The sequence below is a fragment of the Cynoglossus semilaevis genome, chromosome 8 (assembly GCF_000523025.1).
Source record: "Cynoglossus semilaevis isolate Cse_v1.0 chromosome 8, Cse_v1.0, whole genome shotgun sequence".
Taxonomy (NCBI): domain Eukaryota; kingdom Metazoa; phylum Chordata; class Actinopteri; order Pleuronectiformes; family Cynoglossidae; genus Cynoglossus; species Cynoglossus semilaevis.
In genome coordinates, this window is record NC_024314.1 from 15325981 (window position 1) to 15389485 (window position 63505).

Below are 63505 nucleotides of genomic sequence, written 5' to 3' on the forward strand. Positions count from 1 at the left end.
CAAGTTCAGATGAATGTAGAACCGTTGAAACCTGTGAGTCAGATCTAACCCTGAACCTCAGATGATCCAGTCAATGTCTTTGTGTTTTTGACTCCAGGGTTTCAGATCAGCCTGTGTGGAGTTTCTCAGAGTAAGCATTAGCCTGAATCACCGCTGCTGTATGTTGGTGACTCCGGTGTTCTGCACTGGTTTCTGCTCTGATTCAATGGAACTACTGTAGACCACTGCAGTAGCCAGTCCTAGTTCTGTGGTCCAGGGGGAGTCTGTCTACTGCTGTCTGCTCCGACTGTCTCACACTGGGTTGTGGTTCAGAGACCGGAATGTTCTGGGAGGGCTTCAGGGACGTTGGTTGAATGTTGGAAACTTTAACACTTTACCTCAGCACTGTGAACAGAAGCTGACCAACAAACACCAACTGACACACAAACATGTGGACTGAAGACGAGAATTTTTTAGGTCATCGAAGGCCACGAGGTCACAACAGTACCCAGATCAGTTCTGATCACCACATCAGTCTTATTGTTCAGTTATTTTTAAAGACATTTTTTGCTTCTTTTACTTTTGTTCTTCTGGCTATTTGTGGTTTAAAATATGTTGGTTGGAGGTACTTAAATGTCGGAGTTTGTAATATTGAATTTATTTGAACCAAAGTTACAAAAACCACTCAGGTCCATTGAGCTGTATCACTAAAGTGCAGAAAACGTCTTTTCTGTTCTATTTTACGGACATTTCTTCAGAAATCTTCCTACTTTTCTATCTTGGCTTGGCAAATTGGACATTTCAGACATATTTTCATCATTTGCTGTAATACCCGACATTTGATGAAGCTCCAATCAGGAGTCAGTACTGATGCTATGAAACTGAAATCACTGTCAGTGTGAAGAAAACAGTTCATTCACACTGATGACTGGACGGCGGTGACAGCAGTCACATGACCCCCACAGTCTGGACTCTCCTTCACGCATCACTTCTGACTGTTGAAACATTAAGAACCAGGTTCTCTGTTTTGGGTTTATTTTATTGGTTTTACTTTGGACTGGGATTCCCAATATCAGCTGCTGCAATATCTTTTGGGCTCACAAGAAAAAGTGTTTTGTTTTAATATGGCTTGAACCCATTTGACTGTGGGAACCCCTGCAGAGAGTGAGATTTGGGAAACCCTGTACACATGGACAGGCTGTTTGTGGTTGAGCTGCATTTTGTGCTTCCCCTTAACTTGAGATTAGCTGAAGTTAAACTGAGGTTTTGACAGCACAGAGTCTGAACCTCAGCTTAAAGCAACCAGTGTTTGCCTGACCCAGAGCTGTCAGAACAGTCTGGACAGTCAGAACAGTCTGGACAGTCTGGTTTATTGCCTCATTTCTTCAGTCCTATTGTCAGTTCAGGTTTGTTCACCTGATTATTTCACTGCCAGTGGTCTGATCTCAGAGGGACATTGCTGTGTAGTTGTGCATACACATCAGTGCCCTGATGTTGATTCTGTCTGACAGTGAGATGATGATGGGACTGAAGATGTTAACTCACTATTGCTCTGTTCTAACAACATCAAAACCTGAACTACCCCATTAAAAAAGCTAAGGCTAATCTCAACTTGAGTGTGTGCAATCTGAATGGAAATGCTGTAATCCCTGTCTACATCAGATGGTTTAAGACCCATTGTGCTGCATGTTTATGTCGATCTGTTTCTGGATCTGTTTGTTGATTGTTTCTGCTCTTCTCTTCTCTCTCTCTCTCTCTTTTCTTTTTTTTACCAAGGTAAACGTAAAGCTCTGAAGCTGATCTTTGCCAACCCACCAGTCAAACCCACATCCAGACTCTCCATTAATCCCACCCCTCCGTCTTTCCAAAACCCACACATGTGAGTAAGCGATGACTGCACCACCTCAACACATATACACACAATTATCCACTCACTTGCTTCCTTGTCCTTGTGCAGAGAACGTCTGAGGACCCACAGCATCGAGTCTTCAGGGAAGCTGAAGATCTCTCCAGAGCAACATTGTGACTTTACTGCTGAAGATCTTCGAGACCTGGGTGAAATCGGCCGAGGAGCCTATGGTTCGGTCAACAAAATGGTCCACAAACCTACGGGTCAGATCATGGCTGTGAAGGTGAAGCAGCTGCTCCTCCACCACCACCACCACCAGAACTTCATTAGATGTTAGACGATAGGTGAAGAAACACTGACCAAACTTCCACTGTTTCTGAAACTCCTCTCTGAACTCAAGTTGTTTACTTCTTCTAAAACAACTGTTCACTTTCAGCCACTATTTAGTCTCTCAACTATCTAGCGAGAACTAGAATTGGTACATCTGTGTACTGGGTTCCTGTCAGGTGAGGGTTCAACACTTTCAGGGATAAAGGCATCGTACTGTGGTGGATTTAGCGGAGATGATGGAGACAGGAAACAGGAAGAACCAGAGTAACGATGAGAACAGGAAAGAACTGTTTGTTATGCCTTGTTCACCTTGGCTTCAGAATTTTCTGACTTTTCTGTTTGGCTGTTTCCTCAGAGGATTCGATCCACGGTGGATGAGAAGGAGCAGAAGCAGCTGTTGATGGATCTGGACGTGGTGATGAGGAGCAGCGATTGTCCATACATTGTTCAGTTCTACGGCGCCCTTTTCAGAGAGGTACAGTCCAACCCCTTCCCCCCAGAACTGATCTCGATGTCGGTTAAGGTTCTCACTCACCTAGGTTGCCTAATCAAAGCTGTCCACTAGAGGACAGCTGGACTGTTTTAGCTTCAGGACGTTTCAGCTCTTCATCCAAGTCTTCTTGTAAAATGGCACTCCTCCAGGTGGCAGCCTGTAATTGCAGCTCCCGTCCTGTTTTATGTTGTTTTGTTTGTTGGTGGGTTTATTGCTTTTGTTTGTTTTGTGGAACAATCACAACCTAGGGATTAATAAGGCCACTCTCTCCGTCCATCTGTCTGTCGACTGTCTGTAGTAGTGAAGGAGACTTCTGGATAAAGAGATGAAATCTTCACATAACCAATGCAGTCCAGATGCTTTCTACCTAATTTATTAAATCCAGTGTTTCATTAATCCAGTCTTTGAATGGAACCCTGGCTTTTATTCTAAAATATGTAATGGTTTATTTTTCCAGTAGTATTGTTGGATCTGTGTGGAACTAATCTGACGCACACTCTGTTCCTGTTCTTTGTTCCAGGGTGACTGTTGGATCTGTATGGAACTCATGTCTACCTCATTAGACAAATTCTACAGATATGTTTACTGTGCTTTAGACGACGTCATTCCAGAGGAGATTTTAGGGAAAATCACATTAGCTGTGAGTGAGAACTTTTTCATTCATACATACAAACTGATTCAGGGTTATGGATTAAGATGCATCTGGAACAGTTTGAGTTTTGTTTTTTGTTTGCAGACGGTCAAAGCACTGAACCATTTGAAAGAAAACTTGAAAATCATCCACCGAGGTGAGTTGGATGAAGTCCTCACATTTATTATTCGGTTTGTTTAAAAAAAATAGGAAAAACATTTTTTGTTTTTTTTTCAATGATCTGAAGATATTTCATAAAATATCTATTGTTCATATGCATGTAGAGATTATTATATTTATTTTTGTGTTTGTGTTGTGTGGGAACAGACATCAAACCCTCCAACATTCTGATGGACCGTAAAGGAAACATCAAGCTGTGTGATTTTGGAATCAGTGGTCAACTTGTGGACTCCATCGCTAAGACCAGGGACGCCGGCTGTAGACCTTACATGGCTGTAAGTCCACGTTTGAGACCAGTGACCGGACCTGAGTCTTAGTATGTTAAGACGGTGTAAACATAGTCACCGCCAGTGAAGCCAAGGTGGAATGAGTTCTTGATACAACTCAACAAGTATGAGACCCATAGATGCAACCCACGAGACAGTAGTTAGGTGTGACGTCAGAGTGACTCATGGGTTCAAGTAGAATCAGGGTGCAGCTCTGAGCTGCTGTTGTTTGCTGTGTTGATGTACACGTTGACAGATGAGGTCAAACAGGAGGCAACGGTGGTTGAGGTGGTTTAGACATGAGCTGAGGAGGAGACAGTGGAGGTGTTGGACAGTGGATGTTGAAGATGGAGCTGCCAGGAAGAAGCCAAAGACAACTCAGAAAAATGTATGAATGTAGAGATGGTTTGTGTAAGGAGGTAGGAGATGAATGGGTGGTGTAAGGAGGTAGGAGATAGTGTGGTGCAGACATAGCTTCAGTGTTGTCATTTCTTTTCTTCACTCTTGTTTTCCAGCCAGAGAGAATAGACCCCAGTGCCTCCAGACAAGGCTACGACGTTCGCTCCGACGTCTGGAGTCTGGGAATCACACTGGTAGGGAATGATGTGCTGATGTAGTGGTGACTTTGAAGGAAGTTTGTTTGTTTGTTTTCCCTGATGTGTTGAAACTGTGCTCCTCACTCACACTGTCCAGTACGAGTTGGCCACGGGCAGGTTTCCCTATCCAAAGTGGAACAGTGTTTTTGATCAGCTGACACAGGTGGTGAAAGGAGAACCTCCACAGCTCAGCAACTCAGAGGAGAGACAGTTTTCCCCAAAATTCATCACCTTCGTCAACCTGTGGTGAGTCAAGGGTACTGCAGTAGCCAAAACAACACTATGACAGCTTAATAATGAAATAACAATAACAATAACGGTGACTGTTGTGCTGGTGACGGTGCCTCTCTGTTGCTGACCGTGTTTTTTTAATTTTTTTATTTTTTTTAGCCTCACAAAGGACGACTCCAAAAGGCCAAAGTACAGAGAACTGCTGGTGAGTTCCAACACTGCTCTCCCAAAATACTGTAGGTCAGGACCCAGCATAGAAGTTTGAATTCAGTTTGATATCCTAAAGAAGACTTCTTCAAGTTTAGACTGGTGTTTTTGCTGCCCTCTGCCTGAAGACTGAATAAACGGCCTCAGATTCAGATTTGAGGATTGAAGGTCTCCATCATACATAGTTCCTTCATACATCTGCTCTTCATGAGCTGTCATCAACACTGCTAGTGGAAAGGAGGAGGGACAGTGGAGATGAGGAGGAGAAGGTATAAGCTTAGGTTGAGAAATAAAAGTTTTGCTTCTTCCTCTTCTTCAGAAACAACCCTTCATCCAGATGTACGAGGAGCGTCTGGTAGACGTGGCCTCCTACGTCTGTCGGATCCTGGATCTGATTCCTGCCTCTCCAGTCTCTCCGATGTACGTGGACTGATGCCGAAGTGCTCCATCTGCAATAGTGTGTGTGTGTGTGCGTGCGTGTGTGAGAGTGAGAGTGAGAGAGTGAGCGTGCGTGCATGTTTTTCATTTCCAAAGGACAAAAAAAACTTGGCCCAAACTTCCCTGGTGCAAAGACCAAGAGTTTCTCCGGTTTATGATCTGATAATTCGCTAGGTGGCGCCAAAGGAAAAGTGTAGGGCAGTGAGGAATGTGGACCCTTTTAAAGATGAATCCACATCAGTCTGTACCAGTCAGTCAGTGACTGCTGTAATCAGCACTGACACCTGTGTCTGATCCATACTGCGTATCACTGTAGTAACCATAGAATATTACAGTATTACTGAAGCTGCTGACCCGATACTCCATTTCAAACAGTTGTTACTTTATATTTTAGTAAGTTATTAGTGGTGCTGATATGAGTACCAGTCTGATGTTGGTACTAATATTTAGTTCTGCTGGCAACACTGGTACTGTTAATGAGGCACACTCACTCCATCCAGCGGCCAGTCGGTGTAACTTCAGCAAAAATTAAAAAATGTCAAATTATTGTTTCAAAACGAAATTCATCTTTATTAACTAGTGGTCACTCAGTGTAACTGCAGTATGAGACTGTATGGGCATGGGTTTAATAATATATATGTATATATTTATACATATATACTATATATATATATAGGTGTGTGTGTGTGTGTGTCAAACAAGATGTTAACCAAATAAACCAACGAACAAAGATTCTAAAGAACTTTATTTTCATGTTGTGTGTTGAGTATTGTTCACTCTCACACACACAAACGGTGGTGTTGTGGCTTCACTTTAGTTTTTTTTTTAAAAATAAGCACACATTGTGAGATTCTTTTGTGACGCAGACGATTTGAGCTGATCCTGTTTTTCCTGATGTAAAGTTACTTTAGGACGTGATGTCCTTTCATGTAAATGTGTAAATGTAAATAGTTCCAGGAAGTCTGCTGTTTTCCAGGCGGTTCTGCTTCACAGTTGAGATGATTGGATTTGAGAATTGATTGTTCTGGTTTTGGGGGATGAACGTCACAGCTTTTCAGCTGCCTGTCGTAGCACTGTACTAGGGAGCTGCTCATCCACCACACTGCCACCAACAGGCAAAATAGCAGTAGCTACACCTGTTTAAGAAAATGCTGCTAAAATACAAACTTCTCACACACACACACACAGGTTCAGAGTTGAGCTGCAGGTGAAGAGTGGGCTGATGATGTGTAGTCTTCCTTCTGCTGCTCAGCAGGTTCCTGGTTGAATTCCATTCTTCACGTCTTCCACTTCTGACACCTATAGAAAGTGTTGTTTCAGGAAGGGCATCTGTGTATAAACTGCCAAATCACTTCACTGCCTCTGTGGTGCCAAATGATGGTAGAACAGTTTAAGGCGATTCATTGCAGTAAGATGGAGTTATTCCATCTTCATCTGCTGCAGTGTTGAGTCTTTACAGTCCTGTTGGTCTGTGGTCTGTGTCCATGTGTCCTGGTCACTGACCACACGTCAGAGAGTCGCCTCCAATAAGAATGTATACAAACTGTTTGGATTCAAACTCATCTCGTCTTCTCTGGTGGGAATTTTTTTTCTGAAGAAGCTTTTCTTTTGAAGCCACTGCTGAATTCTTAGGGTACATACAAAAAAGGTGATGATGATGTCATAGAAATTGCGATCTATTAGAATATTGATAGTAGATTATACGATAATATTAAGGACTATTGTATCTTTATTGAGGGTTAGAAATAAATTTCCCATGAAAAGATTTTTCACTAGTTTGTCTCCTCTCTTCTTCATGGCTTCATCTTTCTGCTTCCTGTGCCTCCTGATCAAAAACAAACGAAACTTTGTGAATAATGATAACAAATTTAGATTTGTTCAAATGTCTCTTAAATGTTCTGATCTTCTATCAAAAATGTACCACTTAATTTCTTACTACTGATTTTCAGATGTAAAGTCTCAGTACCATACTCAAAATTATAAAGCAGATTTTCTCTCCAGAACTCCAACGTGTTTCCCATTTTAAAAAGTAAAAAAAAAAAAAAATTTAAATTGCCAAAAAATGTCCAGTAAAGATTAACTGCTAGTTATAAAACATGACAATGACACAAATGCAGTTCCTTTGCCACCACTAGGCTGACACATATTTTCAGAGATGTTTTCTTTAGTCATGTTTACAAAATGATACACCACTTATGAAATGATATGTAATCTCATATTTATATTGAGGATTAAAATGACAAACATAATTGTCAAAATGTTTTGTGTTTGTTTATTTTATTACTTGATTTAATACGAGACACAAGAGACATGGTATAAATATAAGTTTTGTTTAATAAAGGGGAAATTATAAATATTATATGATTCCGTAGGTGCTTCGGAGCACTCACGGAGATGCTCGGCACTCTTGTGATGAGGTATATGTATATGTACATTCACGTGTACGTTACAATCAGTCCCCCTTTTCTCGGTGCACACTCAAACCCACACCGGAAGCGGAAGTGATAGAGGTAGCAGTACAGGTAGATGTTTTGGTACAGGTAGATGTAGTGACACAGGTAGAGTTCGGTCTTGGTCCAACCATTTGAAGTTAACGAAGACTAATAACAACTTCAAGCTAACGCGGCAAATGAGGTAAATAAGTCAGTTTATGCTGACGTTCTTGGTGTGAATGAGTGTCGGCTGTTCTCCAGTTGACGCAGTTGTAACACTGTAACATGCTGTTTGTTTGTTGTTAGCGTTTGTCTGAGGTTTGGTTGAATACGCAGGTTATGTTTGTATGTTAAAACATGTATTTGGTGTCATTTGATGCTATGTCCTGTGACGTACGAACTTTGTGATTGGTTTTTGCTGTTTTTATTTACATATTTTGGCATGCAAACTAATGAAATGGATCATAAATTCCAGTTCGTCACTGAAATGAGTTACATTTTCTTTTTTTTTCAATATAAATTCAACACTTTTTTTTTGGTAGAGCTTATTCACCCTACTGGCCTGGAGCAGTAACTACACCTTTAACAATAACAAAAACACAGTGAAATCAATTTTCTGAGACCATTTAAGCCGTGATACATTTATTGTTTATCTCTCTCTCTTGGTACACAGATGCAAAGCGAAAGGGTTTTCATCAAAACCAGTCAATGGCCAAACGACAGGAAGATAATGTTGAGGTTCAGAGGTAAGGTTCCAACATTTCTGGATAAAAAAAAGTTGGGATGAAATAATCCAAGATCTTACTGAAACTAAAACAGATCTTACCACAGCAGTAAGAAAAACAGCTTTGACTATTTCAGATGAGGGAGTTTTAGTAAACCAGCAGGTCATTGTTCAATAGGTGAGTAATGCTAAGAGAATGGTTTGAGAAATAGCATAAAAGTCAGTGTCAATATACAAAAATAACAAAGAATATTCAAAACACAAAGTGAGACAAATTGCGGTGGTGTCAAATGTGTCAACGGTCAAGAAGCTGGGAAATATTTTTATTTTTTTGTTGTGATGTCATTGATGATGTCATCAAGATCCATCCTGTAAGTCACAGTCATCTGGCTCAGTTTTAGGTTAGCATTCGTTCTGTCTAATTAAGAAAATGTTTTAACATCACACTATTCACAGTTTTTGTTTTGTACTTTTGTCTTTTTACTCCTTTTAAGAAAGCAGGACTTTTTTGCCTCATTAAAAAATTATTTGTGAAAAATGAATTATTTTACAAAAATGAAATTTTAAATACAGACAAAACTATAAATATATGATAACGAAACACAAAATAAATACATGTGATTGGTCTGAAGATATCAAGGTGATGTTTTAAACATTTGTTTGAAGCTTTCAGTAAAAAAATATGTGCTAAAATATGTGAAAATCTATAAAAAGCTTTTGTGTTAAGACATTTGCTGCATCCTGTAAATATATTGTGGAAAACCAAAAACTATATAAAAAATACACACATCTAATCAAAACTTTAAATCCAGCAAATGTGACAAATGTGTGCGAAGCCAAAGGTGCAGAGTGTGATTCTTTTAGACACATTTATTTACATGACAAAACAGTGGTTGAAAATTATTTGTGTAAAATCATAGACACCAAAGACAATGGACAAAGAATAAACAAAAACAGTACCGTTCCAGTAAAAGAGAGTCTGGTTGATCTTAAGAACAGGAGTAAAAAAAAAAAAAAAATCAAGGTCAGTATTTCCTGGCACCGCTTTTTGGTTCTGTCTCTCATTTTGTTGTCAATCCAGACTCTGTTGGGATGATCCCGTTTTGTTTTTTGCGGAGGCGGCCTGGGGAGGTTGGGAGTTCTGACAGCTGTCAGCACTGATTCTGACCAATCTCTTGGACCATGATGTTTATTTTTTCAAAAATGTAGAACAAAGCTGAGAGGTTAATGAACAATAGCTTAAGTCTAGCTTTCAGGTTAGAAGTACTAAGCCAAACAAAACTCCAAGTTCTTTTCTTCATCATTGAACAACCTTTTTTGGCAACTAATTCTGGGACTAGTATTGGAACTGGCTTAATCTTTGGTTTGCTTTCTGTGCCTGGTTCGGGTGCTCAGCAGCGTAAATATTGACGGTATGCCAGAACCTCTGCTTTCTGCTTTCGAAGTCCTGGATCCTCCCATGACAGTGATGAGGGACATGGAAAGTGGCCATGAGTGAGTTCCTGCTCTTCACCATTGGTCCAGCTGAAGGTCCACAGCCGTGTGCATGTTGGAGCCATCGTGGAACTCGTCATTGAAGATACTGGGAGAACCTGGTGGTGGAATGCTGAAGGCTGCAGCTGTGGGCGGCATCAGGTCCAACCACTCCATGGTCTCCCAGGGTGTCTCGCTAAAGGCCAGGTTCACCATCCCCGTCACCTCAGGGAAAGTTGAGGCCCTGCCACCGATGGGTGACAGAGTGCTGTCTGTGGGTTCTCTGCTGGTGTACAGTTTGTCTTGAGGGTTCTGGTTTTGGCTGTGTTGGTAGAGGTTTGGGGGACTGCTGTAACTGCTCTGGTCCTCACTGGATGTTCTGTGAAGAACTCCTTCTCCTCCACGGCTAAACTGACTTCCCAGAAGTGTCTCCATGTGACCCTCACTAATGTGACTGGTCAGGTGCTGGTACTGGTTGGGATAGAAAAGCTCATGATGATGACGATGGCACCTGGGGAGCAGGAGTCCAGGACAACCTGAGAACGGAGGTCAGGAGGGAACTGTTTGGTTAAATTGGAAACATCTGATTTTCTGTGGACTGTTGCAGAAAGTGGTCTGACTCACCCCCAGTCTCAAGGATAAGGTCCAGAAGTTCCTCCATCTGCTGACCTTTGCTCAGCTGCTGTGGATTCAAACACAAAATCGATAATGATTTAGTTTGGTAAAAAGGCAAGTTCATGAACCAGAAGAGGAAGAGGAGCTTGAGAGATGATGAAAGGTTCATGAAGAAAGCATCACAGAAAGTGGTGGATGTAATGTGTACAGATGAGACACATGTTCTGATGGGATCAGAGAATGGACCGTTACCTGTTTCATTGCCTCCTGGTAACAGGGAGGCTGTGGTTGCTCAGCCGGTTCCGTATTTAAACCAGTGAAGGATGATAGGGATGGTTTACTAGTGAGTTGTGGAGGAGACAGCAGGAAGGAGGTCTACAGGCAACATCAAGACAGGGATTAGTCTAAGGTAAGACCAAGTTTGGACCACCTATAGAGCAGGGCTTGACCAAAGTTAGACCAACAACATCTCCATCAAAACTGACTCCTTATCTCTTGCTCCTAACAAAGAAACTTCATCAGGAATGATGATCAGCTGTCCTTCATAGATCATGTTGCCTCTGTTGCCCGGTCGTGTCGTGTTTAAACATTTTAATATAAGAAAGATCAGGCCAAATCTAACCCAACAGACCACCCAGCTCCTGGTACAGACCATGGTCATCTTCCGCCTTGACTTCTCCAACTTGACTTGTGTTCACTGAGCTATCCTGGCTACCCATAGCTGCCCCTATCAAATTCAAATCACTTATGCTAGACTTACGCTGTACTTAATGTCCCTGGTCCAATCTTTGGGGTAACAAGGCTTACGTTACCCCACAACCACTCTGCTCAACTGGGGAACACGGTCTCCCAGTCCCAACATCTCGAAACTCATGCTCAGCTCTTCCCATGAATCGTTAAATTTATAAATGTGTGTGTAAATGTGTATATAAACAACATAACAAAACACCACAGCTGAAAAACACTAAATGTTGCAAAAAAACTAAATTCAGTTCAAAAAAAGCTTTTCTCACAGTTAACCTCACCATAAAGAATTAATTAAAAAATTAAAAAATGAACTGGATCTCAGAACCAAAGAGGTAGGTCAGGATCAGCCTGACATTAACATTAATTTTGTTTTGTTTTCCTCCGACTGACCTTTGACTGCTGGTCCTCGTTCTGGTCTTTGTTGGACCCTGCTTGGTTCAGTCCACAGTCACCTGAGTTTGTGGAACCTCCTGTATGGTCAGAAGAATAGGAGCAGGTTGGAGTCTGTCCACTGATCTTCTGCTGCACCTGTATATGGACCAAATATCTCAGATCTGGAGACAGGGGTTCAGTGAACCAAGTATCAGGTTCGAAAGACCCTTAAAGTTAGAGCGGTGTTTGGGTCCAGGCAGACACAAACCAGTTCTACTGTACTAAAGTCCATACAGAGCTCTGCTGAGCTGGACATGGTCTGGACCTGGTCGTTGTTTTGTCTTATTTTTTCCTACCTCCATGTTGTGTCCTCCGCTGTGTCCAGGACCCTGGTGTTGTCCACATCCATCCTTCCCCACTGTTGGGGGGGTCAGGTATGAGTTATGAGAGGGGGTTGAGGGCTGGGGACTAGTGCACGGTTTTTCATTGGGGGAGTCCCGAGGTGAGCACTGAGGGGTGAGGAAGGTTGAGACAGGGGTTTGGCTCTTGCAGCGCCCCCTGTCCTCTGGGCAGTTGCCTGTGGTGCATTTTAGACGTATGGGAGAAGACAGCGGACAGCAGGAGGAGAACGACATGGGTTCCTGTTTGACCGTCGCTCCGAAGAGATTCTGTCCCATCACTGAAGGGTGAAATGGGTGAGACTGAGGGGAGTTCTCCTGTGTTGCTGTGTAGCAGCGCTTCCTGCTGTGAAGCTGCAACTTTAGCTCCTCAACCTGCCACCCGTAGAAATGTAACAAATGTCACAAATGTAACAGAAATGTAATGTTTTGGAGAACTTAGCAGTTGTTTTTTTTCCTTTGGCTAAATGTTAGCTATCCTTTGGCAATATTAGAAGTATTTAGGCTTTGAATTTTTAGGCTATCGTTTTGAACTACGTATGTTCTACCCATTTTCAGGTTTCTTATTTTATGTGCTGTATTTTTGCTCTTGCTATATGAGCTTTTTCAGCTATTTTGTATTTATTCTGGGCCAACCTTTGGTGTTTTATCCCTGGGTCAGTTCAGGAGACCCTTCAACCAAGATTACTTTTTGCAAAATGTTTGGCCAATGTTTAGCAAAAATCTGACCAACGGTTGGTTCTTTTAAAAGTTCTTAAAACCAGAAATGGTAACAAACCCCAGAAAACGCCTCTCCAGGACCATCATCAAGCTCCGCATACCTGTCTCTGCTCCTGGTGAAGTTTCCAGGTCAGCTCCTCGATTACTTTTTGCTTCTCCACCAACATCTTGTCCTTTTCTCCATCTAGGCCATCAGAAGCTCCCTCCACACCACAATCCCCCGCCTTCTGTCCTCCATCCTCCTGGAGACTGGGCCGGCTCGGTGATACCTGGAGCCCAAATGTTGGTGAAGACACGTTGACGTCACTAAAGCTGTCAGGGAGGGATCCACTGAGGGACAGCTCCGACGAGGCTGGGGAGACGGGTGGGGAAGAGGAAGTGCTGGGATACTGATAGATCCCTCCCTGAGACGGAGCACCGGAGGAGGATGGAGACTGGTACGAAGATAAAGACCCAGCAGGTGTGACTGGGAATGTCACTGTGGTGATGTCAGAAGATCCTGAAGGGGAAGAGCTTGTAATGGACTCTTTAAAGGGACGGAGTCTCTCAATCAGAGCCATTTTGGTGCCTGAGACCGGCATTCCACGGACTCTCAGGTGCTGCCTGAGCTCTGAAACCTGAGGAAGCAAAGGCTCAGGACTGAGTTTGGGGCCAGAAAAACGATGGTCCTGATTTTATCTCCTCATCACCTACCTTCAGGTCGTCCAGGTTTGTTGGCAGAGGTGCAGGTTTGCCTGCTGAGATGTTGCCCTGGTTCGGAAATGTGCTTTTGACTGGAGAAGAAGACTCATTCGTGGTACTGGATGGACTACCTGAACCACAGGCAGAGATGGAATCACTGGACCTTCTATGAAGACACAAGTGACAGGAACAAGAAGTAGCAGGTACCTTTGTGTTTACTACAAATATATGTATCAGAGCAGGCATGAGCAAACTAAGGCCCGGCGGCTGGATGCAACCGCCAAACTTTTCCAAATTATATAATTTATTCATATTATAATTATACTTCTGCCTTTACCCTGCAATACCCACATTTCCCCAATAGATGGTGTAGAAAATGATTTTCTTTGTAGAAGCATTTAAACATTTTAGCCTTTATGTATGACTTTTTCATTTTATTTATATTAGTTCAAACTAACGCTCCATCTATCTGCTCCTGACCCCCCTGTATAATTTTAGGACAATATTGGCCCGACAGTTTGCCCACACCTGCACTAGAAATTAAAAAGGATTTTTTTGGTCTTGGATTCTGCCTCAAAACAGACTATTTGACTATTTGCCCAAAAAGTCAGTCCAAAGTTGAAGTTAACTGGTAGTGGCTACATAGGGGACTCACCTGTGAGTGTGTATCGATGGCCGTGGGTGGTAACTAAAGGTGGGCTGTCTCTGCTGTTGCTGCTGCTGCTGTTGCTGCTGTTGTTGCTGCTGCTGCTGCTGCTGCTGCTGCTGCTGCGAGTGTTTCTGCTGACTCAGGATCTGCAGCTGTAAAAACAGTTGCTGCTGCTGAAGGAGTCGGGCGTAGGCCGAGTCCATTGGTGGAGGAGACTTCTCAGTCTTCTGGTCTGGAGGGATGTACTGGTGGTACTTTAGCTTCCTCACCTTTGGCTTCATGTCTTTAGGTTTCTTTGCCCTGTTCTTGTCATTGGTCTTGGACTGTTGATAGCAGAACCAGGGTAACAATGTAACAGAACAGTAACAGAACCAAAGGTTTATGAGTTGGATGGAGATTCATTCTCTCACCTTGACAATGGCAGGGACAGAAATGAGTGCACTCATCAGGCTGGTGTTGGTTTTGTGCAGTCCGCCATCCTTGTTCTGTTCTTCAGGGTTTCTACTTTTCTATTCTCACACAAAACAAGATATGTTTTTAAATATTTGCTGTCAGAGCGAGAGAGCAGTTCCCTGAGCTGCCACATGAGGGCTGCAGAGCTCCAGTTCGGGACTCGCTTTACCTGTTGCGGAGCACAGAGGGTGGGTGAGGAGGACGTGCAGGTGCGGCTGCCTACAGCATCACATAACGGACCGGCCAAGTTCTGAGACTCAGTAATGTGGTTCTGGTCTGGAGATAAGCTCTCGCTGCTGCTGTCACTGCTGCTGCTGCTGCTGTCTTCCTCAAAGGTGTACGAGTTCTCCTGCTTCAGGAGTTTCCCATGGTTGACTGTGTAGAGAGGAGACAGAGGGATGGGCAGCAGAGGATGTCAAAGAGCTGCTACACAAGAAACTTGAACGTGACATGAGCACTTTTATTCGATCACTATAGCATGTTGGACAGTTTGTTGGACAGTTGTAATGGGTCAGAATGTCAGGGACCTTGGCCAAGGTCACTTCACCTCCCGGCCTGGCCCGGCCCATTAATGTCCTGCTACAACAAAGAAAGAACTGTAGTGAATGTACAGTGTGTTCTGTAGAGTTCTGTAGGTGGTATAGGTAGTTAAACACAAATGTAGTCAACTTGTGTGTGTGTGTGTGTGTGCGTGTGAGAGTGTGTGTCTGTGTTAGTGACTCCTGGCTCCACATCTGTGTGAGGAGGTGAAACTCTTTCGATCATGAACTCAGATCCACAAACACTTTCACACCCACTGCTGATTGGCTGAGGAGATACCGAACATGGCTGTGATTGGGGGAGCTGAGAGCAGTTATCTAAAAGAGTCACTAGTGTATGTGTGAGGGTCTGTGTGTGTGTGTATCAAAACATATGACAGCAGGAACAGAGGCTGGTTTCAATCACAGCAGCAGGTTGGCTACACGTGCATTAAACTGTGAGTGACCTCACACATACACACACATACACACATACTATATAACAGCTGATCTATATATATGTATGTATATATGTACATATATAACAGCTGATATCTCTCTCTATATATATATATACAGTATATACATTTTCAGTTTGTAGTTTTTTGGTCATTTTTCATGACTATATGCAGCACTGTGAGGTCACTATGGAAGAACATACTGAAGCGTGTCTGTACTTCAGTACTATGACATCACTGTGTACATCAGTACTATGACATCACTGTGTACATCAGTACTATGACATCAGTCTATACATCAGTACTATGACAAATTAATAAAGTTAATAAATGTTAATGCCACTTCCTTTAAAGGAAGCAACAGTAGCTTTTTCAGAGGAACATAGACACACCAGGTGGCAGAGGTACAACTCAGATCTGCTGGTAAAGGCCAAAGAAGAAGAGAGGCTGAGGTTGTTAGGCGGTGTTGTTGTTTTTATTTCCTCTGTCCAGGTAACGGTCACTAACCAGTCTAAATGTTTCCTCTTTTTCTTACGTAAAACCCGACTAAGTTGAGCTGCGCCCTGCTGACTGTGGTGATGGGTTAAAAGCAGAGGTCACATTTGGCTGTGTGCAGTGGTGTATGTTGTCACAAGGACAAGTAGTTCACTTTCACTTTATCTTAATGATTAAATTCTGACCCAGTTTGACAGGATTAGATGGTTATAATGTAAAACAATGGGCCAGTAAATGTGAGACATGGACCAGGGCTTCAAATGTACATGAGCACCATCACCATCAGCACCAAACTATCAACCAATCCAAACTAGATATCCATAAAGGTCACCTGACCAACGGCACATGAATATAGAGTTTCTATGAATGATCTATTGTTGTGAAAAAGGCTGTGCTCCATCACTCAGTCAGAAATTTGGTTCTGTGTGAGCTGTATCCCACAGATCAGGACTGATTAGTAATAGATGTGGATGTAGTCAAACAAAGAAGAAGAAAGCTGAGTCAGCAGAGCTGTGCGACATGATCTACAACACCAGGCCACATCCTCATCACAGTGTCTGCGAAAATCTGTAAAACCTGAACATCTGAAAGCTTTAGCCCCACAAGCTCCACCCCCCGGGGTGTAATGTGATACTGTGAGTGTGAGGTCACTGACGGACTGTAAACAATCTTCTTTAAACAACGACTCTTTAAAACTGTTGCTAAACGTATATAAACGTAGAGGTGGACATGAACCTGCAGACTGTGGCTCAGACGTAAACACTGAGACGGAGAGTCCAGACGTCCAGAGCATTAGGAAGAAATATTTCCTTTGTTTTTCCATCAACTCAGGATTAAAGAGCTCCCAAAATGGGAATGGGCCCCGTAAAACCTGCAGCTTTTATCTTTATGAGGAAAAAACGTAACGTTAAAAAAAAGATGGAAAAAGAAAAAAAAGGAGTTGGTGTATAATTTTGGATGTGGGTGTCTTCCATCCACCTGACTACCACTCACTCTGACTGCACTGAACCTCAGAGGGACGAGCAGTGATTTGAACTCACAGTTGCTGTCGCATTGTGTGTGTATGTGTGTGCGTGAGTGTGTGCGTTGTGAGGTATGGGGGAGATGAAGTTGTATGAGACAAACACACACACACACACACACACAAATTCTCAACCATACACCACTGGTGACGTGTCCTGCTGTTGGGTAGAATCTGATTTGATTGGTTCAGATCTTCAGCTGCTCGTCAGAGAACGAGAAATGGAACTGGTCCCAAGTGTGTTTGAGCAAACACCAGCCTGAAGTCATTGTATCTGAGTCACAGCTTGGAATCAGCAGATAAACAACCATCAGAAAGTTTAAAAAAAAGGGCATCAGCCAATCACGTTCCTGTTCGCCGCCTTATCTGAGACAGACTCCCAGGACGTGATATCAGCCTGGTCCTGGGGTCGAGTCCCTGGACCTGGATTCCAGCTCTTTATCTGGAGCCTGGAGCCGCAGTACAAATGATGCCAGAGACAATTTCACTGTTTCCTACGCTGCTTAAACATATCCTTGGGGAATAGGTTTTTTTTTCTTCCAGCATAAGAAAAAAATAAATCGGAGAAAATCTGTCAGGATGCCACAGCAGATCAAATTCAATCGACTTTACACGTTTATGAGGTCACATGTCACTAGAACACTTATCGGATCTCAGGTTTTTTTGTTGACTTTCAAATTAGACACATCATGCTAACATTCTATCTTCTAGTACACTACTAACCTACTGCTAGCACTTACCTAATCACACAATACACAGGAGCAACACAAACACAGGCCTATAATCTGCTACCGTTAATTTAAACAAAGTGTAAAAGTGACCAAGTTTACAGGATTAGACTGAAATGTAAAAATGCACCAGTGTATATGAGTCATGCTACACGGCCTTCAAATGTGTACTTAGTGCCACCTACAGGCCAGGGAGCTACATGTTCAATTCAAATAATAATAATAATAATAATAATAATAATAATAATAATAATAATAAACTGCAGACTGTAACTTTAATTTCAGGATTGATTTAACTTTTTCTCTTGGTAAACAACATGTGTTTCTCTGTTGTTTTGTTGTTTTTTTGGGTGTGTTGCAGCTCTGAAGAGTCTCTGCAGTAAACAGGTAGACGTTCTGTAAACCTAAAGGAGAACTTCCTCCAGCAGCAGAACATAACACTTAGGTCAGTCACCTTCTTCTTCTTCTTTGGCTTCTTTTCCAACTTCCTCCTCTACACAAACTCCCCTTTGATCTTTAATCAATGTTTTGATTCATATTTAGCTTGAACTCAGATGAGCTAACAGCTAACACCAAATGCTAGGGCTGCTTAACTATGGCAAAAACCATAATTAAGATTATTTTGATTCATTTTAAAAGATTTCAGTTTTTCAAAACGATTATTCATTGACTTGAAAATGAGCTTTTATTGAACTGAAGTTGACAAAAAACAGAGTAAAAAAATATAAAATAAAATGATATTGTAACATGTTGGGGGCAGGGAGGGTGTAGTTATGTTGTATGTTATTGCTAATATTTTTCTAGTTAAATAGTTTTGTGTTGTGCTGTTTACTGCATTTTCCTGGGTGCCTTGAATGCACCATTAGGTTCTGTTGGAGCCGATGTTTTGTCGGAGCACCTACGGAGATTTCTGAGCAGCCACGTGTGCCAGCTTACACTTGTCACTGATTTGCTGATGACCACTCTCCTGCTACCTATTAACGCATTGCATTGTGCAGACAGATAAACCCCTGAAAAAGCTGGGCGGCAACGATACGGTTACAGTGATGTGTTCGATCCAGGCTGTGGTGTTGAATTATAGATTTTGTTTTTCCTTTGTCTTCATTGGTCACATTGACTTTAGACTATGCCATACCAGTTAAAGAGAGAGAGTGAGAAAGGGTGTGTGTGTGTGTGTGTGTGTGTCCACAAACGAATCATAATCAACGATCAGTTTTCTACTGGCAGAATCAGCCAATCACAGCAGGACTTAGAGGCAAATACATACTGATCCTATCAAGAGAGAGAGAGTGTGCGTGTGCGTGTGTGTCACTCACATGGCATGATTCCTAGGTCGTCCTTCTGTCCTCTCGTCCTCTGCTGAAGTCTTAGCTGTAGAACTAAAGAAGAAAAGAACTGTGAAGGAAAAGGCATGAAAACCAAAATAGGTCTGAACAGATGAGGACAGGTGTGATCAATCTTTTTGTTCACTGGACAAAATGAAAACTTCATATCATGACAACCTGACTGAAAAACTAAATTTCATCCAATCAAACCTGAATTGGATCTCGTGTCAAGAACTCGATTGTTCTTTAGTCGGTAGTGAAGTTTAAATTTTCTATTGAAAATATGGCTTTAACCCATCACCTTAGTGAGCAGGCGGCACTTAACTTTTACCACTGCCCCGCTATATCGGTACCGGTTGATACTGGAATTGGAAATTAAGTGTAACAATATCGGCATATCGCTATCGGCAAAAAGTTAATATCGGACATTCCTAATTGTAACTTATGAGAAGAAGGAGGCGAAGGAGTCGAAAAAAGAGGAAGAGACAAAGGACAGGAGTCGAAGGAAAAGGAGTGGGGGGGGGGTAAACTCTCTTCTTCACAAACATGTCAGAACAGGACGCAGAGTCTGATAAACAGATCTGCACTGCAGTGTGTGGTCCTCACACTTACTCTGTGTGTGTATGTGTGTGTGTGTGGGCACGTGGCTGAGGTGGGAGTGCAGACTCATAAACACTGACCCTCCTCCTCTTCTTCTCCGCCTGTGGACTTCTACTATTCATTTCTTGTTTCTTTTAAAGAAAAATACCCCCCCACACCTCCCTTCTCTCCTCCTTACTGCTTCCCCTGCGCCTTGTCTCTAGACCAGTGGGTCTCATTTATTTTCTGTCATGCACCCCTCCCCCTTTGGGGACAGAAATGTTTTCACGTCCCCGACCCCACTTCGACCCACACCCCCACGAATTGGAATACTACTGAGAACCTGATAACATGTATATTTTTATCTGTACAAACCGCTGTGTAAGTTGCTGCCCCCTAGTGACTGGAGGCTTGTTATCATTCAAGTATTACAGCAGTGGTATACTTATGTCCAGCCTGCCGTATTCCGTTGGAAGCTCCTCACATCGGCACCTCACCACGCCAACCAAGGGGGGCCCGCCCCACTATTTGAGAAGTACTGCTCTAGACTGAGAGACTCAGGGAGAAACACAATCTGTCCAAGAAAGGTTTGGACTTCAAATTGTCCCAGCAGGTTTCTAGAAGACAAACACAACGAGGGGGGCCCGCCCCCACTCTGTCTTCGTCACTCTGTCTTCATCACTCTGTCTTCATCACACTGTCTTCATCACATGCAATAGCTTTTTAAAAAAACAATATTTATTTAAGCATCAGCCCCTACATCTGCTGCCGCAACAGTCAAGGAGGTCATGACCTTCAGGTCACAGAGAGAAATCTGAAAATGATCTTGACCCCTTTCTAGGAATTTGGTCTTACTGTATTTCCAAATTAGATGATAAGAAGAAGGAATAGAAAAAGAATAAGAAGGTGGAGGGGAAGGAGAAGCTGACAGTATTCATGAATGAAAACTTGTTCCATGTACAAAACGACTCTGACCTGTGGAGTCAAGTTTGATTATATGTGAACCATAGGCTGCTGATCTACATTAACGATTGTTGGCGTCCCACGCCGAAGACCCCAAAGATGACGCTGTAGTGTGAACTACAGATGGACAGATTTAATGAAGGAAAAAGGAAGTTGACGTCAACCAAGGATAATCTATTATAAAAAGAGAAGAAGAAACTGTAGCTCAACTAAAAGCCCCAGTGTTCTGGTCAAAGCTGATTATTGATCTATGGTACCAATAGAACCGATGGTACCTAGGCTCCATGTGCTTTTCTTTAGCTTCAGAACGTCAGACTGTCAACTTCTACGTCCACAGCAGGTGTAGTGTGAAGAAAATGATGGTGTGAATGTCTCAGTGGTGGCCATCTGTCATGGCCCTGTGCAGGCACAGTCAGTACAGTAGGTGGTGCTAGCACAGCCACGTCAGAACCTAATGGAAACAGGAAGACTAATCAAAAAGTCTTGAGGCCAGAACCTTCAGCTGTCATCACCAGGAACAGGAACCAGAGAACATCAGTTCCATGGCTCCAACAATGTTGAGCAGAATAGGACTAGCAGCAGGCTGAAGAACTCAGAACCCAGTAGATGCTGCTCCAGCTCCTGCTGATGTCACTTCAGTTTTTTTCACACCCACAGATTTACAGTTGACGTCTCTGGGTTCCACTCATGTGTTCATTAATCTCAAGGCTGAAACATGGATCAGAACCCAGGAAGAACAACATCAAGGCGTTTGTCGCAGCAGGTTCATTACCTTCTGAACATCTGTGTCCAACTAAACTCCTCCACCATATTAGTGAGGAACTGTTTCACCTCAGCACTGATTTATCACTGTTTTAGTTTGTCCTACAACCCAGCAGTGGGCCAGAAGGTTCTGTGTCCTTGTGAGCAAAAAAAAAAAAAATCTTTTGATCATGTCTGTGATGATTCCGCTCCCAAAAAGGTAAACATGTTTCTTCTTCAGAGAAAAACCTCTTCAGGAGCTCAGGATTTACAGATGTTCTGACAGATAGGGGTCTGACAGATAGGGGGCGGTGTTGGGTATAAAAAACTGTGTTTATGTATAGAAATCACACACACACACACACACAGGTTCTGCTGCTCTGCTTCAAACTAAACCTGTTTCTTTTGTTCTGGATGATGAAGAACCTCATGTCATATCAGACCTGACCTCCAGGAGGTTTGAACATCTTCAGAACTCACATCCATTAACTTCTGGACCTTCCTAAACCTTGACATAAACAAAAATCTCCCCTGACCTGTTCTCCTCACCCTTCACCTCCTGCTTCTGCAGAAGTCTAGTCACATCACACACGTTTCACTTCAGCTAAGCCCTGATGACCTCTGAACCTGCTCCTGCAGATAAGCTGCTCCGTATGAACCTTATCAACCAGACCTGGGTCTGCTGTGTGGTTGGAACAAGTGCATTTAACCTGTTGTTGAGAAGATTCAAGAGGAGAAGGTGAAGATCAGAGCTTCTACTAGCTTCTACTAATGCCTGGAACACAGTGATGGTTAGGAGTTCCTTACCCGATCTGAACCTGCTTCGTATCAGTACAGAGTCTTCAGATCCCAGGAGAGTCATAATGGTCTAAAGTCCAGGTCTGGTCCTCAGAATTCCCAGAACGAAGGCACTGGTACGGTGTGTCCCAGCCTTGTGTGGACACCAGGCTGAACTGAGAAGAATCTGCTTCATCCACACACCTGGAAAAGGTTGAAGTATGAGAAGAACATCAGGGTTGGACCAGAAGATCACAGAGGTCTTCTGGTCAAGGACCTTCAAGTCTGGTACAGGTTCTGGTTCTTCTGTAGTCTTAGTGTTTAATTGTGCAGCTGTGGTCCCTGCAGACTGAGAGATCTGAGCTGATCAAGGACTGAACACAGGGATAAGCTCTCAGAGGGGCGGAGTTAAACCGGTCAGGGTTTTCCTCAAGCCCTTCCCAATCAGGGAGTGGACTGGGATAAGGAGTCAGACCAGCGTTGACAGCAGGATAAAAATATCAGCCAATCACAGCTGCTGGGTCTGAGGCAGGAGGAAGAGGAGATGATACAATATGAAATGAATGACAAGCTCCAAGAAAACAAAGATGAAGGTGACGTTCAAATCAAACTGTCCTGCCGCAGGTCCACGTCCTGCCGCAGGTCCACATACTGCCATCTGTCCAAGTCCTGCTGCTGGTCTGTGTCCTGGTGCAGGTGCACATCATCCTGCTGCTAATTTAAAGAAGTGATTGACAGATTGACAGACAGACTTCCTGCAGAGTCACTGAGTTTTGACTTTTGTCCTCCTTGAATTAGAAATATTCACACACTACCACCTGGTATCTGAGTTTGTGTGTTTGTGTGTGTGTGTGTGTGTGTGTTTTACTTGATGATCTTCCTCTCTTCAGATTTCTAGTCCTGTTAAACATCTGCAGTCTGAAGGACCACTGACTTCAGAGTCTGTGGTTCTGGTCCTCTGGCTGAAAGACAGGGTTCTGACTATTTGAGCTCCATCATCTGACAGGTGACATCATCCATAATGTGACGTTCAGTAACAGTGGTGATGGAGCAGCGTTATTATTATATCATATGACAGTCAACTGCTCACTGACTAGAGTTAAAACCCACTTCTTCTAAAGAAGTGATGGAGGAAAGGAGGAGATCAGCAGTAACAGCAGCAGCAGCAGGGTGCCATTAACTTCACTCCACTTTTGGACACAAGGGTCCAAGAACGTGTCTGCCGCCGGGCTGGGAATGTCATGGCTCCTCTGTAGAATTTTAAACCACAACAAGAGTGTGGGGGGAGGAGAAGGAACTCCAGGGGGAGAACATGTTCTGTGTTTTCCTGCTTGTTTAGATTTTATTGATGGACTTTGCCTCCACTGCAGTCTGGAGGTTCTGGCCTGGGCCCATAGTGACGGCAGCAGCCACAACAAATATCAGTCGTTTGACCAGACCAAGTCAGAACCAGGGAGTTCCTACAACCCACGAGTAAAATAAGTGTACGCCATGCTGCAGGTCCACTCAGCTGTGGCTACGTCACAGCAGCAGCAGTAACAGCAGCAACAGCAAAAGCAGGAAAGCCGACAAAATTGAAGAAGGAAAAAGGAACTGATGACAAATGAAGTTGGAGCGCTGGTGGGAGGATGGGGGGTGTCAACTAACAGCTAAGAGCTCATTCAAATTTGACAGAATGGTCCTTTATTGAATACATTTCAGATGCTGCTGTTTGGTTCTGTGAGTCTGTTGTCATTTTCTGGGATTTGAACTAGCAACCCTTCTCTGAGCCTGTGTCTGTGGTTTTAACTCGTGTCTGTGCTGTTTGTTCACAGCTGTGTGTGATCAGACCGTCTACGGTCAGAGTGTGAGCACAACACCCTGTATGGTTCCGCTCTGTTCCTCTGGTACCGATGATTTTAAATGTCACACAGATTGGGCGATGAAAGCTGAATAATTTACACCTCTGTGTTTCAACGCGGTCGGTTGTGGAATCAGATTCTGGTCCAGATTAGGTGTCTGAAGAACTGAGACTGGATTCACCTGCATTTCACTCCTGCACTCAGTCCAGTGTGAAGACAGTTGACAGCAAAACCAGACTCAGATCCAGATTCTAAGAGTTCTGAACATACTGAGAGTTCTGAGCCTGGACGTGGTGTCACGGTGACCAGAGGTGTCACTTTGTGCTCCTACTCCTCCTTCTCCTCTCTCCTCCTCCCCTTCCTGCTGTTCCTTCTAATGCTCATGTCCTCAACCATGTCATCGGCAGCTCATCTGTCCAGAGGTGGACTAGAACCATGGACTATGAAGGTCACTCCCCCCCCCCCCTCCCCCTCCACCCCAGCTCTCCTGGTGATTGTGACTGACGACTGGGAACACCTGGATCATCGTCCAAGTTCACTGATGTCCTGGACCTGGAGAATGGGGCAGACTGAGAGGAGAAACCTCAGAACTTTTGTCTTCACACTGATTAAAAAAGACAAATCCTGGACACTCTTATCGTTCCTGTCTGTCAGAGACAGGAACACTGTTGTCCTCTGGGGAATTCTGTCTGGAATTCTCTGGAGATCCGGCTGCTGGCTCAAACTCTGCAGGTCAGAGATTAGAACATGTCACCCTTCACTGTCCACGCGCTGAAAAGAGGATGCGAGGATGACATAGTGGAGGAGGTCAGAGGTCAACTGTTTCAGCTGAAAATAGCCAGCAGGGGGCATTGGCTAGAGCTTTCTTTCATGGCTGTTACTGTCGTTCTTCAGACCCTACCTAGAGGTTTTTATCTACAATTCTTGCTCTAATCGGTACCAGGTGCTTGTGTTCTCACACACATGTGGTTCCAACTATGCTGTGTTTTCAGAAATGCAAATACCTGTGATTGTGAGTGGTAAAACCGTAAAATTAGTTTTTATGATTCATGGTGGGGGGGGGGGGGGGGGGGGGGGAGGGAGAGAGAGAGGTGGATTTAGTGTTCCATCAACTTGACAAAGTATGTATACACATACATACGTGTATGTGTATACATGTATGTATATATATATGTATATATTTATATATGTATGCACATTAATATGTACGGCAGCCCTTCACTTTCACACTTTCAGAGGAATTGTGGGTAATCCTTGGGTCACAATGGCTCAGTGTCAGAACACGCCATCGTTCAAGGATCTAAAAATAAAGCGGTGGATGCAATGACCTCATCTTTTCCGTTGTTTTAAGGCAGAGATAATCCTGAGGAGACCAATCCTCCGCTGCTCCGCCGACAAACATGTCCAACATGAAAGACAGCGGTGCTGAAAGCGTAACTTTAGCTGAATTTAAAGAAAATGTAATTTAAGCAGAACACAGAAGCAGAGAAAAGTTCTAAACCCAATGTTAGGAAAGGTTCCTGAACAGGAAGTTCTTACATGGCACTATCACTACGCTCCAATAGGAGGGACTGTTGGTCACATGGTGTTGACTTTCTCTGCCAACGCCACAGCACACCTACTGTAGGTAAAGGGGAATTATTCTGGTATTTTCTGTTTGAAGTCTAATTCTGTCAACGGGTTCCAAACTATTGGATTATCACCGAGGAATAAAGAAAATATTTAGGATCCGTAGTAACTGTCCGCTAGAGGCATACAAATTAAAGACCCTTAGCAAATGGTATGTTAGCAGCATGCTAGCGCCAAAGTCACACTGGTAGCTTAACAAGCCAGTGTGTGTGATGGAGGACAGAATCCCAACACACCAACCACCAACAAAGTCTGGCCCTGGACCTGAACCTGAACCAGGACCTGGAGCCAGTCCTGGATTTATATGAGCTCAGAGTTTTAACTGTACATTCCAGGAAGGTGAACCAGACTTGGCTCCAGTCTGTAAATATTTAAAAATAAAAACCCAGCGTCCAGTCAACATAGCGGTTGGCAGCAGCTGAAACGCCATGTTTGTTTCTGATCATGGGCTCAGAACCTGAGCAGAAGCTTTCACAGAGATCAAACTGCAGCAGAAAATATGAAAACAATTATTGGCTGCAGTTTGATAAATCTGAGACCTCAGAACTACTGGATCCATCACCGCGGAGGTTCTGATCCTTCTGCTCTGTGTTCGGATGATGGATGAACATGTGATTAATTTCATGGAAAAAAAATCACCTACTGCTGAAAAGCATTCTGGTTCTGGTTTTGATTCTGAAGACGAGGATGTTTGTAGAGCAGGAGGTTCTGAACAGACAGAATCGGTCATCAAGTGATTTAATGCAGAGCAGAAAGTTCTGAGGGATGATGGGAAATTCTGTCCAGTTGAAGTTGATGAGAACGAAGAATAAATTCTTGAATAAAATTGAATGTCCTTTGTTTTTAAGGCGCTTCTGGGTGAATTATGGGTAAAAAGTTTACATCGTATAAGTAACAGGCTTTAGTGCTCTTTATTAGAATGATTAGTTATGCTGTAACATACATTGTTAGTTTCATTAGCGCCTCCTGAAGTCAGTTTAACATCCCCTCGTCATAACAACACAGCTTTGGTATTTCTGGCTGGACCGTCCTCAATTCAGAGGTTTATCCTAGTGGCCACAATGAGATGCGCAGTCTGTTTGAACACAGTCATGTTTCATTTGAATCACAGGAATTTTTGTCAGCAGACCTCGGCTCATTTCCCTGATTAGACTTTCATTATGTGATTGGCTTCAAATTTGTAGTTTCAAGGAGCATAAAATTAGACTAGAGGTGAGAGGAAGCTGCTGCTGCTGCTGCTGTTACTGCTGCTGCTGCTGTTACTGCTGCTGTTACTGCTGCTGCTGTCGCTGTTGCTGTTGCTGTTACTATTGCTGTTGCTGTTACTGCTGCTGCTGTCACTGTCACTGTCGCTGTTGCTATTGATGTTGCTATTGCTGTTGCTGTTACTGCTGCTGTTGTTACTACTGACTTTTCTCTGATCGTCCAGAACCAGGTTGACTGTTTGTGAGGCAGCAGATTTGTTTGTTTAAAGCAGTTATTCACTTTATTCTGTGGTGAATCTGGTCTGTAATGATGATGATGATGATGTTTGTGGTGAGAGTGGTAACAGTGATGATGAGAACCTTTGTTCCGGTGTTTGGTGGTAATTTCCTGTTTTCGTGTGTTCTCTGGGAGATGGTGTCCACTAAAAACACAGTTTTAAATCCCAGAATTCCTGGGATTCTTTCAGCTTCAGCTTCAGTTTGATGTTGGTGAAGTTAAATCCTGCAGTGAGGCTGAACAGCCTCAGATTCATCATTTCTCATGTTTGTTCTGGACATGTGACTCACATTTTTCACCTCCTCGCCTGCTCTCGGGACACACAGGCTTCTTTAGCTTTAGCTTCTGGTTCAGTTTCTAACATGTTGCTGTTTGTGTTTGAAACCACGGAGAAAAAGCCGTCTTCACCTTTCACTTTCTCCAATCTGTGTCAACACTAGAAGGTACAGTTGGGGTTGGGGTTTGGGTTCTTCACAGCACTGGGTCTGATCCATGAGTACAGATTTGAACTCCTTGTCATGTCAAAAACCAAGGAGCAGTGTGTGGGGACGGTGCCACGCTCAGAGCACCTCAGTGGTAACTTGGCAGCTAGTGGACTCGAACCCGAAACCTTCTGGACCCAAGTCCGTTTCCTTAACCGCCCATCCACCACTGCCCCAAGTCAACAGGTATCCATCCAGAATCAACAAACTAGCTGTTTAAGTCTCCAAAAAACTTAAAACCCTGAGATTAAAACTTCCTCAAGTCAAACTGCTCTTAACTCGCAGTTAGCCACACCTGGTGAAGCCAAACTCACCCGTGCACGCTCACGGATTTGTGCACGCTCCCTGACACTGCATCTGCTCAGGCTGTAATCTGGACACACACATTGTAAGAGCAGGGGCCGATGTGAGACACACTGCACATTAACATCAGATAGAAAGGACTAATGAGGACCAGAACAACAGCAGCTGTAAATCTGAGTCTGTGAAAAGGTCTGGAGAAGACCAGGCTCCTTCATGGGGACCAGGAGGAACCACTTTAATGAAGGCTTAACTGATGGGCTCAGATCAGCAGCCCACCCACAGACGGATGAGACCTGACGCCCCCCACCCCACCCCACCTCCCCCTGAACAGACAGCGAGAGAGAGAGTGAAGGAGAAGGAGACAGAGAGAAGGAGACAGAGAGAGGAGGAAAAGCCAAATCAGATGTAAAAAAAAAACAACAACTTTTGGTCACTTGGTCAAAGTGAATATTCAGTTTCTTCTCTCACTCTCTTTGTTCAGTTTTGGAGGATTACAGATTAGGATTAAAATGTGTCAGATTAAAGGTGAATAACACAAAGTAGAAAATAGAATGAAAAAAGCTAAAGTTTAACAGAAATAGTCGATCATTTGATAAAAGAATGGTAAAGAAAGAGTCCAAGTTTATCTGATAGACAGAAGGAGGTTTGCCTCAGTGGACGTTCATTCAGCAATGGTCAAATGACCAGTCTACTTCAAGTTCAAATATAGTTTTGAAAATATTGAACTCACTCTGAACACTGAACTCAACTTAAGAATGAAATAACAAAAGAAAAGAAACCATGGACCTGCTCTTGTTTGATGAAGTCTGGGAGCTATTGGACTGAAACCTGGTCAGAACTGAGGCTGGACCAGAACCTAGACTCAGATGGTTCAGCTCTTAGTCAAACATAAACAAACAGATAAAAGAAATAGTTGTCGTTGATTAAATCAGCTGAAGAAAAACAACCATTTTTTTTATCTGCTCCTTCAGTTAATAAGTGACAGATGGAGAAGGAGGAGGGCTGTGTGGAGGAGTCGACTCCCTCACTGACCGTCCACTGTATCACCTTTAATCTTTACAACCAGTCAGTGATGTCACACTTAGAGAAGCCACTTTGTGGGTGGAGTCAGTAATGAAGTGACAGGAAACAACAAACAACAGCAGGCGCAGTGACCTTCTTTGTTCTGGTCTCTCATCCATCGGGTCAGGAAGGAAAAAGTCATTTTCTCTCTGGACGTTGGTTGGTTGAAATAACTATCTAGTCACTGAGTGGTCACCCTGTGGAAACTGCATCGGTTGACAACAGAACCCTGCTCTGGATTCTGGAGAACTGTGACTCTTGGCTGTAAATATGTTCTGATCCAACCCACAGTCCCCTTGGTTGAAGGTCTGGTTCAGACTCATGTTCTGCTCTGTTGTGGTCTGGTTCTAGACTGGTTTTGTTCTGGTTCAGCTCTGATTGGGCCCAGTCTTGTTCTTGTCTGGTATTGTTCCACTTCTGTTCTGTTCTGTTCTGGCCTGGTTCTGCTGTAGAACACACTCACTGTTGCTGCTGCAGTGGTCACAGTGGATGATGAGCAGTGTGTTAAACACTGACAAGTGTGTGTTTGATCTAAATGCATATGCTCAGATAAACACACACTGCTAGTGTGTGTGGGTGTGTGTGTGTGGGTCTGGTTGGGCTGGCACAGATACACATGCACACACACAAACTGTGTGTGTTTTAAAGCTCTGGAAAGTTTATACAGAAATATCTTCTGTTACCTTTTGGTCTGACAGGTTTGCATTCAACTCAGCAGCAGCAACAGCAGTAACAGTAGCAACAGCAGCAGCAGCAGCAACAGCAGCAGCAGTAGCAGCAGCAGCAGCAGCAGTTTTGTTATTCACCCATTCATTTTCTGTTTCATTCAGACATTCATTCTGTTTTTTTGCCAGGGATTTATCAGAAAGAAATCGAACCTCAAACTTATATGATTGTCCAAAGGCAACTGCTTTGCCCACTGATCCACAGTGACCTTTTGATTGATCAATTGCCGCCTCCATAACTAAGTTCAAATGTGTTCACGCATTCTTACTGTGAAGTTTGGTGTGGCTCAAAGTGAGGTTCCGACAGTATGAACAGGACAGACGCTGACGGCACGTCTGCTGAGTTGTTTTTAACTGTGCGACGATGTCAGTGAGCTCAGGGTCACATGATAGCGTTTTGGTACGTGGAGTGACTCACCGGGGTCACTATTTTTTATTGCAGGTTAAAAAGTAAAACTTTTGGTCCAGTAGTGAGTGAATCAGCGCTGTCTCCTGTGTTGTCTTTACTAAAGAAAAATTGTGAAGAGCAACGAGGCATGAACTGTGAGAGACTCCAGGAATCCAAAGCACATGAAGAAAACAGGGAGCGAAGGCAGTGAGTCAGAATACAGTTGTGTTGTTACACAGACTCATTTTCATCAGCTGAGGTTACAGCTATTCAAGGAACAGACTGGTCATTTTTATCTGACCGTAAGAGTGTTATATGCTAAAACCTGATGATTATGTCACACTCAGATCTAATGGAGAAAAGCAGAGGTTTAAGTTGACATAACTACAGGAGACGCTAGTCCACCTCTGTCTGCTGTGGTCTGTTAGTGACAGTGAGGCCAATTAGTCAATCTTAAAATATTAAAGGGTATTTCAGAAATGGCATTCGTTGGGGTTGAGATGTTTTACTGCCATTTTGTTCTGGCTCTGGTTCTAGTTTTGGACTTCACCTCTGAGTCGAGTCACATTTGAACCACATCTAAAGGTCTTTGTTTCTTAGACGATGTTTTAAAAACTGAGAAAGTCGTGACCTGAGACTTTTGAGTTAATAACTCACATAAGAGAATTGGAGTTTTCAAATAAAAGCAGAGGTGTTAGTCTGATGGCTGTGTTTGGAGTCTGAAACCTCTCTGATCGTCCCAGTGTTATTTTTAACCGACGGCAGATTCTGTTCAGAATCTCCGTGATGTCACTTCTCAGAAGCCGAATTCTTCAGCAGCAGTGTTTACGTTTGGGCACAGACGCCAGGATTTCTGGAGTTAAAGACGAGACCCAACGACAAACATCCACATTTCACCTGTCACTTTGTGTTTTTAACACACACACACAGGCGTGCGCACACACACACATTCTCTGGTTCTCTCTCTCTCTCTCCTGGATTATGTAATCCTAGTTTACATACACTCGTAAACAGAGGCAGTCTTAAATCCAGAGTCACCATGTTTACATTCGGAAACGTCAGATCTGAATCGGGCTCCAGAGTCTGCTTTGACATGTGAGGCTTCTTTAACTCTGCTCTGAAAATGGGGGAAAAAATGAGAAACCCTTTAAATTCCAGACAGAATCTAAACATCTGCTTCAGTGGAGAACAGCTGATCATGTGCAGCCTCTTCACTGCAGCTGAAGTCTGTTATTCTTAAAGTGTTTGTCTGTCACACGGCTGTTGGATCACAGACAGGGATACAACTGTCGCAGAAACATAGAAGACGCCAACCGAGGACTGACTTTGTCATTTTGTAAATGAAGAGGAATATAAAAGTTCATAGAAGGGCCGAAAATCACAAGATGCACAAAAAAACCCCAGCTCAGTCTTCCAGTCCTCGCAGATAAAACAACTCAATGTTAATGAACAATACCATGAAAATTTAACTAAAAGTTATTTCTAAGAAATATATTTTGTTTTGTTGTCCAAACAACCAAACATTGGACAGTTTTCCCCAAATATACAAAAAGCAAAGAGTAAACTAAAGTCAAATTAGAGGCTTGCTTGTGTTGATGATCTCCATCCTCCAGGTTTGAGTGTTAGCCCTCTGTCTGTGTGCTGTCATGCTTCGAAAAGTGATTTTAAACAGAAGGTGCTTTTTGTCTCTTCTGCATGTGACCTGAAGAAGCCAACAGAGGCTCAGCAGAACCCCTGGTTCTGGTTCTTCTATGGTTTATATCTGTTCACAAGCTCCCGAAGAAAGATAGACCTGACATTTAGAAAAATGTTAACTATAAAAACACGACTCCTTGGCCGTCACTTGGTGATGTCTGAGGTGAGGACAATCTGTGGCGTGTCACCTTCTGATGTTTGTTCAGTAGAACGTTCCTCAGTGTCTGTGCTCTGCAGGTGATGGAATGTCAAAGCCTGCATCCAGACTCCATCTGTCCCACTCTAAATCCCGGGATTTGGAAAGTTGGAGACACAGAAACAAATCTGATGTCATTCTGGTTCTGGTTCTGGCCGATTGTAGTTAAAAGAAAAAACTTGGTTTTGATGGGGTCTTTGTGTTTGTTTGTTATTAACTGTAATCAACAGTAATCTGACTTGGAGTCAGTTCCCATGATGCACTGCAGCTGTCTGTTCTTTCACAGAGCAGTGCAAATGGAAATCAACATTAGTTCTGGGAACAAATCGTTTCTCATGTCAAAATTCTTATTTTCTTATGAAAATGAAAATCGTTCCTAGTTTCAAACACTTTTCTTATGTTGAAAACATACTCACACACAAGTATGACTAACTCACAGACATGCAAACCTTGTAACTCCCCCTCCTCCCCCACTTTAGCTCCACTTACTGGCATGTTGACGGCCATTTACCTAAACACACACACCACATCACGGTCTTACCCACAGAGCTGTGACGCCTCAATAACACTAAGAATAAGTATTACAGTCAGTACTACAAGTTGACACACGTCACACACTCTGTATGGCCTGGTGGTTTGGGGATAACCCTGGTAGTGTGTGTGTGGTTCTACCAGAAAGTTGTGTGATTCTTGATGTGACAGCCGTCTGTTTCTAATATTAATAATATATTAATACTAATATTCTGACCTCACTGCTCTCTCTTTTTGGCGAGATCAGTCAACGTAGAATCAGATCAGCTGATCGGATCCTACTGCTGCTCTAAGCCCAGGTTTCGTCAGATGAACAAAGCCTGTCGACTCCTGTTTTTCATGTGATTGCTTTACTTCACAACTTCTGAAGGATGACGCTGCTGTGAAGTTAAATTCCGGCAAAAACACGGGCTGGACTGAAGACGTTAACCCTCAGTGTCCCTCAAGGATTCAGTCTGGAACTGTTGTTCAGCTGCTCAAGCATTTATACAGGTTGTGAAATAAAAAAAGTTTTCTTTTTTTGCTCCATAGGTGTAGCTCAGGGTAAAGTCAGAGATTCTGAGAAAAAAAAAAGTGAGAGATGAGGAGGAACATCTCAGCTGCTCAACATCATCATCGTCATTGCCCTCATTATCAGCGTCACCACCATCATCAGTCCACCACTGTGGCCACTGTGGGGCGATCTTCTTTGCTTTTAAATTGATCATGATTGGAGAAAGTTGGACCCTTTACCTGAACCATAGCAGGAAGGGAAGTAAAATCGAAGTCTGTTCACAGCTTACTGTCTGCATTCAAAACACAAGTCAAGGTCAGGCTCCTCAGATGTCACTAGCCCCACCTCACAGTCTTCTTCTCCCCAGTTGTCTTTGGATGGGGGGGATTTGTGGTGTAAAACCCAAAAGGGTGAAAGCTCAAAACATTCAGTATCCAGGATGAGCCAAGAAATGCAGGGGAGGTTTCCTGACCGGATTCTGGTCTGGGAACACAGTCTCCAAGTCCCAGACAAAACCAGACCAGACCCCCTCCCCACCACTGCTCTCCGGCCTCAACCACCAATCACTCCATGGAGGAGAGATACATTCAGTGGAAGTAAAGCCATGTTCTCCAAACACTTTTGACGTTCTTGTGCTGGAAACTTTTTTCTGATTTCATAGGTGGCATTTTCTTCAAACTGACACTAACCTCGAACTCTGGTGAAACCAAACCCTGTTGTGATGGCTGTGCTCTCTCAGATCTCTCAATTCAGTCAAACTTTCAGGTTCTACTTGTTCACTCCATCTATCTCATCTCTTCAAATCTCAGAGACTATGTTAGTTGTGAAAATCCCAGTAAATGGTTCTCTGCCAGCTCCCAACGTTCCCAGGAGAGTCCGGTGCTTAGGACTAAAGGATAGAAATAGATGTTCAACCTAGACCCTAGTCTGGGGAACCCCCTCTCTCCATCCCGAAGATCCTAAGACGGTCAGTGTCGCACAGATGAAACTGTGACTTCACTGGAACTTTTGTCTGATCCGTTTGTGGCCCACTAGATGGGAACTGTGCTGGATCTGTGTTCTCCAGAGGTCCAGAGGGACCGGACACTGCCAAAGTGCCACGAAGACTTGGCAGCACAGTGGTGAAGAGACAAGGTCCAAGTCCTGAAGGTCCCTTCAGTGGAATTCCAGTGGAATAAACAGTGACACAGGAACTGGGCTTCTTGGACTTTTTGAGGATGATGAAATATTTATGAACTTCATGACGACACAGTGTGGAGCCATAGGTGTGTCCTGGAGCGGGTGACCCATGTGACTAAGGTTCAGCATCAGCATATGTGTGGAAATTCCTGCATCTCAGTGTTTGTTTATGGAACTGCCAGCTGTTTCTGATGTCATCGTCATCATCATCGACAACAGCGGGATTTTTTTTCTAAAAATAATGTTTCACTTGCTCCGACTGTTCATAGGCCACGTCCATTTTTGTTTAACGTTCTCAGGATAATGGAGGGAATTTCATTCTTCATAACGTCTGGGATATTTTGAGCTCCTAGGGGCAGCTATGGTTCAGTGGGTCGAAGCTTAAAAGTGTACCATAATCTGTCCTTTTACCATGGTGTCCATGGGAAACTGAGACACAAACTGAAGGCAAATTGTATTTAAGAATTAAAAAATAATTACAAAACAATCACAGGTGGAAATAAAAACCCCATCAGTCACCATCTCAGTCCTCGTGGCCTTAAAAACCTCAGAAAAGTGAGATAAAGACGGCAGACACGCTTATCTTTAAATTCTGCAGCACCTGTTCACACATGAACTTTTTATTGTTTCTTTGATCCTGCATAGACCCCCAAGTGGGCATGGCCTGTTCATAAGCCCTGCCCACTCCTGTGACACGGTCCTGGGCAATGTTTAAAGGTGTCTGAGAGAAAGTTAAAATGAAAGCGCTCCACTGAAGTAACTCTTTATAAATGTTCTGGAACTGATAAAGAACATAAATAAGCTGTGTTTGCTTCCAGCTAGCACTGCTAACAGGTAGAGTCCAACAAACAAAGAAATAAACAGTGTGATAGACAGATGTTTTTCCCCTGGTTACCGGAACCGCCAAGTACGAGCGAATGGACGGGTTTTATAGGATCCCCAAAGACTGTCGAGCACCAGCATAAACATAAATCTGCGCCCCGTTTGTTATTTATATTAAGTGTTGAATTTACTGAAATATAAATGCACACACACATAATTCTAGTACAGAATCCAGCCTGGGTCCAGACTCACTGATCCTCCTCATAAAAACACAGCATGTTGTTGAGCTGAATCAGTGAATCTGGATCAGCTGATCTGGTTTTCACACTATGTTCTGTCCAAACACAGACGATGTACCTCCAACGTTCCCCATTAGAGTGGTGAGATCCTCTTTCGGAGCAGCTGGGAGACTGGCGGACATGGAAGGTAAGAGACAAGAGGTGAGAAGATGAGGTCCTGACCTTCAGGTCCTGACCCTCAGGTCCTCAGATCCTCATCAGCTCTCAGAGTCCTGATCTTTATGACAGATTAAATGACATTTTTATGAGCAGTTTCTGGAGAAAGTCAGAGACACATTTATCGTCTTCAAAGATTCAAAGATGAGAGTAAAAATACAAGCCTGGGAAGCAGGGAATTATGGGTATAAATAGATCTAGTCTTCCTGGACTGTAGAGTCACATGACCACAGAGAATTTACCAACACGGTGGTAACTGTGTTGGAGAGAGTCTTTCACACTGTTTAACCAACCTGTATGAATTTTAACAAAAACCAAAAAAAAAACAAAAAACACTTGAGCCCTCCTTCTCCTGAACCCCCCCAGATTTTCAGCAAAATCTCTAACTCAAACTTTTTGCTCTTAACTCAGACCTGTCTGGATTTTCTCCTTTACAGCCTAGAGCGGGAGGAGGAGGAGGAGGAAGAACCAGGAGCAGGATTTGAAGCTCCAGCTGAACTTCATTAGTTCTCAACTCCTCCACCTCCTTCTGATCATATTCTTTCTGATCTTCTTTTAAACGTGTTTATTTATTTCTGTGTGATTGAAGATTCCCAGAGTCCTCCTCCATCCTGACTCCTAGTCCTCCTCCATCCCGACTCTGAGTGCCGTCTGTTATTTATTCTTAAATCCAAACACGTTTCCCTCTCAGCTGTTTTATGACTGGATCATGAAGTTCAACACATGTCATCTGAAGACGTCCCAACCCTAACTCTCTCTACCGTATGGTTAATGGAGCGAGGGATCAGAGTCATTTGACTCAAAACAATGAAACTTTCTCTCAGCTCTGAGCTCAAACCTTTGAATAGGACAGAAGGAAACAACACAAGCCGGAGGAGGAGAGAAAATAATTGTAACATTTCTCCTTCTTCTAAATGATGTCATCTTCCTGGTTCATTTTTCTCCACATTCAGCAACATTTTGACATTCTGATGTCAGCCTACAGCTGAACTGAAGCTACTGTTAACTGTAACCATGCTAACTAGAAGCTATCTTCTGGCCAACCTTGAAGCCTGTTCTTTCATTTGTTTAATTTTTATTTAAAGGGCAGGCAGAACAGAACAGACGAACGCTGTTGACAGTGTAACGTGGAGAACGTCTTTTACCTGCTGCCTGTCAGAAATACCTCTGATCCTTTGACCTGATCCTCACCGACATAAAACACCAAACACATTAAGATCTCTGACAGCCAGTCCTCCCCCGTCATGGACCAGGCTCTTCATCCCATGAAGAGCAGCTGAGGGAATCTTCTGAGGAACCTTCACATGCATCCTCACATGTTAATCTTTGTAAGACTCTTGGCCTTCTCAGATGTCTCCGTCCATCTGAAGAGCGTGTGACAGATCTACACATGAACCTGTTCAGAAGCCGAGACTGTGATACCACTGATGGAAAAAAACCCCCAGCAGACCTCTGTGTGACCTCTCACTCACAGACTAATAAAGGTAATAACTTCTCTGAATTTAGCAACATGTGACTACATAATGATTAGGCTGTGTGGTCCAGGTGGAGGACAATGGTAGGGGCGAGGTTCAGTTTGGAGGTCATGCTCGGAGCAGAAGGGCCGAAACACTCTGTTCAGAAGATGAGTGGAAGCAGGTCATAGGTCAAATCAGTAGAGTCATTAGAGGGTCTGGACTGTAGGTCAGACAGTAGGGTCAAGAGCAGGGGTCACCAACATATTTGAAACTGAGAGCTACTTCAAGGGCTTCAAGGACAGTACAATTGTCGACTGTCTTGTTGACTAGTGTTATCTTTAGAACCTACCCCGCGGGCACCTTAGGTAGTCCATGGGGGCTACCACGTTGGTGACGCCCTGGTCCAGAGGGACAGCATCAGTTGTCTGCTTTTCGGCTGTTTGAGTCCAGTCTGTGTGCATTTAAACACCTCTGATCAGATTTGTTGATCCACTGCCACCTCTTATCTTCACATTTAGCTCTTGACTAGCTGATAGTACAGACGTATTCCTTATACATATTTATGTTAGGTTAGGCTTTCAGCCCAAACTTGAAGCTTAAACCCCCTCCACTCTGACCGCTCCTTCACCCCCCCCCACACACACTTAAACATACTGAAGCTTTTTAGCAGTCAGTTAGCAGTGTCGCCACGCTTTACCAAAAGCATGTAAACATGATACTTTCCCATGTGATAAGAGAACAAAAAAATGTGCCAGGGAAACACGGCCAACTTGAAAATAACACTGTAACTTCAGTGACAGAGAGAGGTCAGCTATAAAAACAACAACAATGACGATGTAATGTTTGTCTTTTACTTGATTCTACTGAAGCCCCTTCAAGAACCCAGGAGTTCTTCTAGATCCCCGTATGGAATGCAAACAAAAGGTTTCGAAGGAACCAGAGGAACTCCCGGGACCGTCATGGTTCTTGTTGACGAGATGATTTAAGGATTCATCATTTTCTGATCAGACAATTATTTCTACCTCATACTAATTAGAGTTTCACTGATGTCTCCTTTTATGGCTAGGCTATCCTAGCGATGTTCATCTGGGCTAAACTTTAGCTCTGTCTTCATATTTAACTAGTTTTACAGCCACTTTGTCATGTTATTACTGTAGAGGTGTTAAGCGTTAGCTGAGTTTTAGTTTATTCTAGGCTAGCCACAGATACATCTGACCGTGTTTGGGCTGAGGCTTCTATTTCTGCCACTCATTTATTAACTTTGTGCAAAAGTTTGGTTCCTTTGGATCAGATTATCTCCCCTGTTTATTTTTTGAGGAAATCCCACTCTAATGTGTCAGCATTTAAAAAAAAGGAATCCTTATCTAAATATAAACAATTCCCCACGATACCTTGCCAAACTAAGTGCATTTGATGTATGTGTCATTTCTAAAACCCATAAAGCAACATTTCATGGGTTCAAACACTGGACTAGACACTTTGGGGTCCTCAGAGTTCCCCCCTCAGGCTTCACTGAACTGAGTCACTGCAAAAACATTAAATTAGCAGAGTGAGTGATGGTGGAGGTGACCAAGCCGAAAGTCTGTCACAAAGGTGGAATTAACAGGAAACAAGAGCAGCGCCAATCAGCCGTGAGCTTGTCTGTTTCCCAAACAATGTTAATCCCAACGCTGAGGGTCTGGGTGTAGTTTAAGGACTCCAGTGAAAGCTTGAGTGACCAGAAACCCCCCAAAAAATCACCAGGACAGAAAAGAATCAATAATTTGTTTTGGAATTTTTTAAGCTTCCCTGTTTGTTAAAAAAAAAATCAGTGAACTATCTCCCTCCGTCTTTCACAGTGTTCTGTCTCCATCTCCTGACTCATAATGTCATAATTAGACCTGAAGCTAAGAAGGCAGCAATGAGATGAGACTCAAAGCCTGCAAGCGACTTCAAAAGTCTGATGAAGGTAAGAAAAAGAAAGAAAAAAATCTGTATTTAAGCTATGCTGGGTGTGTCATTGGTGCGGCCACAAACCGCAAAGAGAAAATTACAAAACAACCATTTGAAGGAAGCATTGGATCAACAGTTGTTGTGTCTGTGTTTTTTCTGTGTACTCTGGTCTGAGCTAAAATCACTGATTGTCTCTATGGACTTCGGTATAGGTGGCTTGAGGAGTTGACTAACAGCTATAAAGGACAATAAAATACGTATAAAACAGGAGCCAATTTTATCTCCTTTAATCCACTGTGGACAGACTGTCAGGTGAATCATCAGCTTTGTTATTTGGATAAAGGAGGGTTGAGGAAATGACAGCAGCCCTACAAAAGCATGTAGTGAAAACCGATGTTTAACATCTGGATGTAGTTCTGCTCAAATCTAAACACATTATTTATCATTTCAATTAGTGACGTCCAACAGTGGTACCAGGTTTCCAGTAGCAGAAGGTTCTGATGTTCCAGTGCTGTTTACTATAGGAGATTTAAATAGGTGGACAAACACACTAGACAGGGTTAGCATGTCAGCACAGACAGAGACAGACATATCTTGGGTCAGTAAATTTGAATTCTTCACTGTGAAATTGGTCATAAAAGCTCTGAGCTCCTGTGTACAGAGCAGATATGAACATTAATAAATGACATGTGGTGAACCTATGTTCAGCTCCTCCTACAGGCCACACCTTATCGCTGCGTTTCCTTCTACTCTCCAGTCTATCAGTCCCAGGGATTTTTGCATCTAAGCTCACAGTGAAGGAAACACTTTGTGCTGCATCCTCAATCAGTTATTTTCATCACATTAATTTGTTTGTGTTGCAGTTACCTTTTATTTTCTGCCTTCAGTGAAGCTTGTTGGTAGGTCAGATGTCCTTGACCTTTGACCTCACTTTTGGTGATGAAGATGTACTTTAGCTTAAAAGGACCAGAAATGTAACTTTATTTAATTTTAATAGTTATGAAATCATGAATAATTTTAGAAATCATGGAAGCCCCCCACCCCCTAGTGATTAGTCAATCTCTGACAGAGAATCTGGTTCTTTAAAAATAAAATAAACATATTGACAGTGCTAATCGATATTTTCTTTGTCTTTACAGCCCACTACCACATGATCCACAGCCCACTACCACGTGACCATATGAATATTTTACCTGTTTGGTCCTTCTATTTTATTTTCATTTAGATGGTTCTGGGTCAACTTTCTTTTTTACCCTAATTTTCTTGTAAAATAATATTGATTTAAGTTTTTGGCACATTATGTTCAAAACACCAGATGTCAATGTCAGATTAAATTTTGTTATCCTACTTGTGATTTTAATGAGAGCAGCCCTCAACCAAAGGTTTAAACAGAAAACTTTGGAGTAGTGAATTAATAATTTAACTGCAGACATTTGAATAATGCAAAGTAATCAGTGGAGAAACAAATTACTTTTGTTTCCTGTTGTTTCATCAACACAGCCTTAAAACAAACACCTCCTCATCTTTACTTCAGCTGATGTAAAGAAGAAGAACGAGCTTTGAATTTAGTGAGAGAGCCACTCTGGCAAAACAACTGACGGCTTCATTTTTAACATTTTGATAAAAGTGCATGAACTTTTACCATTTACCTCTCTCAATGACAGCAACATTTAATTTCTGCTCATGTCTGACCCAAAGAAGAATTCACTCTTTTAAGCTGCTGCTGCTCCTGCTACCCCTAATAACCAACACAGGTTATTAGGGGGGAGGAATGTTTGAACAGAAAAAACACAGAATAATTAAATCCAAATGTTTGAGTGAAAAATAATCCAGAACATGAGCTTCAGCTGAAGCAAGAATACTGGTTCACCCAAAGAAAATGAACACCATGGGGTCATCAGATAAAAAAGGGCTGTGACATCATCAGAAAGAATAGGCTGTGACATCGTCTGACATCAGAATAAAAAGGCTGTGACATCATCAGAAAGAATAGGCTGTGACATCGTCTGACATCAGAATAAAAAGGCTGTGACATCATCAGAAAGAATAGGCTGTGACATCGTCTGACATCAGAATAAAAAGTCTGTGACATCATCAGAAAGAATAGGCTGTGACATCATCAAACATCATAAGAAAAAGGCTGTGATGTCATTAGAAGAGGCTGTGACGTCCTCAGAAAAAAGGCTGTGACATCATTAGAAAAAAGGCTGTGACATCATCAGAAAAAAGGCTGTGACATCATCAGACATCAGAAGAAAGAGGCTGTGATGTCATCTAAGCCAAATGAGCTGCTCCATTGTGGTAATGTCACTCACCAGTGTTTGCTGCTGCTGCTTCTTTTGGACACACTCGACTACTTGACTGACGTACTTATGACTTACTTCCTAATGGTGAAGTCATCGAAAAAATGGCAGCGGCCCCTCCCCTGCAGGACACAGCCACACTGAGAGACACACCTACTCTGACACACCCAGAGGAACAGATAAGTTTCTCTGAAAAGAAACACACAAAGGTAATGTATTGTACATTTGAAAATAAATCAATCAATACAACTTAAATAATAAATGTTGATCTTTAAATTATTTTAAAATTGAACTTTAAAAAAGAAAATATTTCATTAATGTTGGTAGACTGACTCTGACAGCAAGGTCATTGGTGTAGGCATCAGTAGTTGCAGCAGCAGCGTAGGTCTCTTTTACGTTCAGTCTATTTTCTGCAGACGTTTATTTTCTTTCCCCTGTAAATATGGTGAACATTTTCTCTCTGTTTGTTTTTTCTTCCTCATTTTCTCAATTTTTTTCACTTCTGTTCTAAAACGCAAACATCTGCTGAGGTCTGAGGAGAAGAAGAAGAAGAAAAAAAGTAGATTCCAGTAGTCTCAGGTTCAAGGATGTTCTAGGATCATTTACATCCAGTATCAACAAGAAAATCCATCATAGAGATTCAGACCTTGTCAGGTCTCTGACCGAGGTCCAGGTCCTACAACCTGGAGATACATGAACAGTAACAATGTCCGGACACAGACTTTGCAGGTGGGTTTGGGTCTCAGGTCCAAACATGATCAGTGGGTCAGAAGCTCCATCAGCTACTTGTAGTTGACCAGATCTTTGAGTTTGGTCCAGCAGATAGGGAAGTCCAGATTTAGTCTCTTCTAGCTTTGATCTGACAGATGTTCAGGGACTGGAGGTGGAACCACAGGAGGTGGACCAAGACTGAGGCCTCAGACGTCTTCTGTTTGGCCTCTTGATTGACATGGACATTTATTCTTTACTCATGATTTACTCACGATTTATTTAGCTCTAGCAGTGCTACGTCAGCTGGCACTGCCGTATTCACTTCTCGTCAGTTTTTGTTAGCTGTCGGGTTTTGCTCTTTACGTTACTAGGTAAAATGGCGACAAGCTAAAACTTGTCCCTGTAGTACTGTACCTCGTCTGTGCCACCACCCCTCAAGTCTCTGTCTGTGGACTGTTGTTATTTGGTCTGACAAGCAGAACAAGCACATCATTAAGTGTTGTTCTTGACCTTAATACCAACCATCACTCTCCAGAAGCTTTGAGTCTGTAAATTTACTAAACAAATTCATGAGAGCCGTAAAACCTTATGAAAGGTGTTGATCTTGTTGGTGTTTCGCTCAAAGTGACTTCCTGAAGCTGGTGTGTGATGAACAAGTTCATATATTCTCTGGTCAGTATGTCCTCAGAAACACTAAAGGCTGCCCCTTGTGGACAGTTGGTGTTTAAACAGTAACTGAATATATTTTAAATATAAATATTATTCTGTGTTGAGATTTAATAAACCTAAAACCAATCATTTAAAAGATGCATTTAAAATGCAAACTAAGTAAACCTAGTGACCTCGCTCTTTGACGTAACTAAAATGAACCAAAACTGAATTTGAGGTGGGAACACTTAATAAAACTAAACTATAATGAAAGTAGGGTGTCACCATTATTCGATATTACAACTAACTGTGGTGTTAAACGCAACGGTTAACTTATCGTAACGTTTCCTTAATACTGTCAGAAAATATGCCGGAACTGAAGTCATGGGCAGCTCAAACGGAACGAAAACAATGTTACACAACAGCCGCGTGTTGCATTTGTTTTTTCACCTGAGGGACAACCACCCGCCATTGTTAGCCACAGTGAAGGTAAAAACACAGTAACTGGATTAAATTATGCTATTTTTGTCCTCTAACGTTACATTAAATGTTAGCATGTCATTTGTAATTAATTGTTTACGTGTTCGTCTTTCAGTGCAACGTGACAGGTTACCTAACGTTAACATCATACTGTTCGTATGTAAACATGGCGTCAGGTCGGTCGCCTTTTTGAATTTCATTTTCTTTTATCTCTTTTGTCGGACAGTTTCAGTGTCCGTGAGGAGTGAGTTGTAGAAGAAAACTCCGTGTAGTCTGTTCTCAAAGTCCTCAGTCAGTCACAGTTAGCATTAGCTCCTTAAGCTTTTCTCCCAGCCGTAAACGCTGGGCCTGTGCTTCCAACACTATGGGATGTCCGTTTCACAACAATTTGTGTATATCATTGTAATTCAAACATGAATTAAATTAGTAATAAGCCATCGTCAATTTTCTCTCCTGTACCTTTTGGTTACTTGACTTTGTATCAAAATCAATTAACGTAAAATAATCGTACCAAGGAAATTCATGATAGTGACATCCCAACATTCAAAACTATTGTAACCTTGGACTGAAGAACAACAAGTGTATATATTCTGGTTCTGGTTCTTGTTTCATCATAACCATTAAAAACAGTGTGTATCATATTGTTTTTTCAGGAAGAGGTGAAAACCAGAGTCGCCTTTCAGGAACAAGTGTCCCTACGGCAGGAGGTAAAGAGTTAATTTCCTTCAGAGTTTCCCTGGGCCAGGTTTCATGTGGGTCTCAGTTCTGAGGTAAACAGTTCTTCACTCATCATCAGGGGGGAGACGGTGGGGGAGGAGGTCATGGCTTGGCAGTGTGCTCGACACAGACGTAGCTGTCAGGAATTTTGACGCTGTAAAAGCATGAGATGCCAAGATTACGTAGAGGTTAGGAATCCAGAACCCAACACCACTGCAGAACCTGGGCTCTGGAGCCACAGCCGTGATGTAATCCATGAGTCAGGGCTGTAAAAAGGCAGAAAATCCTGTTTTGGGGAACATGAGAGGAAAGAGATGGATGGATCTGTTCGCCCCTCACTGAACAATTCTCTAAATTTAGAGCTGCTTTCTTACCCCTGCTCCCAGCACAAAGTCCTGGCTTTGGACCCAGGAATTACCTCAACTCTGTGAATGAAGGACCAGCAGGTTCTGCCATCTAGGCCTGAAGTTCACTGATCCACAGCTGCAGGCTTAACCAGCTACAGTGGTCTTGAATTCAGGTTTCCCCAAAAACTATGCACCAACGTCCATAGAGAAAATCAGTGATTTTAGACCTCAGCCTAAAGGTAAAACACAGACAGACTAATTGTTGACCCAATGCTTCCTTCAAATGTGTTGTTTTGTGATTTTCTCTTAAAGGTTCTCTTTATTTGGTTTGTGACAACATTGAGATTAGTAATGTAGGCAGCACCATTGACACAGTTGGCGTAGCTTAAATAGAGATTTATTTTTCCTCTTTTTCTTACCTTCATCAGACACCAACTCAAGCACAGAACCATTAACTAAAGGCACATGTGTGTGTGTGTGTGTGTGCAGTGTGCAGTAACAGCAGGATCAGAGACCAGTGACCAGTAAAAGCTGTAGATAAGTGGTTTAGTGTTGACTTTATTAACCAAATCCAGATGACACAGAGTGTGTAAGGTGTGTGGTAATAGTGCTGCTAACAACACGGCCAACTCTAGGAGGTCAAAGGAAAGGTCAACAGGTCAGTTGTCTTTTTCTCCTCTCCAGTGCTGGGTGCCTGACATGAAAGGTGATGACAATCAGATTTGGATTTGGCAACAACAAGGCCTTCCAGCAGGCATACGGTTAGGAGAGGGATTTTGTGTGATTTGATTGGGTGGTCCTAAACTAGCATCTCGTGACTCGCACTCATGAAAAATGTAGTTTTCTCTGCCTAAGGTGGATTAAAACGTATTCCATAAACAGGACAGGACAGACTGGACTTTGATCGTTAGCATGGACGTAGATAGAAAAGGACTCATTGTTAGAACTGGAACACACCATGGATTTGGTCTTTTTCATAATGTTATCACTTTATTATATTATCATTGATGCTTTTCTGATCTGTCACAGCTGTGGCTAAGTTGTGCTTTGTGGGTTTGTTGCTTTAGTAAACGGCCTTAGTTATCTTGGATATAACGTCTGCTTGCTTCATATCAGACGAGCTGTTAGAAATATATTGTGTATCTGTGAATCTGTTAAACGTGATTTTTTTAAAGGGAGCATCAGAAAGAAAATGAATCAATTTGACATTAGAAGACATGCCACAGCTTCTTCTCATTAGAACTGTTGCTGTTTGCAGTCTTCTTTGTCTTCTCTCTAATCTAGTTATTTCCTCAAAGACACTACTGTTTAAATCCAACACGTCATGGATCATGTCTGGATTATTATTCTACATGCTCTCATGTTGAAACAGTTTTTTATGACAGTGGTTCCGTCCCAGTTCTCTCTCTTCTCTGTGTCTGATTGGAACCTGGTTCCACAGCTGTGTTTCTTCGTTGCCGTCTCTGATTAAAGCCGTTTTGTGTCGTTAACCTGAAGCAATCCATTTTCACACTAATGTTCAGCTCATGAAAATATTCAGCTCATTTGTCCAAAGATGTTTGTCTCTTCGTTCTCAGAGTGGAAATAAATGTGTGTTCAAACAAGGAAAGTTGTATATGCTACTGGCTGTTCTGCCACAGCTGGGTTGGTGGGGGTGTGTGTTTGGTTGCAGTACTGTACCGTTTTCCAGCAAAGTCAACATTAATTCATAAGAGGTTTGAGCTGTGACGTCAGCCCAAGGTCAGTGTTTTCCTTCTTCTCTTGGAGAAATAGCAGAAAGAAAAGTCATCAGCCCAGGTGTCGTAGCACATGAACACACAAAGGTCTAACAGCAGAAACACAATTTTAAGTAGAGGGATAACGACTATAGTAATTCAGCGATCCACCAGAGGGCGCTTCTAGCTCAGCTGTCCCTCAGTGGAACAAACTAACTCAATGTTCTGTTTACCATCCACATACGAACTGCCTCAGGACAGTGTTGCCTTGGGGTTGAACCCACAACTAGCTAGTTAAACCGGCTGAGCTAAGTGACGTATTTTGACTCTAGTTTTGTTATGTGATCATTGACATTGAAAGGATGAACCCTCAATGTATTTATATACCCTAAAAATATACCTTAAAACGCATTTTTGAACGAGTCATGCCCCCTAACGGAAAAGCTAAGAAAAATGATCAGACAGAGTGAACCCCAAACAGCCAATGACGAGGGCCCATCTATAAAATGGGAAATTCAAATAAACAGCAGTGGGCCATGTTTAGAGCCAACACTGGTTCTGCTGGTACTGAAGCCCAAACACTGGGCATTAGCGTAATCATTAGCAGTCGTACATCAACACACGCCAAAAGGTTAAATAAACAGTGTACTTGTCTAAAAGGTAAACAACCAGGCGAGTCCAGCAGAGGAATCTACTCAGACCTTGTCATAGAAGAACCTCTTTCTGTTCCCTGGTGGCCCACAACCTGATGTACTGCTTCAACAGAACATACATTTCTTCCATCTCTTTCTAGAACAACATCTTCCTACTTTGGTACAGATGTGTTTTTTTTTAAAGAACTAAGACATCTTCTCAGCCGTTTTGCCCATCAGTCATTAAGGATTATTTGTGGAAATAGAATGCAATTAGCCAGACTGACTTTTAGCTGCAGTCAGTAAACGCAGCAATGCAACAACTCAGTTTCAGTTTCCTCCAAACCTTTCTAAGTTCTACAGAACTAAACTGGGCCAGAATCTGATCCTTACTTTTCAAGAATTAAAATACATCTAAATAACAAGAAACGTCACTTGAATACAGTTCAGATACAAGTGAAGGAAAAATCTGTGATCACTATGTTGATGTTAATGTTGTCATAATTACATTTTTTTTTTTTTTTTTGTGGTTTGAAGAAACCTATAAAACCCGTCTTTGGTCGAATGTTCAAGTTACCTATGATAGTTCTAGGGATTGTGGGGAATACTTGAGACATAGTTGTCTTTGCAAGTATGTATTCATTTGAGTAGCACTTGACAAAACAAATGATTGTGTCAGGGTTTTTTTTTAACATAACTGACAAAAGTTTCCTCTGGTCACAAAGTCCCGGTCCTTCCTCAGGTCAGGATAGTAAAGTCACCAGACATTTCTGGAGATGAATCATCTTCAACAATTCTGAAGGGTCGAAGGTGAAATATCAGGCTTATCCATGTTTTCAACTTAAACCTAGCTAAACCCAAGTAAAAACCTACTGTAAACCTAAGCCTTCACTTTCTGTTTGTTGATATAAAAACCTAAAAAGTAAAAAGTCCTACACTATTATTAATGGATGCTGGTTTAGCTGTCCTTTTTCCATCATTAATCTATGAATGAAATTAGTTAATTTTAGCTTTTTTTTTCTATTTTTATCTCTTTCTCCCTGAACCCTAACCCATGTCTCTGCTTCTTCTGGGAAAACGAACAAACAAAATAGTTCCGTGTTACAGTATAAATCATACCTTAGATATACTGCCACCTAGTGGTAAAAGTCGGGAGTTACAACCTTTAGATTCACGATTCAAGTTTTGTAAATCATAATAATAGAAAAAAGGATGGGTTTGGAAACCTCAATTTAAAAGAGTACAATGAACCTAGAGGCGACTCGGGAAAGATCTATTGACTGCTGTGTTTGGTTATTTACTTATTTGTTATTTTATTCATTTATTAATATGGTGGTTACTTCGTTATTAGAATGTTTAGTTCATTCATGTATTTTTTTGTTTGCTAATCGACTCATTTTGACAAAAAAAAAAAGAAGAAAAAAGAGTCGTAGTGGTAGCAGCTCATCGATTTTGGGAGAACGTCCAGCCAGTCACGTGACATTTGGCCGGTTATTTATCTTCTCTCTGTCATCCCCTCACGTGGTGACTGATAGATGCTGCAACTCCAATCTTTATTTTTTAGTTTACATGTTTTAAAATCAGCAGTGCTAAAAAAATAAGAGATTCATAATAAATAAAAATAAAACCACGTGACAAAAAGGCAAACTAACTTTAATGCCTGTAGTCAGATAGAATATTGTTATCATTTAAATCACAAAAATTACACTTAGCTTAATAACATCCAAATAATTATCATAATATTTATGTTTTGGAACAGTCTTTGTCCATTATTAAACTTACATTTAAAAGTCAATAAATATGTTAAAAATGTTGAAGATTTTTTTTTTAAATATCCACATTCTTAAGGCATTGATTATGTGGACTTTTATGAAGCTTTTTCTATGGTGATTTGCGCAGACAGAGATGATGTTTCTTGACTTTGCTGTTTGAGATCTCTGGTTTAGATAGACCTCTGTGACATAAAGTGACTACAGGGGGCGCAGCAGCTGACCATGTAAACGTCTACTCTCCTCGATATGTAATGATGTTTTTGTCTGTCTCGTGAATCTTGATCTCGTACAAAAGGTTGGAAGGGAGAGCTTTCACCATGTTGTCCCAGATGTAAATGGCCAAGTTCTCAGTGGTGCTAGAGGACAAAGAAACAGACAACGACAAAAAAACTGTGTTGATCCCAGAGGGAACATTCTTAAACAAATATCTACTGCATACAGTATGTACACACGTGTATTTACCTGACCACATTAGAAAAGTAAGGGACGTCCTTGTCCAGGTTCTTATGGTCCAGTGGAGTCATGATCACATCCTGCAGGAATCAACATTTTAAGTTGCTATTAAGTGTTCTACACAACGGCAAATGCCAAACTAATTTATGTAAATATTTTATTTAAAGAGCTTAGACTACAAACTCCGGTTAGACTGGAATGACATGCTATTACCTGAATGCATTTCTTCATGTCTGTGATGTTCATGACCATTCCAGTCAGGGGATGGATCTGAAGACACACATGACACTGTTAGCATTAGCTGTCCTGCCACTATGCTACATAGTAGTGTGTAAAATATGTTGTTGTCCTACTCACTTTTCCACGAACTGTCACCTCCACTGTGGACAGGAACAGAAAGTGGGTGAATGTGCCAATGAGTGAATGAAAAATGTGCTGGATCATGTTATACTGATGACAGGACAAATTTACCTTTGTAGTTATGTCCATGACCATTAGGGTTGTTACATAGTCCAAAGACTTCTTTGTTTTCTTCATCACTCAGTAAGTCACTAAAACAGAACATATCATGTGATATCATGCGGCGTGACATGGATCAACTTCCGTAACATCCTGCCACTAAATGTTCTCCATACAGAAATTGATTTTACTTTAAACTCACTTCTAAGTTTATAAATAAAGTGCAACTTGTTGTTTGCTCCCATGGCAAACTCTGAAATTTAAATAGAAAAAAAAAACCCTGTGTTGTTACCCAACAAAATCCAAACTATTTCTTGTGGGTACCATATGGTGTTTTTGTTAGTGGGTATCAATACATACTTTCTAATTTATATTTGTGTAACGTGTTCGTTCATTTTAAGCCGGAGAGTATTAGGTCTCCTGAAGGCAGCTATTAGGGCACATGTGGACAGGCACTCAGGGGACACCTATAGGGTCTTCTGGGTTAATTTACCCGTTGACCGGAAGTTGGAGCCACAGTGCAGTTACAGTTAGTGATTCTGTGTCTCTGTGTTTTCAGGTAAGCGATAATAGGGACGCGAGTCTATCTTAAAGTTGGGGAAACAGATTTGTATGTTGTCCTCAAGAATATTGGAAATAATATTGAATGCGTTCGAGACGGTATACATTGAGTGATTAGGAAAGTTAATAGGCTTATGACGCTTATTTACCTTGCGTAAATAAAGCGGCGTATCCGTGAGGATAACGTCTAACGCTGACGTTGTACCCGCGGCTGGGGTGCGTGCAGTAGTAAAATGTAAGTATTAAATGTCCGTTAACCAGATGAGCCAGTGGTTAGTCACAGTTCGTGACGCCTATGTCTCTGTGTTTTCATGGTTACATGGAATAAACCTTAAAATCCTATGTACGCCAGGAAGCGCCTCAAATCCTGGCGGCCACTCCGATGTCAAACTTATTTATTTTTTCTAGACGTTTTAAAATAAACTATACCTAAAATAAACCTGTTAACCATGCGTTTTTGGGTTGAAGAATTAAGTACATACAGTCCTGTTTTCCTTCCCTTCCATTCTTTTGGCACAGTGATGCGTTTGCATAACATAACATAAAGTAAGTTTGCGTTTTTCTCACCTGTGGAGCCGATGACAGGCGCTAAAGCTCTGGACTCGAGTCAAGAAACCGATCCGTTCGTGGCCGTGTATTCCCTGAGTCGATAGAGACATATTCGAATGTTCTGAAGAGACAGTAGAAGGGAACGAGGAGCGGAGAGAATGAGAGAAACGAGCCGAGCTGACGCTGACTTTACTGTCCCTTAAGCTCCGCCCACAAAGACTCACGCGAAGTTCTAGCAGACTGGAAATTAGGGCGTAAAATCTCACAAAAGATGGATAAAGATGTGCAGATAAATCAATAAAACCAAGCAGTGCCCTATGACCTCTGAGTCACATGACACATTCATGTGACCTGGAGCAGCCAAATCAGGTAAACGGTACGTCTTTCACACAGAGTCGGTGATGAATGCTGGCTGAAGGCTTTTTATGCATGTGTCACTCTAGTGTTACTTCAGCGTAAAATTACTTTTTTTTTTCGGTTGTTTTTATTTACATGCTAATGACAAAAGCACATATATATGGAGACAGTTTTCACTTTATGGTAAACTTTACACAGGAAAGCATTTCAGCAGTTAATATTGTAGTATTATGATGCCCATTTTTTCCAGAGGACTAATGCTGTTGTGTCTATTTGCATGTGTATAATGAATAATACATTGGATTCTTCATGTTTTTCTTCTTTGGTTATGTCTTGTTCTTCCCATCCCTTACTTGGCCTTTAGGTGGTGCTATGTACACATTTAAAAACTGTTTCATGATCTAATTTTTAAATCTGGATGAAATGTTTTTACTGGGAAATGAAATTAATTTCGACGATCTGCTGATTGTCCCATAGATGTGAGACATAAAATGTCTGCCTTCAACGTTGAATTAAATATTGTGAAGAGTTGCTGTTCTGGTTGATGTCAAATCAAACCTGGAGAATGTTGTGGATCATTGTCTTTTCATGATGATGATTTTGTGTCTTCTGGTTGGTTTCAGGATCAGAACTCACTCTCTTCCAGAACCTCCTCCACTGTTTCTCCAAGGGTCATCTCTCCGTCGCTGCTGGACAGACTTTTCCTGGTCCTGAAGTCCAGTCTGGTGACATCACAGCCCATCACACCCTGAACTTTAACCTCTCCAGCCCCCAGAGTTTGACCTCCTCTTTGTGGAGCAGCCTGACAAGGCCGCAGCTGGTTGTTGTTGGGGCTGGTGTCGTCATAGCAATCGCCAAGATGCTGGCTTCGGCGAGTGCATTTCCTTATGAGCTTCAGAGGAGCGCATTCTGTGACCTGGAAGTGACTGGTGAAGAGGAAGAGCTGCCAGCGCTTCTTCAGCTCAGCCTGGACCTGAAGTAAGATGAGTCACAGTTTAAATGAACAAGTAGTTGTTTATCAAAGTTGTTTGTTGATGAGGTGAAACTCACCTCACCATTAGCAAAACAGTAGAGAATAGCAACTAGAAAACCCTGAGAAATGGGACACAAATCAGGTTAAACCATGAGCCAGATCTGGACCTGGACCAAACTCCATTCTTGCAGAAGAGTATGTGTGAGGTCCTACCTGAAAGGAGCTGAGTGTAAGGTTGAAGAAGTTCCTGACATAGCGACCACTGTCGTCGACACACTCGTCTATCAACACTGTAAAGACAACTTCATGTATTCCTAACAGAGGAATGAGGAGCAGGGTCGAACGAGCCAAACTGAGAGAAAGAGAGAAAGATGGATGGATGGTAGATTGGTGAATGAAGGATAGATAGCTGGATGGGTGGATAGAGGGTAGGGCAGGCGTGAACAAACTTTATGACTCGCCGGCTACAATGTGTCTTAAAATTTGATGGGGGGCCGGGTCAGAAGTAGAACAAAAGTCAGTCAGTAAAGGCTATAATGCTTTTAGCCTTTTCTATACCATCTAATGGGGAAACTGGGCCATTGCAGGGAAGAGGCAGAAATATTTGGACAAGTTTGTTTGGACAGATTAAAAATCCAAACAGGCCCCATCTGGCCTCGGGCCATAGTTTGCCCATGTCTGGGTTAGGGCATTGACAGAAAAAACAAGTTGTTGAGATAAAAAGACACATGTCGACATCCCCTGGAAGGAGTTGAAATGTTCTGTTATTTCTTCTGCCTGTGTGGTAACGCGCTCTGATTGGCTAACGCTGATGTTTTATACTCAAAGTAACCAGTAGTTATAATCACTTCAGGAAATGGTCAGAATTTTTCTCTGCGCTCAGCTACACAATCAGAGGATCTCCATCAGTCCTGAAGATAGAAACTTTCACAAAGACAAAAAAGTGACCGGAGATGTGGTCATGTGACTGGAGCTGATAGAACACCGGACTGGAACTGATGCATTCAGTTCCACAGTGAATGGAGTCACATAATCATTGATGGACGTGTGTCTGTAGTTCCTCTGTTCATGTGATGATGTTATTAAATTACTGGTTGACTTTATTGTCAGATTAGTCGGCTTGAAAAGTCAGACGTCATCAATGCCCTAGTAGAGGGGTAATAGTTTGGATAATACGTTGGATGGTTGGATGTCAGATGAATGATGGAGGGATCATACCTGTATCTGTAGTCAGTGAATTTGACTTGATCTGCTCTGAGCTTGGACAGAAGTAACATCAGGATTTTTATGAAAATAAAGAAAATGACCTGCAAACACACAAATGCACACACATTGATTACATGGAGTACTTACTATATGACAGACTGGGGGTTTTACAGAATCTGTGCGCAACTGAAAGTTTAACTAAACCTTGGCTTAAACAAAACCAAGTTTACCTGAACCTAAGCTTAACTGAACCAGAGTATGTGGATTGTCTTACAAGCACTGATAAAGTGATGGGGCCTCTGATGATCCACCAAAACCATCTGTTCACGATGGACCAACATCTGAGGAAGCAGAGAAGTTTGTCCACAATCAGGAGATGGAGAAACAGGTTTTAACTGATTTTATAGCTTGATTGAATTCTTTTATTAATTAAGTTTTAAACTTACTCTGTGTTTTCATAAAGTATTTTCACCAGCATCCACGGAGTCACAAAGATGACAGGAGTTCCTGAGAACCATACACATCTGTGATGAGCAGTTTGATTTGCTGAGACATTCTGAAACCCCACATTTTTGGACTGAACAGATTTTCACTCTCTATGCAAACTGGGATCACAGTTTGAACTGGAGACCGTATGCACTAGTGCTCTGCTAAAATGCTAGCACATGGCTAGAATGTCATCAATGTGCTGTCTACTACCACATTGCTAACATAATAGAGCAGTGGAAACATGCTGCTTGTGCACCATGTGCTAAAATGTTGCTCATTTTCCAGTTTACTACTATTACTGGCTGGAAGCTAGCCTAATTGGAACCTACCCCAACCGAGCAGCATGAACTTCTTCAACAGTCGCCTCCTAGTGGGAACAGTTGTGAAGAGCAGAGCGTGGAGGAAAATGGCTTCGACCAGCAGCCAGAAGTAATTACAAGCCACGAAGTATTCCATACAAACTTTTGAGAGTTTACACATCACTGCCGTCTGTGAAAAAGATATAAAAATTAACTGTTTTTTTTTTTTTTTTTTTTTTTGTGAAATTGAAATTTCTTTTTTGTCTTGTTTAATTTACTGCAGAACTTGAGTATGAATTCCATCCGGAATCGTCCGTAGGAAGGTGTGTATACATGACATGGAGAACTATTTCTTTGGAGATGACGGCCACCGCTCTCAGGATGAAGGACACAAACAGGTTCATGTGTATGTAATTCCTGGTACAGTGAAGTTTTCTGGGAATTGGAAGGAGAACAATGTTTCAGAAGGTCTTCCCAAATAATCACGTTGAGCTGTTTGGGCAGAACACTGACCTCAGAACAGCCATCAGAAGGGTGGCCAGGGTCAGGGAGGTCAGTGACAGGGAATATCCAACAATGGAGATGAGCCGTAAAGCAGTTTGACGGAACATTTCTTTTTCCTGGACGGATTCGAAGAGATGATACTTTTTATAGATGAACGTGTTGAATGGTCCTTGAAAGGTCCTTTAATCAGACTGGTGTGGATGTAACCACTGCTGACTCACCTTGTCTTCGAAGAACTGGTCTTCCTGACACTCGGAGTCATCTCTCCAGGGCTCAGACAAGTTCTCCTTTGGGCGCCACCTTCCATTTTCTAAACACTGTCTGTACGTTCTTCTGGAGCCCCCTGTAAACCAGGAGGGCTGCTGGGGTCACCACATGTTCTGCTCTAAATTGTGACATTATCTCTAATTAGTTAAAGATGAAACACAACTTTACCCTCTTTGATCCACGGCAGATATGGAGGACATGGAACGGACACGTTCCCAGGAGACGAATGAGGCCAACACACGAACGAGTCAAAAGTTCCTCGGCAGAAATTTCCTAGAAAAGACGTAAAGAAGTTTAGTGTGGATGTGGAAGTTTGGCTAACAACACAACAGTTAAGTCAAGCTAACAATGTTGTTAGCTGTTAACCATTGGGTTGTTAGCAAGCACGGCAGGATTCTTTTACATGTGATCAGGACATGTCTAGATCTGGAGTGTGTATTGGTGAGAAATTGTCAATACGATACGTTTCACGATACACGGGCAATGGTACAATATATTGCAATACTATAGGTACGATGATATATTGAGTTTTTACAATGTAATTGTAGTAAAACTGTCATCATAGTAAACACACAATGCTGTTCCATCTGAACATCAGATTACTGTGATCACTAGAGAAGAAATAAAAGAAAAATCTAATAAACCAACGACATGAATATTACTATATTTGAATATTTGTCACTTGTTAACTAAAAAATCCATACTTTGCTGTAGAATATTGATACGATATCACAAAGTAAAATGTTGTAATATATTTTAATGTCGCAATATTTTCTTATTCCACAAGAAGTGTTTACCAATGGCAGTAGAGACGAGCGCTACCAGTGCTCTGCACACTACATGTTAGCACGCTACTAACATGCTGCTCACACATTACTTAGTATGGCAGTACTATAGTATCTTCTGCCCGTAGTTACTAAGTGGAAGGTTCTAAAAAGTTTTCGAAATGTTTTCCTCACCAGTGTTTGGTAGAAGGACTGGGTTCAGAAGACTTCTGTTACACTGGACCCAATACTCGTTCCGATTGGCAATGACACTTTCCAGTACTGAAGCTGTCACCTGTCAGCACACAATATCCGCCAATTATAAAGTTATTATGGAGGGTTTTTACTGTCTATTTAAATTAATACTTTAAAGATTTTGAATTCATCAGGAAGAAATATATTAGTTCAACTTCTAATAACGATGATAAAAAATTCACAGTAATCATCATCAAAGTCCTGAAGCAGTTGTACGGAGATTTTTTTTTTTTACCATAACATCACAAATCTGTAAAAGATATATAATCTGAAAAAGAGCTGACATTTAAATCTGATCTGTTGATCTGATGATCATCTGATGCTCTCAGGTGCAGTTTCCTGTCATTTCTTTCAGATAAACCAGCAGATTCCTACTCACCTGTGGGCTGATAAAAACCAGGATCAGGATGAAAGCGGTCCAGGTCTTGTGGTACCAGCTTGGCAACAGCGTTGTCATGGTTTCTCTGCTGTTTACATTGAAAACATTTCAGTCCAAATGGTTTCCTCCTCAAACATCACGGGGCCTCGGACTCATCTCCACTCAGCAGCAGACACCACGACTTCAGTCCAACTAATTCTACTCTAAGGTTTCTCCTTTTTCTATAGATGTTCCCAACGATCTTCACATGTTCGTGTTTCCTCCTCAGTGATGAGTTCTCTTCTGCAAAAAGCTCAAATGATTCTAGTCCATTAAAACCAGGGAGATGTAAAGACGTCTGAGAACAGAGGACTGAGATTGAGAGCGGATCTCCAACAATGAGGCGGAGCTCCTCCTTCAAATCCTCAGCAAATTACCAGGAGGCTGGTTGAGAGCAGGCTCCGGGATGTTCTGTGTCTGTCCAAATATCAAGTGAGTTTAAAGAAGGTTTAAGTTCAGCCTTCAAATTAACTTTATTTTTAATTAATGCTACTATTAATTATCACCATAGTTTAACATATTTGGGATTTTTCACACGATTTGTCTATATATATATATATATATATATGTATATATATATATATATTTGGCTTCCAAATCCTTATATTTTTGGACATGATTACTCACAGGGTCACTGTGGATTGATATAAAAACTCAGATTCTCACCTGTTTTTATCTTCGACTAATCAAAATATTGGGATTATTAATCTGTGAGTGGGTGTATTTCAGAGTTTTATTTATTACATGCACATCATACAGTGTACAGCACCTGCTGAGTAAACACTTTTTAAAAAAAGAAAAACACATTTTTACACAGTAAAACAGTTAACAGTCCCCCCCCCCCCCCCCCATTAAATACAAACAGAGAAAGAGGACTAACAGAAAAGTTGACTGAGCATCTATGCAGACAGGTTTACACACAAACTGTATATATGTGTGTGTGTTCAATTTAATATCCAAAGTTAAGCAGGCAGATGACCGGTGGTCCTCAGGCTGTGGAGACACTGGCCTGTAGGCAGAGGAGTCGATGGTGTCCGGGGGGGCAGCAGAGGGTCCTGAGCAGACCACCCTCCCTGCTGCGTGCAGTTTCCCATCCCTGTGATTTTGCTTCCAAACAAGATGATGGTCAATACTGCAGGTGTAAAATTAATCAGCCTGGAAAGTTTTGAAGCTTTAAGGCCACTTTCAGTGACTTTGCTGACCATCAATGATTAATGTTCAGATGTGTGTTTTGAAAGACACACACACACTAACCTGAACCAGGGCAGGAAAGAAGTAAGAGTTTGTTTACCTTTGTGTAACTGTGTAAACACAGCAGCCCAGATGTTTGGCAGTTGCTGCTTCATGGGTTCCATCATGTTTAGCCTATAGGCCAGATGTCCTGTGGGCCACGGTAAACTGTTTGGGTTTCTCAGGTCTCGCATAGTTTGGTCGCCGGAGCTTTGACCAATTATCAAGTGAAGAGTGGCCTGTAGTCGAGAGGTCAAGAGGTCGCTGCAGTTGTGGAGCAGAAACAGGAAGGGGTGGTGGTCTTCTGATAGCTCCTCACCCCTAACACCTACCTCTCTCACCCCTAGTGTAACTCCTAACTCCCCAACACCAGTGACCTCTGTAGTAACCCTGTCCCCCGGGTTCTGTACTACAGCCCCCAGGTCAGTGACCGGGTCAAACATGTTGTTGTCATGTGACTTGTTTTTACACTGTGCTGCAGTGTGCGATGCACATACTTGCCTGCTTTGATACAGTGAAGGTGGGGGTGTGCACAGCATCACCTCTCAGCCGGAAAAACAAACACTCAGACAGACAGAGAACGTTCTGGATCCAGGGTCAACAGCAGACACAGCCATGGGCATCACATCGCTGTGTAGCCAAATAACAGCATCAGGCTCAGGGAGGAGGAGAAAAGGCGGGAGAGAGAGTGGGGCAGGGTTAGTTGAATTTAAATTATTTGCCGATCATTTCTGTTTAAAGTCTCATTGTCTTAAGGATTAATTCATTCGTCATCTCCTCAGTGACTGTATGTGTGAAATAGGTGGAGGTCCTGAACCCCCCGGCGCCCCCTGTGGACTGTCTGGATGAGAGTGTTTCTGAGCATCAGCAGCTTTAACTAGACACTGACCTGAGACTCAACCCTTTATTTTCACCTCCTCCACCACTGATGGTCTCCTCAGGCCACAGTGTCATGGGTGACAGACGATGCTCATCCCGTACGTCCTCCGTCTGCTCACTTTGGTTCTATCTTTTTGTTGTTTGTTTGTTATTATTGATTTTATCTCTATAAATGTCCTTTAACATCATAACAACATTAAACTATTTAAAATGAGTATTTTATACTGGAGAAATGACAATGCAATGTTGTTAATGTTAGAAAACCTAAACTCCAGTTATTCATCTAGTAAAATATCACATCAGAAGTTAAACATCAGCCAGAAAATAATCCAAGATGTGATCAGATAATCCAATAACAAACACGACTGTTCTAATCCTTTTGTATGCAGATGGAAAATGAACAACTGCCTCCTGATTGGTCAGAATCAGACTCCAGTCTCTCTATCTCTCTCTCTCTCTGTCCCTCCCTCTGTCCCCCTCAGCCCCCCCTCCCTGTAGTGCCTCTGACTGTTTATGTCCAGAGAAGTTTATAAAACAACAACGTTAATAATCATTTATTAAAGTTGACAAAGTTTACAATCAAACTTGTTCATTCAGTCCTGATGTTTATATTCAAACAGGATGTGATGATGATGATGATGATGGTGATGGGTTCAAGCTTAAGTCTAGGGTAAACCTGACAACAAAAAACAAAGAGACCTAGTTAAAGATTCAATAAATTAATGTAATATTAGAAATTCTGAAGTTTTAGGATCATTTTAGAAAATGTAATTTCCCTTTGTTTTAGTGAAATGTTTTCTGTGTCCTTTAGTAGACTAAAATATATATACCATGGTATCACTCATTTACACACTGCAGCTGCAGTAGCAGCAGTAGTAGCAGCAGCAGTAACAGCAGCAGCAGCAGTAACAGCAGCAGTAGTTGTGTCTCTGGAAAGTCTCCTGTTAAAAGTGTTGATACAAATCTGTCAGAAATTCCTTTACAACAAATTCCAACAACATAAACATAAACATCATCAATTTTTCTCTGCTTTAGAGCAGACAACCAAATCCTCCTTCCTCCTCTCTCCTGTCTCCTCGCTCCTCTCTTCCACCTCCCATCCTGACCAGATTAGGAAACAAGTGTCTGCAACCCCCCTACCCCGCCCCGTTCTCGGTCTCTAACTTGACCCCTGAATGCGGTCATCTTTTCTTACTGGATTTGTTTGCATTCTTACCAGAAGGTGGTGCTCTTCTGCAAAATCTTGGGCAGTGACTGGAGTCAAGTCATTGTTTTACTGACAAAATCTCACAAAAAACATTCCCTTTAGAATTGTGATCAGGCCCTAGGTCCTGACTCACAGCACTCCCTGCTGTTAGAACCCAGTCCTGCAACGTCAGGGAACGTAAGAAGCGCTTTAAAAAGCAGAGTAAACTTCAGCTTGGACTGGAGAACTGTCGTGAAACATTTTATTTCCTTCGGTCTTGTTTTAGTCGGGTCATTTAATTTGACCATGCAGTTTTTTTTAGATGTTGAAATGCTTCCATTTAGTGAACGAATGTTAATCTACCGTCTTCAAGCAGGCACGTACATGACTTGACATGAAGATTTCTTTTTTTTTAGGACCCCACTCCCCCCCTTCACACACACACATACACACACATACATACATTTCATATAACCGGAGTGAAAGTGAACTACTTTTTTGTTATTATTTATTATTTTTCTATTTTTTCATTATTGTGACACTGCACTCCCACTGCCCACAACCAAATGACCTCTGCTTTTAACAGTGACCACCTGTCCCGCTTTACGTTACGTCACGAAAACTTTTGTCCCACTTGGTCATTTGAAATTACTTAATAGAAAAAACTAAACTTTATGGGCACGACTATCAGTGCAGTCCATAACAATGATAGGCCACTACGAGGAGAAGGCGGTAGCTGACAGGCTGAGTGGTGTGTCAATCAAACTGCTGACTCGCAGCAGTCACACAGCGTCTGAAATCGTAGAACGCGCAGTTGTTTTGATATTGTGAAGGTTCCCACGTGTGGAGTGCCGACAGAAGACGCCATCTTTTGGCTGAGACCAGTGGATGGAGACTGAATCAGCATTCTGGAATTGATAGGAAACGACACGGTGCACGTGAGTCTCAAACAAGTACACAACAGAAAACTTCCAAAAGTGTGTAGTATTTTTTCTGTAAACCAAATGACACTGAGTTAAAATAATAAATGACCGCAGTAAAAGTTACCAGTGTTTACCGTATAGAGTATCTACAGCGATGCTGAATATATATTCACGGCCATTGAATCTTGTTGTAGCCTAGGTTTAAACTTTTGTTTGCTTTTCTGCTGCCAATGTTTCAGAAACGTGCCATTCCCAGTGCTGAGAAAGGCAGTTGGCCTGCCATCTGCTGGATTGTGATGCAAAATCTGCCTGGTGGTGTTGGGGTATTTCTATTTTTTTATTCTCATGTTTTGGTCACAAATGGCCATAATGATAATTATAATCCACAGGAGTTGTTGGTTTTACATAGACCATTTACATTGAAATTGTTGAATTTGACATCAGGTCATATTTAGTTGTTGTCCTATCTTCTTATTTGATGTTAAATGTGGAAGAATTAAGATATTGAATCAATAATGATGTTACATTACAACATGTGTTGTGTTGAGATATTGTTTCCCAAAGACTGGGTCGCGACCCTCAGGTGGGTCACAAGATATATTTTTTTGGGTCGTCACGACGCAACATGTTTCCCAGGAGTTTATGAATAATAATAATGTCCATTGACTTGTGTCGTGAAGGTTTGTGACTTTTAAAATAGTTCCTGAACAAATCTCCGAAAAAAAAGTTTTTCAAAAATGACTAAAAATACACTCATTTGTCTTAAAATACTTAGCTATGTCCATTTCTGTTGTTAAAATTCAGAAAAAATAAACTTTTTTGGTACGTCAACTTTTGAGCACAATAGAATCCTATACCAATAAATTCCTGAACAAATCTCCGAAAAAAAAGTTTCTCAAAAATGACTAAAAATACACTCATTTGTCTTAAAATACTTAGCTATGTCCATTTCTGTTGTTAAAATTCAGAAAAAATAGACTTTTGGTACGCCAACTTGGTCGACACTTGGGTGATGTCCAGCTTGTTCTTCATTTGTTCTTCAGTTGTTCTTCGGTTGTTCTTCAATTAGTGGACAATTAGTCAACTCTTAGTCGGTGGCAATTCAGTCACTTGGTCAGGTCTTGGTCGTGGGTCATCACTTGGACGTCACTTGGTCTTCACTTGGTCTTCACTTGGAGGTCGCTTGGAGGTCACTTGGTCTTCACTTGGCGGTCTCTTGGAGGTCACTTGGAGGTCGCATGGACATCACTTGGTCTTCACTTGGTCTTCACTTGTAGGTCGCCTGGAGGTCACCTGGTCTTCACTTGGTCTTCACTTGGTCTTCGCTTGGAGGTCACTTGGACGTCACTTGGTCTTCCCTTGGTCTTCACTTGGTCTTCACGTGGTCTTCGCTTGGAGGTCGCTTGGAGGTCGCTTGGAAGTCGCTTGGTCTTCAGTTGGGCTTCACTTGGAGGGCGCTTGGACGTCACTTGGAGGTCGCATGGACATCACTTGGTCTTCACTTGGTCTTCACGTGGAGGTCACTTGGAGGTCGCATGGACATCACTTGGTCTTCACTTGGTCGTCACTTGTAGGTCGCCTGGACGTCACCTGGTCTTCACTTGGTCTTCACGTGGTCTTCGCTTGGAGGTCACTTGGAGGTTGCATGGAAGTCGCTTGGCCTTCAGTTGGTCTTCACTTGGAGGTCGCTTGGACGTCACTTGGAGGTCGCATGGACATCACTTGGTCTTCACTTGGTCGTCACTTGGAGGTCGCTTGGACGTCCCTTGGTCTTCACTTGGAGGTCACTTGCAGGTCGCATGGACATCACTTGGCCTTCACTTGGTCTTCACTTGGTGGTCACTTGGAGGTCGCATGGACGTCACTTGGTCTTCGCTTGGAGGTCACTTGGAGGTCGCTTGGACGTCACTTGGTCTTCGCTTGGTCTTCGCTTGGTGTTCGCTTGGAGGTCACTTGGAGGGCGCTTGGACGTCACTTGGAGGTCGCATGGACATCACTTGGCCTTCACTTGGTCTTCACTTGGTCTTCACGTGGAGGTCACTTGGAGGTTGCATGGACGTCGCTTGGTCTTCAGTTGGGCTTCACTTGGAGGGCGCTTGGACGTCACTTGGAGGTCGCATGGACGTCACTTGGTCTTCCCTTGGTCTTCACTTGGAGGTCGCTTGGACGTCCCTTGGTCTTCACTTGGTCTTCACTTGGTCGTCACTTGTAGGTCGCCTGGAGGTCACCTGGTCTTCACTTGGTCTTCACTTGTATGTCGCCTGGAGGTCACCTGGTCTTCACTTGGTCTTCACGTGGAGGTCACTTGGAGGTCGCATGGACATCACTTGGTCTTCACTTGGTGGTCACTTGGAGGTCGCATGGACATCACTTGGTCTTCCCTTGGTCTTCACTTGGAGGTCGCTTGGAGGTCGCTTGGAGGTCACTTGGAGGTTGCATGGACGTCACTTGGTCTTCCCTTGGTCTTCACTTGGAGGTCACTTGCAGGTCGCATGGACATCACTTGGCCTTCACTTGGTCTTCACTTGTATGTCGCCTGGAGGTCACCTGGTCTTCACTTGGTCTTCACGTGGTCTTCGCTTGGAGGTCACTTGGAGGTCACTTGGAGGTTGCATGGAAGTCGCTTGGCCTTCAGTTGGTCTTCACTTGGAGGTCGCTTGGACGTCCCTTGGTCTTCACTTGGTCTTCACTTGTATGTCGCCTGGAGGTCACCTGGACTTCACTTGGTCTTCACTTGTATGTCGCCTGGAGGTCACCTGGACTTCACTTGGTCTTCACTTGTATGTCGCCTGGAGGTCACCTGGTCTTCACTTGGTCTTCACGTGGAGGTCACTTGGAGGTTGCATGGACGTCGCTTGGTCTTCAGTTGGTCTTCACTTGGAGGTCACTTGCAGGTCGCATGGACATCACTTGGTCTTCCCTTGGTCTTCACTTGTAGGTCGCCTGGACGTCACCTGGTCTTCACTTGGTCTTCCCTTGTAGGTCGCCTGGAGGTCACCTGGTCTTCACTTGGTCTTCACGTGGAGGTCACTTGGAGGTCGCTTGGACGTCCCTTGGTCTTCACTTGGTCTTCACTTGTATGTCGCCTGGAGGTCACCTGGTCTTCACTTGATCTTCACTTGGTCTTCGCTTGGTCTTCACTTGGAGGTCACTTGCAGGTCGCATGGACATCACTTGGTCTTCACTTGGTCTTCACGTGGAGGTCACTTGGAGGTCGCATGGACATCACTTGGTCTTCCCTTGGTCTTCACTTGGTCTTCACTTGTATGTCGCCTGGAGGTCACCTGGACTTCACTTGGTCTTCACTTGTAGGTCGCCTGGACGTCACCTGGTCTTCACTTGGTCTTCACGTGGAGGTCACTTGGAGGTTGCATGGAAGTCGCTTGGCCTTCAGTTGGTCTTCACTTGGAGGTCACTTGCAGGTCGCATGGACATCACTTGGTCTTCACTTGGTCGTCACTTGTAGGTCGCCTGGAGGTCACCTGGTCTTCACTTGGTCTTCACGTGGAGGTCACTTGGAGGTCACTTGGAGGTTGCATGGAAGTCGCTTGGTCTTCAGTTGGTCTTCACTTGGAGGTCGCTTGGACGTCACTTGGTCTTCACTTGGTCTTCACTTGGAGGTTGCTTGGACCTCGCTTGGATGTCACTTGAGGTCGTTTGGGTGTCA

General features: G+C 42.6%; 4 protein-coding genes and 2 long non-coding RNA genes across 9 annotated transcripts in view; 3 read left to right on the plus strand and 3 right to left on the minus strand.

The window, feature by feature from the left end:
- map2k4b (mitogen-activated protein kinase kinase 4b) overlaps window positions 1-6975 on the plus strand; it is a 9419-nt gene extending 2444 nt beyond the window's left edge. The window contains exons 2-12 of one of the 2 annotated variants that reach the window (XM_008315211.3): window positions 98-130; window positions 1756-1858; window positions 1937-2111; window positions 2514-2633; window positions 3172-3291; window positions 3388-3439; window positions 3610-3737; window positions 4244-4321; window positions 4422-4570; window positions 4715-4760; window positions 5082-6975. In XM_008315211.3, coding sequence (XP_008313433.1) covers window positions 98-130; window positions 1756-1858; window positions 1937-2111; window positions 2514-2633; window positions 3172-3291; window positions 3388-3439; window positions 3610-3737; window positions 4244-4321; window positions 4422-4570; window positions 4715-4760; window positions 5082-5195 — 1118 coding nt within the window. In that variant the 3' untranslated portion in view covers window positions 5196-6975. The remainder of the gene's footprint in view (window positions 1-97; window positions 131-1755; window positions 1859-1936; window positions 2112-2513; window positions 2634-3171; window positions 3292-3387; window positions 3440-3609; window positions 3738-4243; window positions 4322-4421; window positions 4571-4714; window positions 4761-5081) is intronic. The other variant, XM_008315212.3, reaches the window with a different exon arrangement.
- Window positions 6976-8267: 1292 nt separating this feature from the next.
- myocd (myocardin) lies at window positions 8268-23132 on the minus strand. Of its 3 annotated transcripts, XM_008315209.3 has the most exons (12): window positions 22100-23132; window positions 19001-19063; window positions 14634-14839; window positions 14422-14520; window positions 14018-14334; window positions 13375-13528; window positions 12783-13298; window positions 11920-12336; window positions 11582-11719; window positions 10697-10819; window positions 10454-10511; window positions 8268-10365 (listed from the first exon to the last, which is right to left on the minus strand). In XM_008315209.3, the coding sequence occupies exons 1-12, from the start codon at window positions 22152-22154 to the stop codon at window positions 9866-9868; spliced, it is 2646 nt and encodes an 881-aa protein (XP_008313431.1). In that variant the 5' UTR covers window positions 22155-23132; the 3' UTR covers window positions 8268-9865. The 3 variants fall into 3 exon arrangements, with proteins under 3 accessions (XP_008313431.1, XP_024913907.1, XP_024913908.1); XM_025058139.1 differs by lacking the exon at window positions 22100-23132 and having other exon boundaries at window positions 19001-19895; XM_025058140.1 differs by lacking the exons at window positions 10697-10819; window positions 22100-23132 and having other exon boundaries at window positions 19001-19896.
- Window positions 13432-18394, plus strand: LOC112487423 (uncharacterized). Its single transcript, XR_003050480.1, has 2 exons — window positions 13432-13565; window positions 18046-18394. It is a non-coding gene; the product is annotated as an uncharacterized LOC112487423 (long non-coding RNA).
- A 9544-nt stretch (window positions 23133-32676) lies between the features above and the next one.
- Window positions 32677-60467, plus strand: LOC103382413 (uncharacterized). Its single transcript, XR_521926.3, has 11 exons — window positions 32677-36836; window positions 38648-38757; window positions 39881-41253; window positions 41372-42892; window positions 42999-43059; window positions 43537-43653; window positions 51069-51423; window positions 52902-53542; window positions 53696-57272; window positions 57366-57827; window positions 58119-60467. It is a non-coding gene; the product is annotated as an uncharacterized LOC103382413 (long non-coding RNA).
- pts (6-pyruvoyltetrahydropterin synthase) lies at window positions 47927-50248 on the minus strand. The gene is made up of 6 exons (XM_008315207.3): window positions 50107-50248; window positions 48991-49070; window positions 48877-48899; window positions 48733-48789; window positions 48529-48599; window positions 47927-48422 (listed from the first exon to the last, which is right to left on the minus strand). Exons 1-6 carry the CDS (start codon window positions 50196-50198, stop codon window positions 48299-48301), a joined length of 447 nt encoding a protein of 148 aa, XP_008313429.1. The 5' UTR covers window positions 50199-50248; the 3' UTR covers window positions 47927-48298.
- glp2r (glucagon-like peptide 2 receptor) lies at window positions 50550-55707 on the minus strand. The gene is made up of 13 exons (XM_008315217.2): window positions 55582-55707; window positions 55143-55242; window positions 54352-54456; window positions 54138-54259; window positions 53926-54032; window positions 53691-53847; window positions 53443-53602; window positions 53071-53131; window positions 52899-52965; window positions 52637-52725; window positions 51632-51770; window positions 51496-51537; window positions 50550-51418 (listed from the first exon to the last, which is right to left on the minus strand). The coding sequence occupies exons 1-13, from the start codon at window positions 55657-55659 to the stop codon at window positions 51071-51073; spliced, it is 1575 nt and encodes a 524-aa protein (XP_008313439.1). The 5' UTR covers window positions 55660-55707; the 3' UTR covers window positions 50550-51070.
- Window positions 60468-63505: the final 3038 nt, after the last annotated feature.

Excerpts from the sequence above, each read along its gene's own strand:
- myocd (XM_025058139.1), bottom strand. The coding sequence starts at position 19,175 with ATGAAGTTTTCATTTTGTCCAGTGAACAAAAAGATTGATCACACCTGT. Across the intron at positions 10,512-10,696 it reads ACCAGGAGGCAATGAAACAG|CAGCTGAGCAAAGGTCAGCA; the intron begins GTAACGGTCCAT and ends TTGAATCCACAG. Across the intron at positions 10,366-10,453 it reads CCTTATCCTTGAGACTGGGG|GTTGTCCTGGACTCCTGCTC; the intron begins GTGAGTCAGACC and ends CTCCGTTCTCAG.
- pts (XM_008315207.3), bottom strand. The coding sequence starts at position 50,198 with ATGTCTCTATCGACTCAGGGAATACACGGCCACGAACGGATCGGTTTC. Across the intron at positions 49,071-50,106 it reads GCCTGTCATCGGCTCCACAG|TGACTTACTGAGTGATGAAG; the intron begins GTGAGAAAAACG and ends GTTCTGTTTTAG. Across the intron at positions 48,423-48,528 it reads TACTTTTCTAATGTGGTCAG|CACCACTGAGAACTTGGCCA; the intron begins GTAAATACACGT and ends TTTGTCCTCTAG.
- glp2r (XM_008315217.2), bottom strand. The coding sequence starts at position 55,659 with ATGACAACGCTGTTGCCAAGCTGGTACCACAAGACCTGGACCGCTTTC. Across the intron at positions 52,966-53,070 it reads ATACTTTATGAAAACACAGA|ATGTTGGTCCATCGTGAACA; the intron begins GTAAGTTTAAAA and ends CTGCTTCCTCAG. Across the intron at positions 51,771-52,636 it reads TTCACTGACTACAGATACAG|TTTGGCTCGTTCGACCCTGC; the intron begins GTATGATCCCTC and ends TCTTTCTCTCAG.